This window comes from Leucopleurus acutus (genome assembly GCF_964270905.1).
Source record: "Leucopleurus acutus genome assembly, chromosome: 1".
Lineage (NCBI taxonomy): Eukaryota > Metazoa > Chordata > Mammalia > Artiodactyla > Delphinidae > Leucopleurus > Leucopleurus acutus.
Genome location: NC_139142.1, coordinates 75807222 through 75879310, shown reverse-complemented (window position 1 = coordinate 75879310; position 72089 = coordinate 75807222). Strand labels below are relative to the sequence as shown.

Below are 72089 nucleotides of genomic sequence, written 5' to 3'. Positions count from 1 at the left end.
TAATAATGAGTAAAGAATGTATGGAAGTAAGTATTCTATGAATAACTTATAATTTGGGGAATACTGGGGAACTTCCTGGAAATTCCTATTTCTCATTCCCAAATCCCAAAGCTTAATATCTACAGGGAATTTGGAAACACCTGGAGAAGGGGATTTGCTGCATCCTCCTGCGAGGATCCTGGGATACTTACCCGCAGAAATTTGTCTTCTCCTCATCTGCGCCTGGATTTAGACCCCTTATATGTTCTCCCATATCCTGTAACCTCCAGAGCAGCATTATTGCTAGAGTCGACCCTTTTTCCTTTGCCCAGGAAGCAACTCAGACACAGGCTCACTTAATTTTATTCTGGATTTGCACCACGTAAGGTTTAAATTTTTCTCTGTTCAAATATCTCATGATTTGCTGTAGACACAACCAGGAATGGGGTTTCAGGTAGATGGTTCGGGGGCTCTCCTCCTGACTCCTACCCTCTTCCCTCATAGGCTTCCGTGCCGGAAACTCCGGACCTGCAGTTAGAAATGGGTGCAGCGGCGAAATGCTGGATGCTCCTACCCCTCCCCCGCGGTGGGTAGGGTGAGGATCGAGAAAGGTACTGCAGCTGGGAAGACCTCAGATTAGGTTGACACCCTAGCCTCCGGCGATTGAGTCGGGGCGTGTCACCATGGAGACGGGGCCGGTCGCGTACTCGCCTGCCATTGGCTGGGACTCCTGAGCTGGGGATATAAGCCAGCGCGTTGCAAACAATGCGCTGTGTGGATCGTACCCGGTGACTGGCGGTAGCTTAGCTCAGTGGAGTAGGTCTGAGCGGAGAAGGGCAAACTGATCGAGAGGGCGTCGGCGGGACCATGGACGACGGGTGAGGCGGGTACCAGGCCCAGGGAACCCCGTAGGCCCCTGGGGAGGGGAAATGGCTGTCATCGAGAACTGGAAACCCAGCACTCTGGGCCCCGAGGGGGCCAGGAGAGGGAACGAGCGCCCCGGGGATGCAGAGAGGCCTGGCTCGGAGCCCAGTATCAGGGGCAAGGCGGCAGAGCAGTGGGGCGGCCAGCGCTGGCAGGGGCGCGCGCGGGAATCGAGCAGGGGTGGCGCCACCAGAGCAGGAAGGGGACAGGTTAGTAGACCGTAGACGACACGCCAAAGAAGCCGGTGTGTGTGCGCGCACGCACGCGTTGCGATGTGAGTGTAGAGGGAGCGTACTCCCCCACCCACATACAGAGAAGGTCTTTTCAACCCACGTGCTCGTCACAGATTCCCATTCTAGAGTCTAGGTAAAGCCGCGAGGTACTTTTGGCGCCCATATCTGGAGTTCCTCCTTCAGAGGAGAGATTGCTCACGTCCCTCGACAACGCCTCTCTTTCCTCCAAGGTGGAGTTTCAATTAAGTTGGGGATGTCGTCTCCAAGGAGAGAAGGAAATTCTTATTCACTGAACTGAGCAACAGATCCTTCCTCCCCCCCCACTTCACCTTTGAAAACGCTTATTTCGGCTTTGGTCCTTGAAGTCCCAGCCCAAGTCTCCAGCAGTAGGGATCAAAGTGGCTTTTGGGTGCCCAGGGATTCAGGGCATTCTTGGGAGACTGCTGGCCAATGAGGAAGTCCTGTAAGCTGTGGCTAGATGTGCTGGGTGGCCAGGGCTTCACACATATTTCATTTCCTTGGCGCCTCTTGGGGATGCTATTTGATTCACGTTTACCATCTCACTGCTTCTCTCTTCATCATTCTATGACCCCGGTTCTATTGCCCCGACCCGGTCCCTTACCCAGCTACTTCCCTGAGGGTAGCCCGGTGTATTGTAAAGGCAGCACTTTTGAAGAAAGAGGTTTCCTCTGGAGGCTTGGTTAGTTGTGTTCAGCTCTGTCACACCTCAGTCGTCGTTTCTTCCCCTGCCCCGTCCCTTCTCCTTGTTTTTTCCAGCTAGGTATGAGAGAATTGGACTGGAATTGTGAGAAAAATTCCCAGTTGATTCTTGGGGATGTCTGGGTTCTGCGTGAGCGTATGCCTTTAGGTCTCTGAAGGGCAAAGGACCTTGGACCTTGATGAAGAGAAGGAAAGATGGGAGAAGGCAGGGAGGAAACACGGGCAGGGGGGGAAAGTTGTAAAAGAGGCTCAGGTGCTGTGGACCTGAACCATGATTTATGGAGTCAAAGGTCTTTGGAGCTTGTTAGTAAATTTTAAATTCATTTTCAAACTGAGCCTGTTAGATAAGTGAGGCCGATTACATTCCCTTGCTTTACATTAGAGGAAAGAATTTGAAGCACAAGTTACGTGCCTAATAAAGACAAAATTGGGACTAGAATCCCTGTTGAGTTCTGCTTCCTCAAGACCAGAATTCTGAAACCTGGTTTTTGAATCAGAATTACGTGAGGCACTTTTGTAAGAAATAGCGATTCTGGGGTCTCTCCCCATTCTGTAGGGGTGGGCTCCAGAGTCTAGTTTTCACAAGCAGCTGCTGAGAAACTTATGCAGTCAGTTCTGCTCCAGCTGTTGACAACCAAAGTTGTGGCCTGGGTTTGCTTTTTTGTGCAGTAGCTTGTCTAGCTCCTTGGCCCACTTCTCTGTCCCCTGTCACCTTAGTACCTCAGTCAGCCTTTCTACGCTGAAGGTCATTAGTTTATGATACCCTTGGGATGGAAGTGAAACTCACCTTGGTTTTCCTTTTTTTCCTAGATTCAAGTATGAAGATTATCAGAACACTGCAAAATGGCTTTTGTCTCACACCAAACACCGACCTCAAGTGGCGGTGATCTGTGGTTCTGGGTTAGGAGGTCTGAGTGACAGATTAACTCAGGCCCAGATCTTTGACTACAGTGAAATACCGAACTTTCCCAAAAGTACAGGTGCTGGCAAGGGGGAGGAGGGATAGGACTGAGGGATATTGATGGGATTCTGATGGGAGGGCAATGCTTCTACACCCTGGCTATCCTCTATAGCATTTGACTAGAGACAACTGTTGTAACAGAGGGAAAAACCCACCAAGAATCAGAATGACTTTAGAAGGAAATTCCCCCAGTAGAAATGTTTTAGTAGGGCATGTTTATGTCAGTGTTACTGTATGATGACATATTTCCTGTGCTTTAATGACTCAGCTCCCTAAAGCTCTACAACACTTCCCCTGCACACTCTTTCCCCATACACACTATGGTCACCATATCCTCATACACCTCTCTCATTTCTTTCAGTCTGTAGCCTAAGTGGAAAGAGCAGTGCCTGTAAGCTCCCAGACAAAGTCAGGCCTTCCCTGTCCCCTGTGTTCCTGCCATTCCCAATCTCCCCAGCTCTAACTCCAGTCCTAGGGTAAGGCACACACTGGTGCACAGCAACAAATGAACACACAGACTGCCACGTTCTTGCAGACAAATACCCAGGTGATACATGAATACACAAGACTTGATTCACACTGACCCTTTGGAGGGGGAAAGGGCCCCCTATGCACAGTGGAGTTCTGAGGATAGTGTATCCAGCATCCTAACAGCAGCCAAAAGCTCTAAGGCTGGGCTTCCGTGGTGGTCCAGTGGCTAAGACGCCACACTTCCACTGCAACAGCATGGGTTCAGTCCCTGGTCGGGGAAGTTCCGCATGCCGAGGATGAGGCTTAGAGAAGGGCCAGGTGAAATAGGGCCAAGTAAAGGACAAGAGTAGTTTATTTGGTTTACTTATTAATTTCTCAGATAACTAACTTCTGTTGGTTTATTTATTAATTTTTCAGATTCTACTTTCCTTCCTCTTTCCCTGGAGAGTTAAGAGTTTTAACAGATATTTTTCATGCCCTTTGGAGCAAGACTGGGAGACCAGAGCAGGGAGGTGGGGATGGGGTTGGAGAAGGAAATATTAAAAAGTGAGAGAAGGGAGTGCAAAGTTTTCTAAGAGAGATAGTAGTGACTCTGGCTCCACCTGCCACTCCTACCTGCAGTGAGAAGGGCACTGCACTAACTAAGTGGATTAATTTTTTAAAACTTTATCAATTTACTTTTTATACTTTATTTGGGTTTCCTTAACTGTGTCACCTCTGCTCTACTACTGGCAATTTTTTTTAAAATAAATTTATTTTACTTATTTATTTATTGGCTGCGTCAGGTCTTTGTTGCTGCGCGTGGGCTTCGTCGCAGTGTGCCGGCTTCTCATTGTGGTGGCTTCTCTTGTTGCGGAGCACGGGCTCTAGGCGCACGGGCTTCAGTAGTTGTGGCACGTGGGCTCCGTAGTTGTGGCTCGCGGGCTCTAGAGCGCAGACTCAGTAGTTGTGGCTCGCGGGCTCTAGAGTGCAGGCTCAGTAGCTGTGGCTCACGGGCTTAGCTGCTCCGTGGCATGTGGGATCTTCCCGGACCAGGGCTTGAACCCATGTCCCCTGCATTGGCAGGCGGATTCTTAACCACTGTGCCACCAGGGAAGCCCTGTAATTTTTTTATAAGCTCCTCAATCTCTGAGTATCCCTCAACTCTCCCTCTTTGTTTTGGTCCCTCTCCCAGACCTTCCATTCTCTAAGGGCTAGGTCAGCCATGTCCATTAAAGGAGAAATGTTAGATGAGAGAAATGGTAATAATGGTTACTGTGTCTGTGTGGAGAGTTATCTTTGCGCTCCCATGCCCCTGCATGCCCCATTCAGGGTACGTATTCCCACAGGATTGTTTTGTGGGTCACAAAGGAGACTTGTATGGGTCCAACCTCAGCCCCTTTCCTTGTTCCTAGCCTCCTTAGGAAGCTAGAATATACCATGAGCTCCCTCTCAGGAGGGAGGAAGCATATAGTTTAGTTAGGGTAGTAAGGATACAGATTTTGAGAATTTTGGAAATTTTGGAAAAGAGGTCTATAATTACGACACTCACTGCATTCATTATTACTCACTTATTCTATTTTTTATTCTTTTATTCTCTTACAGTATGGCTTTCTCATTCTTTTGAAATTTCTTTAAAAAGAAACTGATGTGTGTTCACATTGAACATCCTCACCCCCATAGCTCTAATCTCAGGATGTACTTATATCTAAGTTTATGATTAATTTCTATCTCCCCCACCAGACTTAAACTTTCTGAGAGTGGAGATGATAATGTTTTCTTTTGATTAAGTATACCCTCACCTGTTGAGCACAGTGAGTTGGCTCAGAGTAGGTACTCAGTGGATATGTGTTGTATGAAAGCATCTGTCCATGCATTTCCCTTTCTTTTTTGTGTACAGTGCCAGGTCATGCTGGCCGACTGGTGTTTGGGATCTTGAATGGCAGAGGCTGTGTGATGATGCAGGGCAGGTTCCACATGTATGAAGGCTACCCGCTCTGGAAGGTAAATCAGGGACACAAACCTGATTGGGTCTGGACGAAGGGGGAGAGAGGTCTCCTATTTTATTACCTAACTACGCAGGCAAAGTAGATTTTTGGTCCCCTTCTTTCTCGTCTTTTATGCTGTATCATGTTTATCTGCATGGGTGGATTGGTGACATTTTAAAGAACACTCTCTGATCTTTTATCTTTTGCTTCTAAGGTGACATTCCCCGTGAGGGTTTTCCATCTTCTGGGTGTGGACACTCTAGTGGTCACCAATGCAGCTGGAGGGCTCAACCCCGAGTTTGAGGTTGGAGATATCATGCTGATCCGCGATCACATCAATCTACCTGGTTTCTGCGGTGAGAACCCTCTCAGAGGGCCCAATGATGAAAGGTAGCTATCCTGCTCCTTTTTGTATAGATGGGTAGGCTCTAAGGACTTGTCTGGGAGTTGGGAGAGAGCTTACTCTATTCCATTAATCTGAGATAATCCAACCTGTGCCCTAGGTTTGGAGTTCGTTTCCCTGCCATGTCTGATGCCTACGACCGGGATATGAGGCAGAAGGCTCACAGTACCTGGAAACAAATGGGAGAGCAGAGAGAGTTACGGGAAGGAACCTATGTGATGGTGGCAGGCCCCAGCTTTGAGACTGTGGCAGAGTGTCGTCTGCTGCAGAAGCTGGGAGCAGATGCTGTTGGTGAGGAGGGGAACTTGGCTGGAGGCTTGAAGAGGGAGGGTTCTGGCAAAATAAGATGGAAAAGAGAAAAAGATTATAGACCTAGATGATAAACTGAAAGAGGGCCTGACTTAAGGGAAGATTGAATTAAACTGACTTGAAAGGTGGTGGAAGGTTTGCATCGTAGCATCAACTCCACCCACCACTAAGGGCTCTAACCACTGTAATGCTAATGAGCGGTCCATAATTTGATGACTGTTTCTGATTATTTTAACAAATATCATTATAGCCACCTTCTGTACCCTTTGGCTGGAAGATAGAATTGCATCATTAGAACTGACTTTAGAATGACCACAAACAGATAGAAATTTCTATTTATAAGCGATGTGCAAGGCCCTCTGAGGCCCGACTCTTTTAGGCAATACAGAACAGCCTAAGCTTGACACGAATTTAGCTGTTTCTTTGGATGTTTTCTTGATGCTAAATTGTCAACGAGGTGATTAATGGAGGTGAGGCTAAAGGGTGATGAAAAGAGGCATTTGCGGATCCTGACAGTTGGTTTCCCTCTTTCTCCACATCAGGCATGAGCACAGTACCAGAAGTTATAGTTGCAAGGCACTGTGGACTTCGAGTCTTTGGCTTCTCCCTCATCACTAACAAGGTCATCTTGGATTATGAAAGCCAGGAGAAGGCCAATCACAAGGAAGTACTAGAGGCCGGGAAGCAAGTTGCGCAGAAATTGGAGCAATTTGTCTCCATTCTTATGGCTAGCATTCCACTGCCTGACAATGCCAGTTAACCAGCCCTGGAGTGGTCTGCCATCTCCCTTCTGGGATCCAAGGAGCTGCTACCTACTTTGGCCTCTTGCTGGAGTCACGTGCCTCTGCCCTTAGGTAGTGGCAGAAAGGAGTGTCACCTGCCCTGCTTCTCCCACCAGACCTTTCTGATACAGAGTGCTCTTCTGCTCAGCTGTCATCACAAAATGATTTCCACCCCTATTCCTCTTCAAGAGCCCAAGCCCTACCACACATCCAGGGATTTGACTTGGGGCTGTCAAACTCAGCCTAGTAGCTACTGCTAGCTTTTTGAGATGATCCTCTTACATTCCTGGGGGCTCAGCTCTGCTCCTCAAAGCACTGGAGACCACACAAGGAACAGCCTCTTCCTTTTGGAGTTTTATACTATCATATTTTGAGAATAAAGAGAAAGATGAAATAATTTCTTTATTTTTGTGTAATTTGGGATAAGGGTGGGGCACAGGCCAAGACTGGCGTGAAACCAATCATGAGACCACATGTCTTGTGGTTTGACTCTCTGCCTCTCAGACAGCTAAGAATTGAGGTAGATGGTATGTGAATGCAGGAAAGGATGGAGGAAAGGCAAAGAGGTGAAAGACAGTGTTAGAAGATAAGGAAGGACTGTACATGATGGCCACTTCCCTCAGATCAGTCTTGCCTCTGTCCTTTTGCTTTCTGGTTGTTTCTCTCTCTGTCAGCTCTCATGAATATCTGAATTCGTTCACTGATCTCAGCTTATGTTCCATAGTTGCCACATCCTTGGTAAGCCCTAATTGTATTTCTTGTTGGTTTCCTTCGGTTCCCTCCCACCGCCGCCGCTAACCTCTGCCATAGTTCGTGACACCCATACATTCTGTCACTCCATTCCGACAGTGCAGTGGCAAATACCCCTTTCTCTGCTGCCGGCAGCTCCACTGCTGATTAGCGTCCTGCCAGCCCCTGTGAAGTTGACTCATACTCTGGCCTCTTCTCTTGGAGGACTTCCTTGCCTCCTATTGCTTTCTTCCTGGGTGTTAGTTTTCCTTTTCACCATTCTTGGTCAGAACCTCCCTGTGACAGGAGTCTAGGCATTACCTTTTGTTGGCCCATTGCACTGCTGGCGCTTATCAACTTGCATTCAGCTGGCTGGCACGTTTGAAAATCATACTATCCCCACCCACTCAGGCCTGTTTGCCTTTTGACAGCTGGTAGAGCTGGATGACTCTATAACAGTGGTAACATTTCAGTTAGTAGTATAACATGGAAGAGGTGGGATTCCCTGGTGGCGCAGTGGTTGAGAATCCGCCTGCCGATGTAGGGGACGCTGGTTCGTGCCCTAGTCCGGGAAGATCCCACATGCCGCGGAGCGGCTGGGCCCGTGAGCCATGCCCGCTGAGCCTGCGTGTCCGGAGCCTGTGCTCCGCAACGGGAGAGGCCACAACAGTGAGAGGCCCGCGTACCGCATTAAAAAAACCCGAAACATGGAAGAGGCATTTTGGCAGGAAAGCTTTCGAAAACTTTCAAATCATCCTTTGTTTGCTACCTGACCTACCTAGCTGAGCCCAGCACAAAGAAAAGGTATCTTGAAGTGGCCCTGTAACTACTCTTCTTTTCATCCGTTCTTTGTACCTTCATCCACCTCTAAAACCCTACCTGGCAATCTGCTAGCGTCTGTCATTTGTCTCTGAGAGAGCTGGTGTAGAGGGAAGGACTGTGCATCCTTTAGATACATACACATCACAGTAACTTGTTCATCTCATGAGATGCTTATAGACATTTTTTTAATTTATTTTTTTAATTGAAATATAGTTGATGTACAATATTCTATGTTATAGATGTACAATATAGTGATTCACAGTTACATTTCTTTTTAATCAAGTTATTGAATATTTCTGTATAACACTCTTAGCCTAATAAAATGTTAAATTGAGAATATAAAAATGGTCTTTCCCTCTCAAGGGCCCTACAGTCTTAACAGATACACATTTGTAAAGCTATTAATTGTTCATATAAGGCAGTATAAAATAGGTACAAGTCACATGTTATGCGAGTCCAAAGGATGAACTGATTATAAGTATGCGCTGGACTTTGAGATTGGTTATTGAGAGAAAGGTTGTTTAACTTTGAGCTTAGTCTTCAAGGATGAAAGGGAGGAAGGATTTCACATCAGGGTGAGCCGAAGCACTCACAATGTTTGTGGGTCATTGTCACAACAGGTGTGACTAGAACAGAAGACATGGAGACATAGCAGATGGGTACTTGGGGGTTAGAGGAGGGCTGCATTTGGTGCTTGGCTTTCTTACCCTGGATCTGCTTCTTGGTGAGATGGATCAGGAATCAGAATGGTGTCATCTGAAAAATATGTCCCAGAGAGACTTGAGTGGAATATTTAAGGGCATTTCTACCTTTTTAGATTTAGAAGGTATCTTGTATTTCATAATAGAATACTAGATTAATGAAGAAGATTATGCATTTGATGTCCTAATTCAAGAGTCTAATTCCTTAGATCTAAGCACAAAAATTAGGACTCACCTACTTTATATAAGTATATATTACTATATTCATGTTAGGGCATTAAATATACCCCCATGGTGACAGAAAACAAAATTGTATATTCTTTATAGTACAAAGTAAGCTATGACAAGGAAAGTAGCTACAGGCAAGTAATAGTCATTTTTAAAAAAATATTTATTTGTCTGCTCTGAGTCTTAGTTGCGGCACACGGGATATTTAGTTACGATGTGCGGGATCTCTAGTTACGGCATGCAGGATCTAGTTCCCTGACCAGGTAGCGAACCGGGCCCCCTGCGTTGGGAGCATGGAGTCTTAACCACTGGACCACGAAGGAAGTCCCTAGTCATTTAATTATAGATAATAATTATTAATTCTAAACTCACTAGAATTCTAGTTTCAAGGTGGGTATAGGCTGGGGAGGAAAAACATGACCACACAGTGTCTTCAATATTTTTAGAAAACAGCTTTACTGAGATATAATTCACATAAAATAAAATTCACCCATTTAAAGTGTGTAATTCAAAGATTTTTAGTATGTTCACAGATAAGTACAATCAATCGTCATCAGAGTCAATTTTAGAACACTTCCATCACCTCCAAAGGAAACCTGTATCTTTTAGCTGTCACTGTACACTCCACCCCCACTCCCACCCTCCCTGGCCCCAAACAACCACTAATCTACTTTCTGCTCTGTAGAGTGAACTATTTTGGGCTTTCATATGAATAGAATCATATATGGAATGATGTGGACTTTGTGACTGGCTTCTTTCACTTAGCATAATGTTTTCAAGGTTCATCTAAGTCGTAACGTGTATCAGTACTTCCTTCCTTTTTATAACCAACTAATATTCCCTTGTATGGCTACACCACATTTGGTTTATCAAGTATTTTCAGTTTCAAAATGCCAACGAACCCAGCCCAAAATGAATGTATCAATTGAGGTGTGCAAAAGAATAAAAACAAAGTCAGGGAGATAGGTCTCGGGGGGGGGGGGGGCGCCTACAGAAGGGTAGTTCTCGAAAAAAAACTCTCCAGAGGGGCCTACAGAATGCCGAAAATATGGGTTCAGTTTCTTGAGCCTCATTATGTGTCAAAACACACTTACCCCATCAAGTCATGTTCTCTTCCCTGACCCTATCATGGTCATTTTACCTACATCAGTAATGTTACTAGGACTTCCCTGGTGGCACAGTGGTTAAGAATCTGCTTGCTAATGCAGGGGACACAGGTTCAAGCCCTGGTCCCAGAAGATCTCACATGCTGCAGAGCAACTAAGTCCATGTGCCACAACTACTGAGTTTGTGCGCCAGAGCCCCCGAGCCACAACTACTGAGCTCACGTGCCACAGTTACTGAAGCCTATGCACCTAGAGCCCGTGCTCTGCAGCAAGAAAAGCCACCACAATGAGAAGCCTGCGCACCGCAACGAAAAGTAGCCTCCGCTCGCCACTAGAGAAAACCCGCGCACAGCAACAAAGACCCAACACAGCCAAAAATAAATAAGTAAATTTATTTAAAAAAAAATAATGTTACTGGGCTTTCCTGGTGGCGCAGTGGTTGAGAGTTCGCCTGCCGATGCAGGGGACACTGGTTCGTGCCCCGGTCCGGGAAGATCCCACATGCCGAGGAGCAGCTGCGCCGTGAGCCATGGCCGCTGAGCCTGCGCGTCCGGCCTGTTGCTCCACAACGGGAGAGGCCACAACTGTGAGAGGCCCGCGTACTGGAAAAAAAAAACAAAAAAACAAAAAAACAAAAAAAACCCCAAATGTTACTAATCATGTATTTTGTATAGAACATTGTCTTAAAAACCATAATATAAATTGGTAATAAGACAAAGTGCTTTCAGTCTAGACAGGGGACAGGATATATGCATAAAAAAGGAAAAACAAGGTTGAATTAGTGGTACCCTCTATGCCTATTTTAGTCTTTTTGTGTGTTATATTGTCATTGTTTAGAAAAATTGTTTTTGAAAGAGGAATACAATAATGTGTGAAAAGTAGTACATGCTAAGTGCCAATGATAACATGCTACAGAGGATGGGGAATGGGTAAAGGATTGGTAGGACTCAAGTTAGGCTTTATAGGAAAGAGAGGTGAGGAGGATATAGCTGAAAGCACTACATGCAGGCCAATTCAGGAATGTCTAATTTAACAGACTGGAAAGGTTAAAATGAAGAAATCATGAATGCGAGCAGTTGGAGATAAGGTGGAGAGGGGCTAGATTGTTTAGAGGTCTGATCTCAGGCTAAGGAGTGCGAACCTTATTCTCTAGGCAAGTGGCCAGCTTTTTAACTAAGGACTGATGGGAAAATCACACTGTAGTATTTTGATGGACTAAAGCCTAACCAGAAGCGGGGAGGCTTCCGACTTCTCCGGTCGCGCAGTGGTTAAGAATCCACCTGCCAGGGCTTCCCTGGTGGCGTAGTGGTTAAGAATCCACCTGCCAATGCAGGGAACACGGGTTTGAGCCCTGGTCCGGGAAGATCCCAGATTCCGCGGAGCGGCTGGGCCCGTGAGCCATGGCCGCTGAGCCTGCGCGTCCAGAGCCTGCGCTCCGCGACGGGAGAGGCCCACATACCACAGAAAAAAACAAAACAAAACAAAACAAAACAAAAAAAACATAAAGACAAGAGCATAAGCAATTTAGAAATAAAAATATACACTTAAGTCAAATTAGTTTTCTCTTTTTTTTGGATTAAAATTTGAATAGGTGATAGGATCACATAGTTAAAAAATTATGCCACAAAAAATGTATACAGTGAAAATGTTCCTCTCAGTCCTCTCCTCCATCTGCCCTTCCTTCCCCACCCCACTAGGAATCACTTTTATTAGCTTCTTGTGCATTCTTCCAGGATTTATAAAAATATAAACAAATAAAAATACATATTTTTATTTTTTCTCCTATTATTATACACAGAAGTTAGCATGTTATACTTCTTGTTCTACACCTTGCTATTTTATTTTACCTTAATGTATCTTGGAGATCTTTTCACATCTGTTAATTATTGTGCTTACTTGATGAATTAGGTCCATGCTCTCAAGAATACATGTCTGTCACTCAAATTTTTTAGAACCAAAGGAAGAGTATGCTTCGGTTTTTTTTGTTTGTTTTTAGCTATTTCCCAGTCTGAGTTGATTTACTATTACAAATAGATACAAAGAGTTGCTGCCCCTTTAAAAGAAGAAGGTGAAGAAGAATGGAACTGTTCCTTCCGTGCTGTGCCTTGCATCTAAATTTGATCTGGCTTAGATTTGCATTGCTCTTTCTTGTAAATAGGCCTCTGTTTTTCATAATTACATTTTGTTTCTAAGGGACGCCATTTGAATAAACACTGGCTACCTGCCTTGTTTTTCTGTTATTGTAAATTTGGATTTTAATAAAAGTGGAAAATTTCCTGTCTTTAATCTTTTTGCCAGACTTTTAGCTTTAGTCTAAATTAGATTTGAAATTGTTTGGTATTAATCTGCCTTTGTTCTCTTGTTTTGGGGTCAGAGAACATCTCCACTCCTCCATCGGGTTTTCATTTTCACTTCCATTCTGAGTTTGTTCATTTAGGAGGCTTACTTTAGCTCATTTGCAAATCACTTTTTTTCTTGTCCTCTTTCCCTTCTCTCTTTTATTCATTTTTTAAAATACCATTTTGCTTGTCAGCCAGCTATTTGATATTGGCCTTTGTCTTTGCTTTTCCTATTTTATTTTGAGCTGTTTCTACTTGAGCTTTGGCTATAATTTTATAAGAAAAGATTGGTAGGAATATAGTACGACTTTATATGTAGCCTGAGGTGTTCTATTTCTATCCAGTGTTCTTTTTACCCATCAAAGACTGTCCAGGTCAATTCCAGTTCACAGTATTAATCTCCACTGTTCCCTCCAAATAATACTGTAGAGCTACTACCATTGTTAATATCCTACCCATTCCATCAAATGAAGTATGAAAATAATTTAATTACCATCAAGGAATGTAGTTGATATTTGGCACAGTGGTTGTTGTTTTTTTTAATAAATTTATTTTTTATTTATTTATGTTTGGCTGTGTTGGATCTTCGTTGCTACGTGCAGGCTTTCTCTAGTTGCGGCAAGTGGGGGCTACTCTTCATTGCGGTGCGCGGGCTTCTCATTGCAGTGGCTTCTCTTGCTGTTGATCATGGGCTCTAGGCTCGCAGGCTTCGGTAGTTGCAGCACGTGGACTCAATAGTTGTGGCTCACGGGGTTAGTTGCTCCACTGCATGTGGGATCTTCCTGGACCAGGGCTCGAACCCGTGTCCCCTGCACTGGCAGTTGGATTTTTAACCACTGCGTCACCAGGGAAGCCCACAGTGGTTGTTTCTGACATCCTTGTTTTGGAGGTGGGAAGGTTCTCACTCTGGAGTTTCACTGATAGACCTGCAAGATCATGAATCTGGAGGGACAGAAGGAAGTCATTAGGTTTCCTTGGATGCTTGCTCCCCTAAATTACTCCTCCTTCACAAACAGATAGGAACCAGCACTGTTTAAAAAACAAATATGGAATTATGGTAAGGGTAATTTTGGATATGTTCTGCCATTCTGCCGTTCTTTATGGTGTCCAGCTTCTAAAATATTTCCTACCTACTGACTCGTTACTTCAGGATAGCTCTACGGTTGGTCTAAAGGCTTGTTAGCAGGACTCCCAAAGATCTAGAAAACTGATCCTTGGTAAGGTTACACAATACTGGATTCAGGAATGTTCTCAGACCAGAATATACTAGCCTGGAGAGTCTGAGAGAGGTGCCTTAGAGAACCAAACTGTACCCCGCAATAGGATTGTACATTGTATAAACCAGAAACTTGAGGTGCTTCTACCCAAGGAGGGGCTCTGGGTATATCCACACTTGCTTAGGAGTACAAGTGGACTAGACTGAGAAATACTGTTATATTTCCATAGTCTAATATGACTCTCACTTACTTAAAGTTTTCAGTAATAATACACATTCTGGTGAAGGTGCTGGAGTCAAGATGTTTGTGCTTTTTTTAAAAAAATTTTTATTGGAGTATAGTTGATTTACAATGTTGTGTTAGTTTCAGGTGTCTAGCAAAGTGAATCAGTTATACATATACATATATCCACTGTTTTTTAGATTCTTTTCCCATACAGGCCATTACAGAGTATTGAGTAGAGTTCCCTGTGCTATATAGTAAGTACTTATTCTCTATTTTATATACAGTAGTGTGTATATGTCAATCCCAGTCTCCCAATTTATCCCTCCCCACCCCCTTTCCCCCCTGGTAAGCATAAGTTTGTTTTCTAAGATGTCTGTACTTCTGTCTGAATTGAAACATTTATTCATCTCTCTGACTGAGCTGACTTTATTTTGTGCCCTTTGGATAAATAACCCTGTTTGATTATTCAAGTGACGTTTGTGTCAGGTCTTGTCATCAGCCTTTACCCAGTATTGACATTTTTCAACGAAGGTCACTCATAACTATAACATTTACTTGACAACACTGTATTGCATTGATATTTGTTCATTTTTTCCGCAATTATTTTGAACTATGTCCTTTTGATAATCAGATGTATTAAGGCTTATATAGAAATGCGAAGGGGTGTGTGTGTGTGTGTGTGTGTGTGTGTGTGTGTACATACATATGCATATACACATACATATGTATGCTAACCCCCCAAATTATCAACTTATAAACTGTTGTCTGTCCATGAAAACTTGAGTGCACCTCTCCAGGCTGCTGCGCAGAGAGAAAGATAAACGTGAAGAGGGTATGTTTATCCATTTACTAACAAATGTTCTAGAGACTGGGGAAACAGAGAAGAACAAGACAATGTTCTTGCCTTCAAGGAGTTTATATTTAACTCAGGAGTCAGACGACAAATAAATACAAATGTAAAAAAAAAAATCTAAGATAACAATAAGTGTTAAGAAAAAATAATCAAAGTAAGGGGATGGAAAGTAATAGAGGAAGGAAAGGCAAGTTAAAACTACAGTGAGATACCATTTCACACTCACTATTATGTCTATAATAGATAAGACAGACATTAACAAGTGTTGGCAGGATACAGAGAAACAAGAACCCTCATACATTACTGCTGGGAATGTAAAATGGTGTAGCCACTTTGGATAAACACTTTGACAGTTTCTAAAAAATTAAAACCACTATGTGACCCAGCAATTCCACTTCTAGGTATCTACTCAAGAGGAATAAAAACACAACCACACAAAGACTTAACACATAAATGTTTACAGCAACATTTACTAATAATGGAAACTGGAAACAACTGGTGAATGGATAGATAAAACGTATGGCCATACCATGGAATACTTTTCAACAATAAAAAGGAACAAACTGCAGACACATGCTGCATCATGGATGAGCTTCAAAAACATGCTGAGTAAGACAATTCAGATACAAAAGAGCATGTATCCTATGATTCTGTTTATATGAAATATCCAGAAAAGACAAACTTATAGAGACAGAAAGTAGATTAATGGTTTCCTGGGGCTCAGAGTAGAAAAGGAGATTAATGTAAATGGGCATAAGGGATCTTATTCAGGGGGTAAAAATGTTCCAAACCTGATTTATGGTTGTGGTCACACGACTGAGTAAAGTTACTAAAAATCATCGAATTGTACGCTTGAAATGGGTGAATTTTATGACATGCAAAATATACCTCATTAAGGCTATTAAACAAAAGAGGGAATTCCCTGGTGGTCCAGTGCTTAGGATTCCATGCTCTCACTGCCAAGGGCCCAGGTTCAATCCCTGGTCGGGAACTAAGATCCTGCAAGCCGCACAGCATGGCCAAGGGGAAAGAAAAAAGGGAGAGAGAGAGAAAGTAATAAAGAAGCAAGAGATTTCTCGAATAGGTTAGTGCTGGAAAGGCCTCCCTGAGGAGCTGGCATTTGAATAGACACCTGAGTAGAGGAGGGAGTGAGCAATGGAATGACTAGGGAAGAGTGTTCAAGCAGCTAGCATGAAGGTTCTGAGGGAACTTAGCAATTTAGCAGCAGCAAGAAGGCCAATATTATTAGATTAGAGTGAAAAATGGAAATAATGGTGGGAGACAAAGTTGGAGATGTGGGCAGGTATTGTAGGTCATGGTAAGAAGTTTGGATTTTATTTTGAGCATGAAAGGATTTTTAAAACTGATTTACCCTAAACAACACAACCACAACAAACAACTCAACTGCCTATTTTGTAGAAAATCCATGGTATGGGGCAAAAATTGAAGTAGGGTGATCAGATAAGAGACCACTGTGGTAGACCAGGTTAAAAGTTGGTTTGCATCAGTGATGGTGAAGGAGGTGGTAAGATGAAGTCAGAATTCGGAGATATTTTGAAGATAGAGTAGACAAGAATTTCTGATAGATTGGAAAAAAGTATGAGAAGAAAAGAAGAATCAAGAATTGTTCCTAAATTTTTGCCCCAATAGGTGAGGTGAATGGAGCTGCCATTTACTGAGATGAGACGCTTAGGGAGGAGCAGTTTGCTTTTATAGCTGATAAGTTTTAAAAGTCTAGACCTCCAGGTGGACACGTGGGGTATGCAGTTGGATAAATGAGTCTGGAATCAAAGAGAGGAGATTTAAGCTAGGTACATAAATTTGGAAGTCATTAGCATATAGATGGCATTAAAGCAAATGATCTAAATGATATTATTTAGGGGACAGAAATCAGGATGTGGGGAATGATTCAGCAAAGGAATTTGAGAATGACCCATTAGTGAGGTAGGAGGAAAATCAGAAAATAGGATGTCTTGGAGGACAAGTGAAGAGAGCAGTCAAGGTCACTCACTGCTTACCTTGACATGTAGTCTTGAAACCCTGCACCTCAGATTGGGACTTGAACCCACGCAGCCGGGACTCGAACCCAGCCAAAACCCACAGTCTTCCAACTGAGATCACACACCTGGTTTTAGGACTTTATGAAGCTCAGGTTCTTGATATCTCCTGGCAGAAAGAATTCAGTGAGAGACAAAGTGATAGGTAAGAAGTGGATTTATTTAGAGAAAAACATACTCCACAGACAGCGTGTGGGCCACCCCAGAACGTAAGAAAGGCACCAGGGTATGGGATTGTCAGTTTTTATAGGGGTGGGTAATTTCATAGGCTAATGAGTGGGAGGAGTATTCCAGCTATTTTGGGAAGGGGTGGGGATTTCCAGGAATTGGGCCACCGCCCACTTTTTGAGCCTTATGGTCGGCCTTGGAACTGTCATGGCACCTGTGGGTGTGTCATTTAGCTTGCTGATGTGTTACAATGAGCGTATACTGAGGCTCAAGGTCTAGTGGAAGCCAACTTGTCCGCCATCTTGGACTCATTTGGTTCTAATCCATTTGTATCCTGTCCTCGGGCTATGTCATTCTTTCAAATGTCGTGCCCTGCCCCCTTCCCTCCTGTTTCAGTCTTAGTGGAGCAACAAGAACGACACTGATACCAAGCAGGACCCTGTGGGGCTCCTGGGCACAAAAGCCTTTCTGTGACCCTACTTCTTTTTTTTTGTTTGTTGGCCACACCTCGTGGCATGAGGGATCTTAGTTCCCGGACCGGGGAGCAAACCTGTGTCCCCTGAAGTGGAAGCACGGAGTCCTAACCACTGGATCGCCATGGAATTCCCCTCCGCCCCCACTTCTTGGTTACAGGAAATAGGCTTCTTTCAGACTCCATGACCTTCTCTGAGTTCCAATGGGCAGGTTCAAACAGATGCTAATTAGGGAAGGGAAGGGATGCAGAGACAAGGGAGGAAGAGGCAAGAAACAATAGCGCAACCTTGGGGCAGAGTCCTGGTTCCAACCCTCAAGGGACATGCATAACAATATCTTTGAGCTGTTTTGCAGATACTGAAACCCCCACCTGGTAGGAGAAGTTAACTGTATGCTGTCCACCAGCGCGTAGACTGGTTGGAACCCGAAGGTTGATGATGCTGACTCCCACTTACCTCACCACCAACCAATCAGAAGAATGTCCACTAGCTGATCACGCCCTCTTTGAACCATTACTATAAAACTCCTCACTACCCCCTCCAGGTTGCCTCAAAACACAATTGTGAGAGCATTAACCCTCTGTGGTCCCCTTTGCCTTGCAAAGCAATAAAGCTATTCTTTTCTACTGCATCCAAAACTTTGTCTCCGAGATTTAATTCGGTGTCGGGGTACAGAGGCCGGATTCAACTTCAACACCTTCATTAGACTGGACACCAGAAAGAATGAGAGATGAGGAAGTAGAGACAGCATGTACAAATAACACATTTGAGAAATTTTGCTACATAGGGGAGTAGCGGTTGGAGGAAAGATGTGAGGTCTAAGAAAGGGGCTTAAAATTTTTTTTTAAATTTTTTAACGATGGGAGACACCTTGAAACAGAGAGGCACCAAATGGGACTTGCATATGATATGAGGGAGGAGACAAGATGGTTTGTACTATTGACTGGGATTTAAATGGGACCTTTAATTGATTATCCATGCAGTACCCGATGACTTGTTTATCGTATAGTTACAACTGCGCCGTGCGATAGGGACTCTTGATAGTGAAAAGAAATGAGTCCGCACTGATAGCTTGGACTTTGACTTGATAGATGTCCATAAGAGGGCAGCAGAGAAAGAGCCCTGCAAGGTTGTCCCTGCAGGGTAATATTACATACTTTTCAAAGATATTAGAGGGAACTGAGCCCTTCCTTCCCAGAACCTCAATGCTAAAATTCAGCTTGGAGACCCCAAAGCCTCCAGACTTTGGGACATTCTCAGATAGTGTGGCCAGGCTTTGAGATCTGGAAGTAAGGAAGCAGGTAAGGAAGCAATTGTAAAGTTGATTGAATGTGGAGGAATGGCCAGTACAGAGGGAAGTTGCAGCTATTTTGTGGAAGCAACCTTAAAAAGAATGAGGCTAGACCATTGTTAGTATAAATAAACTGATTCTGGGGGAGTATTCACTGCCACAATCATTCCAAAGGACCCATTGATGCTGAATCTCAAAGTGTGTGGCCAAAGTTTACAAAAAAAAAAAGCCAAAAAAAGTCAAGTAGAGAAGGATTTAATCTGTAAGGGGAAGAGGGTGGGGAGAGAGGAAGACACTCCTGCTGTGATTGGATCTTTAATGTGAATAACCATAGCATGTAACATGTACAAAGTGCTTTACAATCTACAAAAGATTTTACCTTCTTTGTCCTTTTTAGTTTTGATATTTATGGAGACTATTGAGTATCATTAATATTATTCTCATGTTCGTTTTTCAGATGAAAAAAGAGAGGCTTAGAGAAAGGTCACCTGACTTTTCCACCATCACACAGCAAAGGAATGACTAAGCTAAGACTCATATTCACAACTTTTGTCTCCAAATCTTTGAATCTACAGAGAGTGATGTGGGTGGGTACTGTGTGGAAACACATCACATGTTTGGGCTGAAAATGAAGGTCCGATGGAGTTATGCTTGGTGGCAAATTGGAGATGAAATGGAGTAGTGAGGAACTGTCTTCTATCGTTTTAAAGGATTGTTGATGTAAAAGAAGAATCAAATTTATTTTGTGCAATTTTGTCAGTTAAGATTAGACCGGAAGAGAGGTTCCACTCAATTTGTGAAGAGTTCCACAAAAAAGAAATAGTTAAGTTCTTCAAGTGTGGAAACAGGGGCTAGATGAATATTTGGCAAAGCCATAGAGAGAAATCTTTGACCTTATAACCTCTAAAATTCTATGCAAATCAAGTACCTTGAAACATTAGGACTTGTTTGGAAAAGCCTGAATAACAATGATACACTTCCCCAACACTAAAAATCAAGTAGCTTGAAACATCAAGACTTGTTTGCAAAAGCCTGAATAGCAAAGGTACACTTCCCCAACACTTAAGTTATATGGAAGGAAGATTAGATGTTACACTGTACATTCATGTTGCAATAATTATATGTTTATGCATGTCCACTTCTTGAAGAAGGTAAGAGGTGAGGAGTTGGGAGCCTAGATGAGGAAGAGTTGGGAGCTGTGACTGATTCCAGACCAAATTGGAAGCAATTCACCGCTTCATCAGACAGGAAACTCAGCAGTTGAGAAATCTTTAGCAGCACACCTGGAGGAATTCACCAGGGGACTGAGGCAGTAACTCCGAAAGGATAGGTGGTGGAAGGGTTACACAGGAACTTTGAGGAAGGAGTGATTTATGGGCGGAAGCCTTGCCAGAAGTGCAGTCAGTGGTGAAGAAAGCCATTTGTTCCGGGAGAGCAGTTTAGAAGGAGTATGTTTTGTGTGGGCTGTAGTTCATGAGGAAAGTGTTTGTTGGGAATGGAGATATGGGGCTAGTGATATGCATGAAAGCACTTGTTGAGAAATGTGGTTTGTAGGGGGCTTGCATTGCTGGGGCCATGAGGCTGGCGGGTGTTTTGTGCAGAAAGAGGTCACAGGGGCAAAAAAAAAGAGTCCCCACTGTGGCCTTTAAAAAATATATGCATATACATATTTAAAAGTTGAAATAAAAATATTATATGATTACAAAAAAATACAGTTCAGTAGAACAACTGGACTATATAAAGAAAAAAAAAAAGAATCCCTATATCACCTCAGCCAAGATAAGCACTGTTAGCAGTTTGGTGCACTTCCTATGGATTTTTAATTTTTTTGGAAAAAAATTTTTAAAGTATAGTTGATTTACAATATTGTGTTACTTTCAGGTATACAGTAAAGTGATTTGATTATACGTATACATATGTATATATCTATACCTTTTTTAAAAATATTCTTTTCCATTATAGTTTATTACAAGATATTGAATATAGATCCCCGTGCTATATAGTAAATCCATGTTGTTAATTTTGGAAATTTTTAATGTCCATTTTCTCCCCAACTGTATACTTTGAAAATCTTCAAGCCTATAGAAAAGTGGAAAGAATAGTGCAATGAACACTAGTATACCTTCTACCTGTCGACTAAAAAAATATATTCACAACCTACAAGTTGAGAGTTATGTTTTATTTGGTGGGAATTTTTAGGACTTCAAGCCCAGAAGGCAGCATCTCAAGTAACCCTGAGAGAACTGCTCCAAGGAGGCGAGGGTGGGGAGCCAGGATATATAGGAGTTTTGCAACAAAGGGCAGGTAGTCTGAACGTCAAAAGATTATTGTTAATTAAAAAAAACCCAGATATGTCAAGTTAAGGAATGTAGCGCTTTTCTGTGTATGGGAAGATGCAAGAATCTGGGCTCAGTAAAGTCATTTCTTTGATATGCACCTCAGCTATCTGGGGCCAGTATCCTGTGTTTTCATGTCCTGAGTTTCCTCGGGGCTAACCGGGGCTGCTGGTGGCTGCTAGATGGCAGGTATTCTTTCCCTTCCTGAGTTCCCTCAGGGCTCACCAGTTCACCATCTGCTGTGACTGTAATTGCTGATGACTGTGACGTCCTTCGTTTACTGATATGGCAGGCAATATTTCATTTATCACACTTAATTCGTCAATTGTTAACTTTTAGCCACATATACACTTCCTTTTTTTTCTGAGCCATTTGAAAGTAAATTGTTGCAGACATCATGTCAGTTCATTTAAAAAAAATTTTTTTTTCATTTATTTAGGCTGCACTGGGTCTTAGTTGCGGCATGCGGGATCTTTAGTTGTGGCATGCAGGTGGGATCTAGCTCCCCAACCAGGGATCGAACCCAGGCCCCCTTGGTCTGTAACCTGTCATTTAGGAGCATCATGCCCATAGGACTGGCTTACCCATCTGCTGATCTTACCAGAGTATATGAGGAGCTTCCTGGGGAAAAAAGCCTGTGTTTCTTGAACTGATAGTTGCCCTGATGATCGTCATTACCTGACCAGAGCACAAGACACAGTTTCATGAAGAGAAAGCAAACACCTTTACCCTGAAATTTTAGCTGAGTTGCTCTCCCATGGGATAATTCTTTGTGCAGGGAAAATATGTGATTTGCAAATTGAAGGGCACCTGTGATTACTTTGTTGGCTCAGGCTTTTTTGTTTATTTGTTTGTTTTTGGATAGAGTTGTTGGTTGTCCTTTCAAGAATGTTCCTAGGTATAAGAAGATAAACATGGAGGTCTGTGAGATAATTTTAACATTTCAGAAAGTTTTTTATTTTTATTTTTTGCCTGTGTTGGGTCTTCGTTGTGGTGTGCGGGCTTCTCATTGCGGTGGCTTCTCTTGTTGCGAAGCACAGGCTCTAGGTATTCGGGCTTCAGTAGTTGAGGCACGGGGGCTCAGTAGTTGTGGCTCACGGGCTCTAGAGCGCAGGCTTAGTAGTTGTGGTGCATGGGCTTAGTTGCTCCACGGCATGTGGGATCTTCCCGGACCAGGACTCGAACCCATGTCCCCTTCATTGGCAGGCAGATTCTTAACCACTGCACCATCAGGGAAGCCCCATTTCAGAAATCTTAATGAAGACCACAAATTTACTCTAAATAAGACTGCAACATGCTAACTAAAACTAAGTTTATCTGAATGATAGCAATCCATTATGGCAACTCTGGTTATCCCATTCTTATCAAAGATTTTGGCAAGGTTTTTTTTATTTTTTATTAATACAAATGGAAAAATTACATTGTGGTGATTCATAAGTATAACAGCAGACTTTTTTTTTCTTTTTAGCAGACTTTTCTTAAAACTTGAAATTTTTAGTGCCACCTGAGAATTAAATCTGGTTAGATCAGCAGTTGGTAAATAGTAGCCACTGTGGACAAAAAACATCATTTGCCATTCCAGTAAACAAGAAACGTTGCCCACCACCAAGCCGTTAGTCAGTGCTGCTGCCCTGACAGTACGCCCTGACTGTACACCCTGTGGGAATTCAAGATGGAAAAAAACAGGATACTGGCCCTAGACAGTTAAGATGCATATCTAAGGAACTATTTCAGTGAGCCCCAGACTCTTGTATTTTCCCATACATAGAAAAGAACTAAAATCATTAACTTGAGATGTCTGTTTTTTTGCGATTAGCAGTAATCTTTTGATGTCCAACTACATTTTTTTTTTCAGCAAACACTCCGATATATCCTGGCTCCTCCCTTACTTCTTTTATTTTTTTAAGTTTATTTATTTAATTTATTCATTTTTGGCTGCGTTGGGTCTTCGTTGCTGCACGTAGGCTTTCTCTAGTTGCGGTGAGCGGGGGCTACTCTTCGTTGCGATGTGCAGGCTTCTCACTGCAGTGGCTTCTTTTGTTGTGGAGCACGGGCTCTAGGCATGCAGGCTTCAGTAGTTGTGGCACATAGGCTCAGTAGTTGTGGCTCACAGGCTCAGTAGGTGTGGTGCACGGGCTTAGTTGCTCCACGACATGTGGGATCTTCCCGGACCAAGGCTTGAACCCGTGTCCCCTGCATTGGCAGGTGGATTCCCAACCACTGCACCACCACAGAAGCCCTCTCCCTTATGTCTTGGGAACAGCTCCTCAGAGCTATCTGAGAGGCTGTCTCCTGGGCTATAGTCCTCAGTAGGGTCACTGAATAAAACATAACACGCAAATTTTAGGTTGTGTGTTTTTCTTCAGTTGACACCATTTGTAAAATCAAACCACTGAAATTCCAAATTTATTAATGGAGTGGCAGAGGCCACTAAGAAGCCACAGATTCCAATTTGGGGACCAAAATGTAGGCTTAGGGAAGTACAGCGATTTTAGCATCCTCACAACTAAAATACAATCAATCAAAGTGTATCTTGCCTTTTTTCTCTTACCTATATTTGATTTGTGTTGTCATTTATTGTAGATAGTTTTACAACCTGCCTTTAATCCTACCTTGGAATAGGTGGAGTATAAAAGAATACAAACCAGCAAGCATGCTAATATATGTTAAGGAGGAGCTTGGGAAGCTGGGAGATTAGAAAGGGAAATTCTAAATTTCGGGAATTGACTCCTCGTAAGCCACCACTTCTCAGGGGCAAGACGCTGGCTCAGTCCTTAATTCTGAGTCAGAAATGTTTCCCCACCCTCGTCCTGGCGTGAATAAACCTCAACGCTACTCACCTCTCCTGCTCACCAAGCAAATATCTCTTCACGGTTTTCTCTCCCACTTAAGTCAGGGAGAAAATATTGGGGCAGGTTTCTTTTTCACTGTTCAAATTTTTCAGTGTAGCTCTTGCTTATGGTTTTATTTTGGGATAGGTTGGTGTGGGTCAATCCAGACAAAATCAAACGTGGACCTGTGAGTTGAGGACGGACCCAGCGTGGCTTGGGTCCTTGTGCTGACTCCACCACTTGAAGCCGTGCCTGTGTGGCCATCTGGCTTTGCTGGATGCTTTTGTTATCTCACCTCAGTCTAAGCAAGAGAATCATTGTAGCTTAACAAATGTAGGTTATCAGGAACCAAGAGGTCTGGGAATAATAAAATTGTCTTTGGTAATTAAAAGATTAGAAGTCACCAGGTTTCTTTGTTTGGTTTTGGTTTTGGCTGTACCACACAGCTTGCAGGATCTTAGTTCCCCAACCAGGGATTGAACCCCTGCCCCTGGCAGTGGAAGCACAGAGTCTTAACCACCGGACCCTTAACCACTAGACCACCAGGGAAGTCCTAGAAGCCGTTAGTTTAACTGGTATATCTTCTTTTGACTTCAGAGGCTTTTTGCCACTTGAATTAAATGTGGTTCCACTAAAACTTGTTTGACGACTGCCTCAAGTTGAAATACCACACAGTGACAATTATTTGAAGTTTGGTCCTTTCCCTGTGAATTTTACTGTTTCGGTGTTTTGTTCTAAAAGCGTTGTGTTACAGTGACCTTTCAGCCATTTTACAAATGGTCATCTTCCACTCCAAGAGACACACACACTCACACATTTCTTTACTAGTGTTCTTTCTTTCTCACTCTTAGTGTCTAGTACCGTTATGCACCTCAGGAATTGCCAAGAATCCCTCACTGACCTTACAATCTATCTCCATACTTCTTCCTGTTCATACTAGAACTTCCAAGAACATAGACTTTTAGTCAGACCGATCTGAGTTCAAATGCTGCCCTTGTCATTTACTAACTCTATGATCCTGGGTATTTTACTAAGGTTCCTAATGCTTTGTTTTCACATTTGTGGAATGGGAATATAGTATTAGTTACCTCACAGTATTAGGTGAGATACTGTAAATAAAGTGCTTAAGACAATTCCCTGGCACTTAATCAGCACTTTATAAATGCTAGCTATTATTTCTTTTCATCTCCTAGTGGCAAGGCGTCCCATTATAGGAAATCACACTAAGTTGATATTGACTTTATTTTTTTTTAATTTTTAAATTAATTTTGATTGGAGTATAGTTGATTTACAATGTTGTGTTAGCTAAGTTGATATTGACTTTAAACCCAATTAAATGTGTCAAACTTTTGGGGGGATCATTTCATTTAAAAAAAGAAAGGGCAGGGAAAGATGAATGTCATTCGGTGATTTTTATCCTGTTTTCACAAATAAGGCTGGCTCTGTGTGCAGCCATGGAGATCTTGAGATGACCTGAAGGAAAGTTTGTAGTTTAATGCAAGTGAGCAACATCTGTTCTTTCTCTCTTTTTTTCTTTTTAAATTTATTTATTTTATTTATTTATTATTTTTGGCTGCATTGGGTCTTGGTTGCCGTGCGCAGGCTCTAGAGAGCAGGCTCAGCAGTTGTGGCGCACAGGCCCAGTTGCTCCACAGCATGTGGGATCCTCCCGGACCACGGCTCAAACCCGTGTCCCCTGCATTGGCAGGCGGATTCTCAACCACTGCGCCACCAGGGAAGCCCTCTGTTCTTTCTCTTGCTTTCTTTCTTCCAGGACTCCACTTGCTCCAGATTCCCTGCAGTGTCAGTGCTGTGGTAGAAAATGACAAATAGAGGGCACAGTGCTTCCCACCTTCGTCTGTCCTGTCTCTCCCGTGGTCTCTAGCAGTGATTCCACTGGTTCAGTTCTTACCCCTTCCCTGCCCTACCCTCAGACCTTAGAGCATTCCATTCCTATTCTACTCACGGAGATATCTTGTCACTGCCCAGTCTCAGATCTGACTTGGCTCAGCCAGAGGCTCATGTGTAGGGTGAGGCTTGCCAGCACTCAGGGCTAACACAAAGCCTCTTGAGCACTTCCTCCTAAAGCTCGCTTTTCCCTGGAACCTCTGATGTTTTGCATATCTTCTTCCTGAACAGTCAGCTGGGGAAAGCAGAAGTAAGTCAGGGAGTAGTTTGAATTACTACGTGCAAAAATCCCCAAACAAAGCAGAAAAACTACCTGAGCTCACTCATCCCTCACCTCCTTCCACACAGAGCTCTCAGACTTCCTTTTTGTACTTTCCTTCCCCTTCAAGGTGATTTTTAAAAACTTTTTATTATGAATAATATTCAGACATGTCCTGAAGTAGAAAGAAGATATGATTAGTTTCCAAGTGCCTACCACATGCAACTCCAACAATGACCAAAGTTTTGCCTATCTTGTTTCGTTTCTCCTTCTTATTTTATTATTTTTATCTGTGCTCATTTATTCCTAGAGTATTTTTAAGCTAATTATGAGTTTATTTTATTTTATTATTTTGCTGCCCTGCGCAGCATGTGGGATCTTTGTTCCCTCAGCACGGATCAAATCCGCACTCCGTGCATTGGAAGCGTAGCGTCTTAACCACTGGACAGCCAGGAAGTCCTGATGAGTTTATTTCTAATGACTCTCCTTCTCCCCGAGTTAAAGCTGGGGTTTGGGTGGAGGGAACCAAGTGTGGTGGGTTCGACTCCTCATCCTGCCTCCCTAGCTCTCCTCACTGCCTCACAGTCGGAATCAGGTGCAAATACAGTTTCATAAGCTGATATTGATTTTTCTAATAAATAATGTTAGTTACCTTCTTTATGCCAGACACTGGGCTAGGCACTGAGAATAGAAGAGCGATAGGATAAGAAACTCTCAGTTCGGCGAGAAAGAAAAAAAGCAAAGGGGCAAGTCTCTTTGTTTGGCCCGATTATTCATGCAGGTGCAGCAAGAGTGTTAATTTACCGTATAGGCTCCTTAAATCTCCTTTGTAAATCTAGAGCCATATTCACTGATAAGGCCACAAAAGTAACTTCTTTCTGGAAGTTTCCTTAAGGAATCTCAGATTGGACTGTTGACAGCCTCTATCATTTGCTATCTTGAGTTTGGAGAAACCAAGCCCAAGAAACTCTTTCCACCCGATTTCACCTATAGTACATATAAATTTGGGTGAATCCCTTTTTTCTCAAGGTTCTTACAATTTCTTAAAGTTCCTGGCCTGCCAGGAAGTGATCTTCCTTATCTCCTGCAAACCTGCAATCCAGTAAGCCAGGTCCTGAGATGTTTTCCTGAGAAGACTTTGTAAGTATTGATTCATCATATTAGATTTAAAAAGCATCATTCTCAGAAATGATATCTGGGCAAGGCCTTGGTTGCATAACTGATTTTTCCATTATATGTTAGTAAAAGGAGGGCAGGTTCTTACTGAACCTATGCAAATAGCTATATTGCCATGAAAAGTACGGAGATTTGGTGAAGTTATGGGTCAAATGTGTGGGTCAGTGAGAATCAAATATCATCTTTAAATGTTTATTTCATTTAAAAAAGCAGAGTCTAGGGACTTCCCTGGAAGTCCAGTGGTTAAGACTCCATGCTTCCATCGCAGCAGGGCATGGGTTCCATCCCTGGTGCGGGAAGTGAGATCATCCCTGGTCCGGGAAGTGAGACCCCATATGCTGTGTGGTGTAGCTAAAAAAAAAAAAAAAAAAAAAAAAAAAAAAGAACAAAACAGAGTCTAGTAATTTGTTATGGATTACAGAGAGTTTAAGAAGAAAGAAAAAAGCCATATTGATATATTCAGAATAGAACATTAAAACAGCAGTAGCATTAAGGCAGAACATTAAAACAATATTCCTAACAACCACAAATGTTCCTTATTAGTTCATTCAGTCTTATGCAACTAATTCTTGTTCTGCTGGATTTTGAGTCAGCAGTCTCAGAAGCTGTCTGCTTTTGACTAAAAAGAGTTTTAGAAATCCTGACTCAGTCCACTGGTTTGGTATGAAAGATGTCTAAGTTATGTCAATTCAAAAGCCAGTACAGCTGTCCCTTGGTATCCGCAGGGGATTTGTTCCAGAACCCCTGGGCATATCAAAATCCAGGGATGCTCAAGTCCCTTGTATGCGTAGAATGGCGCAGTACAATTGGCCTTCTGTATTCTCGGGCTCCACGCTCGAGGATATGGAGGGTACACTGTACTTAAGACAGTTTATGCTTTAAAGTGTCAATGGCTTGAAGTATCTGGTCCAGTTCTTTTTATTATTATTATTTTTTTTTGCGGTACGTGGGCCTCTCACTGTTGTGGCCTCTCCCGTTGCGGAGCACAGGCTCCGGACGCGCAGGCTCAGCGGCCATGGCTCACGGGCCCAGTCGCTCCGCGGCATGTGGGATCCTCCCGGACCGGGGCACGAACCCGCGTCCCCTGCATCGGCAGGCGAACTCTCAACCACTGCGCCTCCAGGGAAGGCCGATGGTCTCTTTTTTTAATTGGAGATACAAATTCTGGCCTGTAGTTTACAGGGGAGGCTTCAGGCAAGCATTAGAGTAAAACAAAAACTATCTGAAGGTAACAGGGCCTTAAAATGCCTGTGATTACTTTGTAGCTGATAATTTTCATAATAAGAATAGTAAAACTTCAGGGAAATTTGTTTGCTTCTTTGACATGCAAAACCAGTTAATAAAGTCATATCAAAAATTTTTCTAGACAAAATGTCTCTAAAGATAGTTGTTAAGCCTATTTCAAAGAAGTCAGTGAATGTTGTGTTGACTGATAAAAACGGATGAATATAATTTTTATAGAGAATACAACCCAGAATGTCAGTGAGCTGCATATTTCCTAGCAAAGGTATAGGCTGTGGGAAGACAGAGAACTTGGATAGAGGAGTCGAAGGTTGGATGTGATTTGGGGGAGTTCCTTGTTTAGACTTCGTTGGTTCTGAAAGTTCCTGTTGCATCAGAGTAAGGGGGCTGTGGTCACTTTCATTGATCATATGTCATTAACAAAACTCCTCCAATGTCACAGAGCTGCCCAAATCACTCATTTAGAAAGAACAAGACATAACACCCCCATAGGATCATCTACCAGTTAGACCCAGGGCTATGCAGGACCTGAAAAGGTAAAAGCCTGAATCAGGAGAACTGCAGTGCTTAGAGAGGGGATAAAAGGATTATGAGAGGGAAAGAGCTGGCAGGGGTTAGTAGGGCTGGGTTCTACAGATTGTGAGCCAGTCTGTGTATTACATTTTACAGATGTGATTTGTTATGATTCTCAATAATAACTGAAAATACCCATCTTATATATATGCAAGATTGTTTTGGGCATCAATGGTAACCGATTGTTCTCTAGATCCATAAGGAAATGACTTTAACTGGAACAAACTGTCAGGGACAAGGTGGATAGTGTAAGAGAAGGAACAATCCGTGGGAGTAGGTAGATCAGGATTCCATTCTTGTCCTGCCACCCATTAGCTCTGTGGCCTCAGTTTGATTTTAAAAAAGGAGAAATAATTCTAGTGCTTCTTACTTTGTGTAGAAGTTGTAAGGGTCATATGAGGTCATTTCTGAGAAAATGCACCAAAATTCAAAGCCATCTATTTAGGTCCCTAGAAAACCGAAACACCACCTTTGCATGGATTGGAAGAAAAGCCCCTTGCTCTGGGGGAAATCAGCTCTGTGCCAGTTTGTACAGTTTTCTGAGCAGAGCACAAATTAGGTTTTACTCTCTACTTGTCCCCTTGGCTGGGGGAGCAGAGCATAACCTTTAGAATGGTTTCTGTAAGAACTACACTACATAATATCATAAGGAAGCATTCACTAGCAGGATATTTGCCGAATACCCTTAATAGACTAGACCTTATTGTGTTCAGTGGGTCACGGTAAACTGATGCTAAGTTCTGTACACAACTGAGCACTCTGGGATCTAACAATGGTCAGTGTTTAGATATCAGGTCATCTCAAATAATGTGTCCAGCTTTGAAAAAAATGACCGCCCTCCTCCCTGGACTTTCGTGTTATCTGGAGGGCATGTGAGTGATAAAAACCCTGGGAAAAAAGCTTATTTGGGACCCAAGCAGAGTTGGATTCCTTATTAGTAAGACATTGTTCAGCATTCTTACCCTTCTTTTGTTTCTATGTTTCCTATCCTAAGAAACTCCTCGCAGCTGGAGAGCTTCCAGCCCAAGGCTGACCTGGATTCTTATATCCAGTCAACTGTAACAAGCAGTAACACTTGCTACTGCAGAATGAGGGAAAAGTTCTCCCGTCCACAGTGTAACAAGACCACTGACCATTACTAATTCTTTTAAACCAGTGGTTCTCAACCATGTGACTAGATTCAATCTTTTATAGCAAACATGTTGTATGTCCCTTTTACTATCCTGTAGGGTAAGTCATAGATAAAATAACACATTTATACTCGTAAACCCAGGCAATGCATCTTCAGAGTCTAAGCACTCAGAATCATTGTTTTAACAATTCTTTCCTTGCTCTCCTGCCTTATCAGGTTTTCCTCTCTATTTGGTCTTTATTATCAATAAACAAGCTGTTATTTTTCCCATCTTAAAAAAAAAAAGAAAAAGTAAAACACCAACCTTCCCTTGACACTCAGTCTTCTCCAGTCTTGTGACTTTATATACCTAGTCCTATGCTGATGTCTCCTAAATTTATATCTGCAGCTCAGACTCCTTTGAACTTGACTCCTGTATTCACTATGTTCAACTGCCATTTGACACCTTGAAGTGTAATTTTAATAGACATGTTGAACTTAGCATCAACACAGGGTTGGGTGGTATGGGAGGAGACTGCAAGTATGTACACCAAAATGTAAATGACAGTCTTGATGAGGATCTTGTGTGTGTGTTTCTCTTTGTTATTATGTAAAACTTTTTTTTAATTTTTTTTGTGGTATGCAGGCCTCTCGCTGTTGTGGCCTCTCCCGTTGCGGAGCACAGGCTCCAGACACGCAGGCTCAGTGGCCATGGCTCACGGGCCCAGCCACTCCGCGGCTTGTGGGACCTTCCCGGACCGGGGCACGAACCCATGTCCCCTGCATCGGCAGGTGGACTCTCAACCACTGGGCCACCAGGGAAGCCCTACATCTTACCTATATATAGTGTCATATCAAAACCAAGAAATTGACATTAGCATAATGTGTGTGTGTGTGTGTGTGTGTGTGTGTGTGGTTCTGTGTCATTTTATTTCATGTATAGATTCATGTAACCACCACTGCAATCAAGATCCAGAACTATCTCAACACTATAAAGGTCTGCCTTGTAGTACAACTTTATAGTCACATCTGTATTCCTATCCTACCATCCTAACCCCTGGCAAACATTACTATGTTCTCCGTGTTATATAAATGGAATTATACAATAATGACCATTTAATATTATGAATTTTCCACTCAGAATAATGCCCTTGAGCTCTACGCAGGTTGTCAGGTGTATAGATATTCCATGGGATACAAGCACCACAGTTTGTTCAGTCCTTCACCTCTTGAAAGATAATTGAGCTATTTCTAGTTTTTGGCTAATCTGAACAAAACTGCTGTGAACATTCATGTACAGGTTTTGTGTGGACATATGTTTTTGTTTCTCTGGGATAAGTGCCCAGGAGTGCAATTGCTGGGTTGTATAATTATATGTTTAATATTTTAAGAATCTGCCGAACTGTTTTCCAGTGTCACTGTACCATTTTAAATTCCCACCAGCAGTGTATGAGAGATCCAGTTCCTCTGCATCCTTATCGGTGTTTGGTATTGTCACTACTTCCGTGTGTGTGTGCGCGCGCGCGCGCGTGTTTATTGAAGCATAGTTGATTTACAATGTGCCAATCTCTGCTGTACAGCAGAGTGACTCAGTTATACCCATATAGACATTCTTTTTTAAAAAAATTCTCTTCCATTATGGTTTATCACAGGATATTGAGTATAGTTCCCTGTGCTATATAGTAGGACCACGTTGTTACTACTTTTTAATTTTAGCCATTCTGATGTGGCTCCCTGGAGCTCTTTCTCTCCAGTCCTGTCCCCTCTGGTACTCTGCAGTGAACTCTAGTTGCCTTGGTTTCCTTGCACTTCCATCTCCTCAACTCAGAGAGACTGATAGACCCTGCCTGGGTTCCCCTGTCTGTGCCAAGTGGCCTAGAAACTCCCTGCAGGGAGGAAGCTCATCCCGTTTGTTTCCCGTCTCTCAGTGATCACCGCACTTCATTGCTTGCTGTCCAATGTCTTGAAAATCTATTGTTTCATATCATTTGCTCATTTTTTCTAAGAGTTTCAGGCAAAATCCAATCATTGCCTTTCCACAGTGGAAGTCCATAATTTAGATTAATTTATAATGAGAAATAGCTCTTATACTTAGAATCTAGGTCTTAGATGGATTCATGGTCAATTTTCTAATCAGAGTATCTGTTCTATCTCTATCTCTCTATATGTATCTACTCACTATCTATCTATCTAGTATAAATTTTGCTTAACTAGATGTCAAGAGTTCTAACATTAGAACTGCCATTACTTATTTGTAGCATCTAAGACATTAACTACTTCAAGTCACTTTCTTTATTTGTAAAATGAAGCATATATGAGGCTTAATTCCTTGAGATTCTAGGATATTGTTTGACTTCTTCTAGGAGAAATAGTGAGTAAAGTTGGTAGCTGTAGTTCTTAGTATGCTATCTCTTTTTAAAATTTATTTATTTAGCGGTACGGGGGCCTCTCACTGTTGTGGCCTCTCCCGTTGCGGAGCACAGGCTACAGACATGCAGGCTCAGCGGCCATGGCTCACGGGCCCAGCCGCTCTGTGGCATGTGGGATCTTTCCGGACCGGGGCATGAACCCGTGTTCCCTGCATCAGCAGGCGGACTGTCAACCACTGTGCCACCAGGGAAGCCCTATGTCTTTTTTTTTAAATTGAAGTATAACTGGTATACAATCTTATATAAGTTACAGGTGTACAATATAGTAATTCAGAATTTTGAAAGGTTACACCCATTTACAGTTATCATAAAACATTGGCCATATTCCCTGTGTTGTATTTACAATATACCCTTGTAGCTTATTTTATACATAATAGTTTGTATCTCTTAATCCTGCCCCTCCCCCATTTCCTCTCCCCTCTGGTAACCACTAGTTTGTTCTCTACATCTGTGAGTCTGTTTCTTTTTGTTATATTCACTGGTTTGCTGTATTTGGAGATTCCACATATAAGTGATAGCATTTAGTATGCTATTTCTAAACAGGAAAACGGCATTGATCAGGTAATGAGCATGTGTTGGTAATTGTTACATAATATTAATAGCAATAACAACAATAGCTAATACATTTATCCTTTCGCATGCAGTGCGTTATATAATATTCACAACATCCCTATGAAGTAAGAGGTAGTATTATTCAAATCCAGAAGATGAGAAAACTGTAGCCTAGAAAATGAAAAACACAAGAATAAAAACCTGTCCAGTTTAAAGGTTATACTTAGACCACAGACGTAGGTCCTTTCTTCATTTTTAATCAAGGGTTAATTTCAAGCAATCCCTAATAGTAACCAGTTATAAAGAAGCAGTTGGTGTGTATAGTTGGATATATTATCCCTGCTGACTCCAGACAACTACTGGGTTCAGCAGAGGCCCCTTTACTCTGCCTTCTTGTTGCGTACAGACCTTGTCAAGAATGAATGCGCAGAATGGACACCAAAGAGGGATAGCAGGAGCAAATTGTGAGGGTGAAATGCAATAAAAGCCCAGCATGAAATAAGTGCTCAATAACGGTTAGTTGTTGTTATTATTATTATTGTAAGTCATCCACATCAACACTGTAGAATTCAGCCTGATTGACTTTGCAGATCACAGAAGCTGTTTGCAGACCACCGTTTGAAAACTTCTGCCTGAATGACAAAGCAAATCATCCTCCTAAAGGTCCCTGTTTAGGTCTAGAGAGGGTTTTCATACTGCTTTAATAATCTCCAGGGTGCTTTAAAAATATTATCTCATGATGTCACTTTCAGCTAAAGAAGTGAGTAGAAGCGGCATTATAACCTCCTGATTTTACTCACCTGGGCTATAGGGACTGAGCACTGTTTGGGATATTCTCTCTCTTTTTTTAAAAAAAAATTATTTATTTTATTTACTGATTTTTGGCTGTGTTGGGTCTTCATTGCTGTGCGCGGGCTTTCTTTATTTGTGGTGAGCGGGGGCTACTCTTTGTTGCCGTGCTCTGACTTATCATTGCGGTGCCTTCTCTTGTTGCGGAGCATGGGCTCTAGGCGCTCGGGCTTCAGTAGTTGTGGCTCGCGGGCTCTAGAGCACAGGCTCAGTAGTGTGGTGCACTGGCTTAGTTGCTCCGCGGCACGTGGGATCCTCCCAGAACAGGGATTGAACCCGTGTCCCCTTCATTGGCAAGCGGATTCTTAACCACTGCACCACCAGGGAAGTCCCCGATATTCTCTTATTTAGGACTAAATTATCAGGTTTCCAAAACCTGATGTGCAGTTATTGGCTGAGGGTTGGAAAGAGGGAGTGGAGAATGGAGGGCTGGGTAAAGATAGGTAAAGATATGTAAAAATTCATCATTGACTCAAGTACGCCAAATCTTCTGATGAAGCCATGACACAGTTCTAAAATGCGAAAAGCAAAATAACCATGTTGGAGGGATGACACAAATACAGGCCAAAGAGCTTGACATTTCAGAAGTGACGGGGAAAGTTTAAAGGAGGCACGTGTGGAGAATATAAGGAAATGACCTTGAAATTTATGGGCAAGGTCAGGCTGCTATAAACCACAGGATAGTGGGTGTAACTCAGGAGTGGAACAATTGACTGGGAAAAAAACCTGTCTGCAGTTTCCCAGACTGGAAACATTTCCTGTCTTGGATGTCTGGATCTGTTTCAATGTCCAAGTAGCCTTACTTCAAAGTGCTCATGGGAGCGGAAAAGACAATTGGCTGAGTGTGTTTATTCAGAGCTGGGGAGGGAGAGTGGGCGTGGGAATGGGCTTAGGAAGTGAGTCTGGGTTTAAGAGCACATAGAGCACAAGGGGATAACCATTTTTCTGCAGACCAGCATCCAGGGCACTTCTCAGAGAGAAGGAAAACCTGGGAGGGAAGAACCTGGAAAACAGGACACAGGCATCTTTGAAGTTATTTAGGTATGTAGGTAAGTCACAGTGGTGTTTGGTGCTCCAGGGAACGACATGGGAAATTCTCTTTTTTAAAAATTAAAAAAATTTGAGGGAATCCCCTGGTAGTCCAGTGGATAGGACTCTGTGCTTTCACTGCAGAGGGCCCGGGTTCAATCCCTGGTGGGGGAACTAAGATCCCGCAAGCTGTACAGAGCGGCCAAAAAAAAATTTTTTTTTTCTGAAATATTTTCAACTTTAAAGAAAAGTTACCACATTAATACAAAGAACTCCTAAATATCCTTTATCCAGGCACAATATTTAAAAATTTTCTTTCCCTTATTAAAAAAATTTTTCTTTCTCTGTAAATACACACGTACATACATACATATGATCTATATCTATCTATCTATCTATCTATCTATCTATTTTTTGGCTGTGCTGCCCAGCTTGTGGGATTTTAGTTCTCCCCACCAGGGATTGAACCCAGGCCCTTGGCAGTGAGAGCGTGGAGTCCTAACCACTGGACCACCAGGGAATTCCCCATATGATCTTTATTTTGAACCTTGGAGAGTAAGTCGTCTAATCATGCCCCTTTGCACCTTAATATTTCAGGGTTCTTTTTCTAAGAACAAAGATATTCTCTTAAACAATTGTAGCACAAATTTCAAATTCCCTATATCAAACGCTGACATAACATTCCTATCTACTCCATCGACAATATTCTCATATTATCAATTGTCTCAAAAATGTTCTTTATAGCAATATTCTTTTCCGGTAGGGAAGGTCTTTCTTTGATAGGGGCATGAGGCTGGCATTGCAGGAAAAAGATGCATGCTCTTTCCCTCAGTTTCCTTAGGATCTCTATTAGTAGGGGAACCCTCGCAGGTCAGTTGTTTGGTTTTCTTTGGTTTCATTCTTGTTCCATGTCCTCCCTAAGAGTACAAAAACTAATCAGCAGGAATTACCCGAGTGCTAAGAGATCTATAGTAGTAGAAGGGATCTGGCATGACAAGATGTAGTTTTAGCAAGGTGAAATTGGGCATCCTCCCACGTCTCCCTCCCCCCGCCAGCCTCAGCTTAAGAGTGAGAATGGACTATAGTACTTTTCTTATTCCTTTTGATCTTTTTGGGGGAGGGTGGGTAACAGGGAGAATAATAAATAATTGAATGAGCAAAAATTAATTTGGGGAAAAAATAGGGAGATGATCTCCTATGGTAATTCTAATCCTTTACTGAGAATAAGATTTTCTATAAGAATTTCTCTCAAGAGAAGTGTGACACTGTACTTGTTTGTCCTCTTACCCATTCTTTTTGGTGATTTAGAACTAATTTCTGTTTAAGAATCAATTGATGTCAACTTTCCCCACTGATACCCCATATGTGAACCAGTTGCAGAACTGCTTCCCGGGTCATCTTCCAGTTCTGTAGAATCCACACATTATGCCACAGCAACAGGGAATGTGGTGGGAGGGACAGGAGAAATGGGAAAAGAGTGAGAAAGGATCTCTGTCTTGGGTGGGGAATGGGGTAATGTGGAGAAGGGAGAGGAGACCCCAAAGACTATGCTGTCGGGGTTTAGGGGAATCTACAATCTCTACTGGAGCCAAGTTTCATTTCAAAGTCAGTCCTCTGTTTCCCTCCTCCCCTCCAGGCAAAATGAAGCTGACCCTGGTGCAGATCTTTTTCATAATGTTGCTGCTCCTGCTGGGCCTGGGGGTAGGCCTGGGGTTGGGACTTCAGATGGCCGCAGCAGTCCTGGAGGAAAGTGATCAGCTACTGAATGAGTTTCAGTCCAGTGACTCACATGACAAGGCTGAAGCCACTAGGGAGAGAGCGGGCCCCCTTCGAAGCATAGAAACCCTTAGCAACAAAGAAGTGGTGCAACTGGAAGAGACCATCGTCAGTGAAGATGAAGTTGGAGGAAGCAAGATGCTCAGAGCTGAGGCTCTCTTTCAGAGCAACAAAGACTATCTGAGGTCTGACCTGATGGACAGGGAATGCAATGCCCTGATGGCACAGAAGATGAAGCCGCACAACCACACATGCATACCCCGGTACATATTCATCCATGAGGAACTAGAGGCAGTCAAAGCTGTCTGTAAGAGTCCTGTTGTTGCCTGTGACCTCAAGGGAGGCAAGTGTCACAAAAGCTCCCGTCCTTTTGATTTGACAATCTGCAAGTTATCCAAACCAGGCCAAGTCACTCCTCACTGTAATTACATAACTTTCATTCTTGAAAAGTACATTTTTATATCCTGTAGTGACATGAAAGTCCAGGTAACATCTGGACCATGAAGTAAGTTCTCTTCTCATCTTTGTCTTCCTTTCCACTTCCTCTTTTTCATGCTGTTTTCGTCCTTAGGTATTCTGCAAAAAAGGTTCTGGGAAGAGAGGCTGGCCTATTCTTTATCCTATTTGAAAATATAAATCTTCTTTGCCCTAGGGGTTCACCCAACCTGCATTTTTTTCCTGGGATTAGAGGTGGTAGAATAGGGTGAGGATGTCCAATCTCTGTAGGTTCTCTGTCTCTTAGAGTCTATCTCTTGCCCTGGAAAGAGATAAGTGAAGAACTGCTCTAGTCTCTCCTACGATCCTGGTTATCAGTCTGTGCCCTGGTCTGGAGGCCTTTAGATGTGGATTACAATAGTTTAATGCATCCTTTACCCACGTCCTTCCCTGCTACCCACGATGAACCTCTATGGCAATCACATAAGCCTCCTGGGCTTTCCATGTAGCACTTCTCTGCTACAGATGTAAATTAAAGTGATTCTAACTGTGACTGCGTCTGGAGAACCATGTGGATCAGGTTTCTTTTCCCGAACCCCTGGCTGTAGGGGTCTGCAGGTACGGTGCCATGGTGGTGCAGACTGAGATAAAACATGTCCTGGGGCAAAGACAGCACTCATTTTCTTGACCCTTCTCAACCCTTTTCTTTTTCCTCTCATTTTTTTACTACCTGCCATTTTTTTTTTTACATCTTTATTGGAGTATAATTGCTTTACAATGGTGTGTTAGTTTCTGCTTTATAACAAAGTGAATCAGTTACACATATACATATGTTCCCATATCCCTTCCCTCTTGCATCTCCCTCCCTCCCACACTCCCTATCCCACCCCTCTAGGTGGTCACAAAGCACCAAGCTGATCTCCCTGTGCTATGCGGCTGCTTCCCACTAGCTATCTATTTTACATTTGGTAGTGTATATATGTCCATGCCACTCTCTCACTTTGTCACAGCTTACCCTTCCCGCTCCCCATATCCTCAAGTCCATTCTCTAGGAGGTCTGTGTCTTTATTCCTGTCTTACCCCTAAGTTCTTCTTGACATTTTTTTCCTTAAATTCCATACATATGTGTTAACATACAGTATTTGTCTTTCTCTTTCTGACTTACTTCACTCTGTATGACAGACTCTAGGTCCATCCACCTCATTACAAATAGCTCAATTTCGTTTCTTTTTATGGCTGAGTAATATTCCATTGTATATATGTGCCACATTTTCTTTGTCCATTCATCCAATGATGGACACTTAGGTTGTTTCCACCTCCTGGCTATTGTAAATAGAGCTGCAACGAACATTTTGGTACATGACTCTTTTTGAATTATGGTTTTCTCAGAGTATATGCCCAGTAGTGGTATTGCTGGGTCATATGTTAGTTCTATTTGTAGTTTTTTAAGGAACCTCCATACTGTTCTCCATAGTGTACCAATAGCTGTACCAATTCACATTCCCACCAGCAGTGCAAGAGTTTTCCCTTTTCTCCACACCCTCTCCAGCATTTATTGTTTCTAGATTTTTTTTTTTACATCTTTATTCTACTTGCCATTTTGATCTTCTTTTCCCTCCCTTTGTTTCTCCCCCACCCCGCCTCTTTCTCCTGGTCTCCTTTTCCTCTTCTCTTTGGGATCTCCCTGTTCTTTCTCTGAATCCTTTTAGATATTCATTCAGCCAACACTGATCTCTTATGCCATGCCAGGTAAGAAGATGTTGGTCCTATAAAGAGTTTGGTATAGGGGGTTAGAGCGAGGGTGGGTCAAGAGAGTGATGAGGAGAGAGAGAAACAGAGAACTATTTTTAAAAATTATGTCCAGGGCTTCCCTGGTGGCGCAGTGGTTGAGAGCCCGCCTGCCGATGCAGGGGACACGGGTTCGTGCCCCAGTCTGGGAAGATCCCACATGCCGCGGAGCGGCTAGGCCCATGAGCCATGGCCGCTGAGCCTGCGCGTCAGGAGCCTGTGCTCTGCAACGGGAAAGGCCACGACAGTGAGAGGCCCGCGTACCGCAAAAAAAAAAAAAAAAAAAAAAAAAAAAAATGTCCAATAAGTAGAATAATGGTCACATTAGGTGCTCAATAGATGTAGAATGAGTGAGATTGGAGGGAATTTTATTCTCACTCAGCACCTCTTTTCTTCTTTTGCTCTGAAAAACAAGAAAGTTAGTGAAAGAATATTTTCAGCAGAAAAGGGATTGGATCTACTCAAAGAGGAGACAAGCTATGGGGTTGAATAAATAGAAGATGTTAAGTGGTTTTGCTCAGCCTATTTTCTCTGAATTCAAATCTATCAAGAAATAGTTTCATTAGACATGCATGGGCACAGGAAGGGATCTTAGAAAATGGCAATAAGGATTCACTATGAGAGTTTTCCTCTTCCTAGGGTTTTTTCCTGTTTCAATCTCCTTGACAGTAATACACTCAAGAGTCAGGGACATCCATAAATGGGACACTGGAGGAAGGAAAGGTTTGGCTTACTCTGACCTGGCTTTTACCTTCCTGTTCTTTCTTCATTTAGCTCCAAATCTCCCTTACCCTTCCTGTTCTTGCAGGCAGGCAACCACTTAAATGCTTTGCCTCTAGTCTCCCCTCAGACTTCCCTGTTTCAACATTTCCCTCCATACCTTTGACTCACCTCTCCCGGCAATGACCTCTTAGGAACAGTGTTGCTGGGCAGGAAGTGTGTCTGCATCTGTGGGCTGCCCTGACATGTTAGAGGTGGGTGGAGGAGTGGCAGGAGATGAGGCCCTGGACAAGGCAGATTCCTACTCTTCTTTTTTTTTTTTTTTTTTTTTTTTTGTGGTACGCAGACCTCTCACTGTTGTGGCCTCTCCTGTTGCGGAGCACAGGCTCCGGACGCGCAGGCTCAGCGGCCATGGCTCACGGGCCCAGCCGTTCCGCGGCATGTGGGATCTTCCCAGACCGGGGCACGAACCCTTGTCCCCTGCATCGGCAGGCGGACTCTTAACCACTGTGCCACCAGGGAAGACCCCTACTCTGCTTGATGGGAGAATCCCTTTCAGAAGAAATAGACAAAAGACGATCTAAGACAAGGGAGAAAAAAAGAAGTGAGGTGTGAGAGAGGAAAGAAGAGTGGGTGTCAGAGAAAATCAGTGTGTTAAGAATTTGTCCAGTATGTAACCCAAAGGCATTGAAGATTGGGAATGTGATGGGAAAGGTTCCAAGTTTGACTTCTTAACCAAAACACAGGATCCATTGTGTGGGGCAAACTATTAGGAGACTGGAATTAGCAAGGAATGGAAGCCCATGTGCTTTCATTCACAGATAAGAACCTCTTATAGGTTCCCACCAGCTTCTCTCCTTTAGGGTTCCCACACTCCAACAAGTTCTGCTATCGCCCTCATCTGGTCTCCACTTTGGACAAATCTCAGTGGTCAGGCTTTTATCTGACTGTGAAAACTATCTCAGGAAAGCAATTTACAAAGCACTCTACGGGCTCCTAGTGGCTCAAGCAGGAAAACACAGCTCGGTAGGTGTAATGGGTTGACAAGGTGTGGGAACTTCACTCAGAAGGGATAGAAAATTAACTCATTATAGCTCAAATGATGCCTGATTCATAAAACTTTCACCAACTCTTTGAACTCCAGTAAAATCCCCCTCTTCGTACTTCCAGTGTATATGCTTAGTCCATACAACAGGTCCTCAGTCCTCTACCCAGTGTTCCTAAATCCCCAAAACTCCGAAAACTGAAAGATTTTCTTTCAAAGTGGCTCCCAAGCTCAGTGAGATGCAAAATCAGGCTGAATTGACTATGCAAGTCTATTTATTATCTTTATTTATGCTATATGACTATTATACATTTCACTGAAGAAATATCAATATGTCTGATTATGAATACTGCCTCAGATAAACTCTTCTAGGGATGCATAAATATCACATACACTTATACAATGTTGCTTTTTAAAATCCTAAAAATTCTGTTTCAAAATGCATTGGCCCTAAAGGTTTCAGGTAAGGGATTGAGACCTATATATACTATTTAATTAACCCTTAATTTATTTGAATATATAATATGACCTCAGTGAGACCATAGCATTTTTTTTTTTTTTTTTTTTTTTTTTGGCTGTGTTGGGTCTTAGAAAGTCCCCTTCTGGTGTCTGGGACTGACTGAGGCCAGCAGTGCCATCTGGGTTGGGTACCCTGAGCTTGAACTGGGACTTCTCTGGGCCTGAGTCCCATTTCTCCCCTCAGGTCACTGCTCCCCTACCCCATGCGTAGGGCCAACAAGCTGTCCCCCAAAAGTTCTGAGACTTGCACCTATGGGGTTGTCCTAGGACCCTGAAGCCAAGCCCTGTTTCCACGAGGGTGACCTGGCAAGCGGCGGTCCCCTCTGGCTGGTGTGGTATGTCTTTTGTGGGATCACACAGCAGTGGGTCACCAGAATGGTGCTGATAAACTGATTTTGCGTGACTCAACCATATCCTGGACACAGAATAAATTTAGGACTCTGGATCACCAGTGGTCACTACTCACCCTTGGACTTGAGTGCATATGTAGGAGGCTTTCACCCACCCATGTTCCTATTGCTCTGCTACTTCTGGTCTATAGCACTTGAGGGTGGCAGGGACAACAGCACGTGTCCCTCACCCTGGGAGCTTCCGGCTGCTGGCACCCAGGGTGGACCCCACCCCTTTGCAGGCTCCACGCCATGTGGAGGGATGGTGGGCTGCTCCTGTCCCCTGTAAAGACTTTTGAGACCATTGTTCTGCAGTGTCAATGGGGCACTTCAGGTCAATGCCCTCTCTTGCTTCTGATTGACAGGTGATGACACGCTCTCTTAATCTGTGCAAGATGAAGGCTAGTCATTCCTTGTGTGAATGGGATTGCTCTTTTGCTCCGCCCATGTACCCCCTGCCTATCCTCCTGGATGGTGGCAATGTGTGTAAGACAGGAGTGTAGTGTGGTCAGTTATGACAGAGGTGGCATTCTAGGAAGGCGGTGATTATGGCTTAAAGAATTCAAGAGAATTGTACACCTGAAACTAGGATAATATCGTAAGTCGATTATGCTTCAATTAGGAAAAAGAATAGAAAAGAAAAAAAAGAAAACTTTAGAAATTCTCAAGTCAGTTCTCAAAAAAAAAAAAGAGTTCAGGAGAAGATCTAGTTGGAAGATGTGTTGTTTTATGTTTATACTACAAAACTCTAAATGGCAAATTTCGCACGGTCACAAATTATCATTTTCATTTTCCTGTGTACTCTGTGTGCTATGGTCTCAATATGTATCCCCTCCAAAATCACATGTTGGAATCCTAACACCCAACGTGATGGTGTGAGATGGTGGGACCTCTGGGAGGGAATTAGGTCATGGAGCCCTTATGAATGGGGTTAATGCTTCTGCAGAAGAGATCCCCCAGAGCTCCCTTGCCACTTCTGCCCTGTGAGGACCCTACCTGACCATGCTGGCACGCTGATCTGGACTTCCAGCCTCCAGAACTGTGAGAAATACATTTTTATTGTTTGTAAGATACCCAGTCTGTGGTATTTTGTTCTAAAAATATGGGCTGGGCTAAGTAAGACACTGCTTGTGTTTGTGGTCATTATCAACAATGTACAGTAACAAAGTAACCTTTGAGAGAGTCACTGGAAGCTGGTATTCACAGGCAGCACAAGGGATGATTCAGGGCCATGAGTCATAATACAGCTGGCACGAAATAAATGGCACTAGGAAACTGCAGAAGCAAGAACATCTATATGGATCCTATCAGACCGGTTTGTCTTTTTCATGTGGTGGGAGATAATGAAATTATCCAGGAATAATACATCTGACAATATAGAACATGAAGAAATGGATCCTAGATCTAACAGGAAGAGATGGTGCCCAGACAACACAGAAAGTCTATGTGTGCACTGATTGGATAATAACCAAATATGTGAGTATCTGTCCTCTGCCCATAATTCTAAATCTTCAGCAATAAGTCCCTATACTTCACTTGGGTCTATGACTTTTATAATATATTTTAAAATCAAATTGTTTATATAGATAAGGGCCGCATTCCCCATCCCTCCCTGGAGAGAAAAAAAAAAAATTGGCCAGGGACACACACTCCTTAGAAGCAGCTCAGCTTGTGGTCAGATCCAGGGTAATGTCTGTATCATGCCCTTGCCACGCTCTTGATTCGAACTCTCCCCCTCAGATCCCTCTAGAGCTCACTCTTGTAGGCAAAGTGGACTGAGCTGGCCCTCTCCACCCCTTCTCTTTCCCAAGGTGGCAAAGTTATATCATCTGGCAGAGACTCATTCCTGGTGGGATGAAAAGGGACTCCAAGGGACAGAGTTGTTGCTATTTAGGCAGTACTTGGACTTAGCATGTAATCTGTTGATGATGTTCCTTCCTCTGAACCTTGGATCCTACCCATAGGCCTGCCCTCTCCTCTTTGCATTTATAGACTGGGCTTCAGTCAGTTTCTAGAAAGTGATTCTAAGGACAGAGATGCCACCTCCAGGAGCAGCTGGGTTGGTTCTTTAGTAGAATTAATGATTCAGAAGCCAGGTAATAGTTGGATTTAAAGGAAGAATTTGGGAAAAGAGGAAGATGGCTAAGCAGAAGGAATATTTAGGGAAATGTGAGTGCACACGTCAAGGCGTCATGGCCCTTTACCATTTACATATGATTTCAGGAGGCCCTGCGATATCCCACTGTTTGAAAATGTCAGCTCTCCAGTATTAGCACGAAGCTAATGTTTAGAATTATATCTGTATAAACGTATTGCGTATCCCTATACACAGCATGTAAAATTTTTAACTTCAAAGAATGGGTGAGATTTTCAGCACCTTTATAAGGTGACAAGAAAAGCAAAAGGCAAAACAATACTTGTTCTACGAATGCTTTTGCATGAGTTTGGCAGTGTGCTAGTTACCGGTTGTTAAAACCAGTAACAAAAGGACAAAGAAACTAAAATCAGGCATTGTATCTGCCATGGTAACACATCCACAGACGAGGCCTATAGGGGATAGGATAGGAAGAGAGAAGGTGGCATGATTAAGTCTAGCACTAGGCATTGCCCTGGAAAGCTGGTCTGGCTAAGGACCAATGTAGAGCAAGCAACTGCATTAGGAGACTGTTTCCAAGGGGAGGAAAAGGCTGTCCAAAGGGTCAACGGATAAAGATAGATATTTTTACCAGGAAGGTGCAGCCATCTCCCAGCTTCTGTGAGTGTTACCTGCCAAGAATTCACAGGTGCACTTCTCTGGAAGAGAAGGAAATGTATTGAAGAAAATATGGTAGAAAGGGGTTATAAATATGGAAAAAGTGTTACATAATCTGACCCAGAATTAGTCAGTAGAAGCCCTTCTAATCTGGCTTCTGTGTGCTTTTGACATGTTCCCATCATTCTTTAGACACTTCCTTGCTTTGAGAAACAGCAAGATGGTCTAAGCTCATCTTGTATTTTCCTTGCCCTGGGACCAGTCATTTCTCTAAAGAGACATGGTTGTTTTAGTGGAAAACAGTATTTTAAAACCAAGATCGGATGCTAGGTGTGTGTGTTCATTTTTGTGGTGAGAGAGTTGGTCCCTCAGAGGGCAGAGCTTGGGAATATAGCAAAAAGATGCAATTACACACACACACACACACACACACACACACACACACACACACACACACACACTTACATGTATTTTATTTATGTATTTACATTGAAAACCATGATTCACATCAATATCTCCAATTCCAATCCAACCCCATAGGCTCATATTAGTTTTCTCCTTTTCCATATTTATATCTTCATTTCCATATTTATAAACCCCCTTCTACCATATTTTCTTTAATATATTTACTTATTTGATCAATCTCCATGTATGTAACTGAATCTTCTGTTTCTGCCACTGTCCCCCCTTCCATATGGATGCCCTTTGCCCTCTCTGACTCCGACACTCTGTGACAGGCTGGCCCCCTACGTGGATGCTTCCCATTTGGGTTTTCATACCCCACACCAGGTTCCCCTCTGTGTGAGATACCTCCTCTCCTTGCTCAGGCTGACGCTCCATGCTGGATTCCCCGCCCCATGCCTCATCTCTACTCCCCCTCACCCCCCATATGAATGCCCTTTTCTCTTTTCTTGGGCTTTGGCTTCCTATTCCCCATGCCAGGCTGACCCCCCTTTTCAATGCACACCAGGTTTTGCCCCATTTAATGGCTTCAGGACTAAATTGTTTGGGAAGGGAAGAAAGGGAAAAGAATGGAAGGGAATAGGAAAGAAACAAAATGGAAGGCCAGGGGAAATAAGCCAATGAAAGGGAAGAGGTGTTATATCTTTTGAAAATTAAAATTATATATTAGCAGTTTCTGTACTTTAAAGTTTTACTAGCTATATATTATTCTATTTTATTAATGCAATATGATTCATTGAACTATTCCTTTACTTTTGGAGGTTAAGTTGACGTCTAACAATAAATAGTTTGCACAGATTCTTTCCCTTAAAGCAAGTTCTTCCAAGTGGAATTATTAGGTCAAAGAGTATAAACCTCAAAGCTTTAGGTACCTATTCACCTATTGCCTTTCAGTAAGGTTGTGCTTATACTCTCTCCACCAGTGTATAGAATGGACCCACGTCACTATATCCTTTGCATAATTTGGTATTATATTTTATTTTAATTTTTGACAGTTTGATAGGCAAAATAAGGGATCTCATTATTATTTAACTTTGCATACCTTTTATTGAATGGGCCATATCTTGTTTTTATATAAATTTATTTTATTTTATCTTTCCATTGGGTCTTCGTTGCTGCACACGGGCTTTTCTCTGGTTGCGTCTAGCGGGGGCTACTCTTCGTTGTGGTGTGCAAGCCATTGCGGTGGCTTCTCTTGTTTGGAGCATGGGCTCTGTGTCTCGTGGGCTCTAGAGCGCAGGTTCAGTAGTTCTGGCCCGCGGGCTTATTGGCAGGCAGATTCTTAACCACTGCGCCACCACGGAAGCCCCAAGTGGGCCATATCTAAAGCAATTCTTAGTAACTCTGTCTCCTCTTCCCAGAGATTCTCTCCACTTCCTGATAGAAACCCTTATGAGCCCTCTTTTTCCCATATACTCTGTTACTCTGAAAACACAAGTTAAAAACTCTTTAAGTTTGAGTGGATTATTCATGATGGCTGCACAGTATCATCAGTCATGCATTCAGGGTGTTGAATCTGGGTTCATTTAGGAGGGTACACAGAGAAAATACGGTTCAGGAATTTCTCCTAGAGGAAAATTACCTCACAGTGCTCAGGTTATGCAAGTACCACGGATATCTCATCATTCACCTACCTTCAGTCTTGCCACACACCCTTCTGTGGGTAATGCCATCATCAGTGTTTACCATTCTTGAGATTATCTATACCTGCCTGGGCAAATTATTCCCATACTCAGGCATCTTCTCGCTGGTTCCTATTCTGTAGTCTGTTTTGCCCAGCTTAGTCATCCCAACCACCTTTGAAGCAACTCTTTTAATGTTAAGCCTAAGATGGGAAAAGATTTAGTTAGGGTTCCAAGACTAGATTTACAAAAAAAAAAAAAAAAAAGGTCTGTTGTAAGATGGGAACTTTCTCCCTTGGCAGGTCCTGTTGAATGAGAATAAAATCTGAACAGGCAGCATCACAACCAGAAATAATCTAATATCCTCATAATGACCTGTGTAATTCCCTGGTTCTACAGTTCTTTCATCTTCGCTGTTGTGGTCACTTAAATCCATCTTCTGGAATTCTAGGACTAATCATTTCCCTAAGCCGAGGTATTGTAGGAGGTGGACTCAGCAAAAGATGAATCTTACCTCAGCACGTACTTTTCATTGTAAAATATACACAAACATAAAACGTGCCATTTTTATCATCTTTAAGTATACAATTCAGTGGCATTAATTACATTGACAATGCTGTGCAATCATCACTACCATTTATTTCTGAAAGTTATTTTTATCATGCCAAATAGAAATTCTGTCCCTCAGTTCACATTTCGTAATATTTATCAAAACAATACATGCCCACAGTTAAAATCTACAGCCTCTCTCCCTACGACTTTCCAACTCTCCAGTCCAAGTCCAAGTGGGTCCAAGAGGCACCATTTCTAGCTCTCGTCTCACTATCTCTGTAAAAGTCTTCTGTCTCTACTTACTAATCCATCAAGTCTATTGACTTCATGTTATGGCAGATTAAGGTTTAGCTCAATTTCACCTCACTCCCCTCTCCTTTTCCTCCTAATATAGCAATATTTTAGTTTCTCTGTTGCTTACCTTTCTAACCTAATAATATACTAACCCTCTTACTATCTGTTTCAGCTATGTGCTGCATATTTTGAGTCCCTATTTTGCAAGATGAGGATATTAGCATCCTTATCGTTCCCTTCATTCTCTTTTTCTCTATCTTTAATGGATAAAGATGTGGCACATATATACAATGGAATATTACTCAGCCATAAAAAGAAACAAAATTTAACTATTTGTAGTGAGGTGGATGGACCTAGAGTGTGTCATACAAAGTGAAGTAAGTCAGAAAGAGAAAAACAAATACCGTATGCTAACACATATATGGAATTTAAGAAAAAAAAATGTCATGAAGAACCTAGGGGTAAGACAGGAATAAAGACACAGACCTCCTAGAGAATGGACTTGAGGATATGGGGAGCGGGAAGGGTAAGCTGTGACAAAGTGAGAGAGTGACATGGACATATATACACTACCAAACATAAAATAGATAGCTAGTGGGAAGCAGCCACATAGCACAGGGAGATCAGCTCTGTGCTTTGTGTCCACCTAGAGGGGTGGGATAGGGAGGGTGGGAGGGAGGCTTAAGAGGGAGGGGATATGGTGATATACGTATGCATATAGCTGCTTCACTTTGTTGTACAGCAGAAACTAACACAACATTGTAAAGCAACTATACTCAAATAAAGATGTTAAAAAAACCCTTCAGTCATCTGTCCTTTAGTTCTACATTGTCATGATTTTTAATATTAATATTTCATTCTATAATCAAAATTAAGACTTAGGTTCACTGACTCTAACACCGAAAATTGATACAAAGTATTTACATTATTTAGAATATGCAAATAATGTTTCCGAAGATCCAGAAACACCATAATTTCTTTTTTGGGGGGCCGTGAGACATGCGGGATCTTAGTTCTCCAGCAAGGGATCGCGCTCCCTGCCGTGAAAGCGCAGAGTCTTAACCACTGGACCGCCAGGGAAGTCCCTAGAAACACCATAATTTAAGAAAACATTTTGTATCTCCTGGAGTTTATTGTTGTCTTTTTTATTTGTTAGATGCTTTTTTTGCAAGCTGTAAATGCTCACTTAAAAAACAGTTTTAGAAATAGATGGTAGTGATGATTGCACAACATTGTGAATGTAATTGATGCCATCCTCTCAATCAAATGAGTTTTCTATCAAGTACTTCCTTTCCTTAGAGATTTCTCTCCTAGAGCCTCTGCCCCAGTAGGTCTGTTCTTCAGCTGTGATCCTGTAATCATTCTTGTCTGGATGCCATGTTGTCCTCTTTCTTGGTCTACTCTCTTCTTTTAGTTTTTGTTGGAGCCTATCGCCAAGTAAATTCATAAGAAAATGTGCTTAGGAGGTGCATTTTGTGAGTTCTTACATACTGGAAAATGTATTTATTCTTTTGGATTTTCTTATCTCTTCTACTTTTTTCTCATATTTTGGAATTAATTTTTTGGAAATTTCTTTACGCGGACCTCTCACTGCTGTGGCCTCTCCCGTTGCGGAGCACAGGCTCCGGATGCGCAGGCTCAGTGGCCATGGCTCACGGGCCCAGCCGCTCCGCGGCATGTGGGATCTTCCCGGACCGGGCACGAACCCGTATCCCCTGCATCGGTAGGCGGACTCTCAACCACTGCGCCATCAGGGAAGCCCTCTTGGAAATTTCTTTGACTTTATCTTTTGACCCTAATACTGATCCTTTTGTTCCTCCTGACATTAATATGCTTATTTTCCAAGTGTTTATTGTTTTTCCGTTGTTACTTTTTCAAAGGATTCTAGTCTTGTTTTATAAAAACGACAGCTCTCAGATAAATCAAAATACACTAATTCGAGGTCTTAGCCTCTAATTATTAAATATTAAGACTTTATCCTCTAGTTTCTGCTTTGTAATTTTTCTTTTACTTCATGTTTTGTAAGTGCAATCTTCAGAGATATGGAGGCCATTCAGTATGTGAAAAGAATGAATTTTGCAGACAAATAGAACTAATTGTGTAGCCTTGGGCAAGTAAATTTCTTTTTAAAATAAAGATAATTCAATGTTGCTAAAAGGATATATGTATATATATTAACAGTGAAATGGTAGGGTCTAATTTTTCCTCCTATATGTATCCACTTCTCAAAAATAACACTCCCAGGGCTTCCTTGGTGGCGCAGTGGTTGAGAGTCCGCCTGCCGATGCAGGGAACACGGGTTCGTGCCCCGGTTTTATACCTATAAAACCTATAGGTTTTATACCTATAATTTATACCTATATGTTAATTTCTTAGGTTTTATATACCTAACATATAGGTATAAATTAGTGACTCACTAATTTTTTTCCTGTTTCTATTATAAATTATTATTCCAAAGCTAATCTCATGAACAGACTTGTTAGAGTGTTTATAGCGGCTCTATTAATAATCCCACCAGGGACTTCCCTGGCTGTCCAGTGGTTAAGACTCCACGCCTCCACAGCAGGGGCACAGGTTTGATCCCCGGTTGTGGAACTAAGATCCCACAAGCCGCGTGGCATGGCAAAAAAAAAAAAAAAGAAAGAAAAAAAAAGAATCCCACCAAATTAGAAGAAACTAAGATTTCCTTCAACAGGTAAATGAATGCACAAACTTTGGTATATCATACTATGGAATACCATTTTGCAATTAAAAGTAACAAGCTATTAATCCATTGATGAATCTTAAATGTTATTGCTATGTGAAAGAAACCAGTCTGAGAAGACTATATACTGTATGAGTCCGTTAATATTACATCCTGGTAAAGGCAAAACTACAGAAACAGAAAAGAGATCAGTGGTTATCGGGAGTTGTGGAGGGGGGTGGTTTGCCTAGATGAAGGGCAAGAGACATTTTAGGGCTATGAAAACTATTCTGTATGGTACTGTAGTGGTGCATACATGACACTGTCCATTTGCCAAAAACCAGCACAAAAAAGTGAATCTTAACGCATGTAAATTTAAAAAAATTAACCAGTAGGGTGAGGGGATCCCAGGATGGAGGGCAGACTGTGACAAAGGAATTTGACTGTATGACAAAACCTTGCTGAAGGGGATACTGAAGAGACTTAAGTAATTGCTATAGACTAAATGTTTATGTGCCTCCCCACACCCCCAATTCATATATTGAAATCTTAATCCCTAATATGGTGGTATTAGGAGATGGGGCCTTCGGGAAGTGATTAGGCTATGAAGATGGAGCCCTCATGAATGGGATTAGTGCCCAAGACCTCAGAGAACTCCCTCAGCCCTTCTGCCATGTGAGATTTTAGCAAGAAGATAGTCATCTATGAACCAAAATGTGACTCCTCACCAGACGTCAAATATACTTGGGCCTTGATCTTGAACCTCCCAGCCTCCAGAACTGTGAGAAATAAATTTCTGTTGTTTATAAACCATCCAGTGTATGGTATGTTTGTTAGAGCAGACCAAACAGACTAAGACAGTAACTTTAGAAATTACTGGAAACTGGAAGACTAAAGACAAAAGGAACTGTACATAAGGACTGTATTCTAGTTGATAAGTTGTTTCGCACGGGGGTATGAGTTAAATTGAAACTGCTGTATATCTATACTGGGACTGAACAAATAAGTAAATGAATTGTGGTTGGTGGGATCCCAGGCTTCTCACTATTGGAGTGAGAGGTTGCCGATAAGAAGAGGAAAAGGCTAGAATAAACCATGTGGTTTAGAGTTGTATGTGTCAGTATAGATTTGGCTTAAAATAAATGCTGATTGATATATAGAAATAATTACAGATACGAGTGTATACATGAGTTGGCATATATAACTTTCTTAGCTCTGTCCTCTGAGAAGGCCTTGAAACAATGACGTTCCAGCAGCAATAAGTGCAATCAGTACCCGAATCTTGGTTTCTAAATACCATTCTCCAATAAAAAGAACCAGGATCCTTGAAGAATGGCTAATTTTAGGATTGAGGCAGGGAATATAAGATGTACCTGGAGTATCTTGTAATGTCAAACAGTAAGAGAGTATGCAAAAACAAAATGGAGTGCTCAAAAACCCCCCAAAATACAAAATGTCAAAGGGACACAGGAGGTGACTGAAAGAACTCCTGATGACCAGAGCTAGAACAATTTGAACAAAAAAATAGTTTAATATTGAATCTTATCCAAAGTATAAAATAAATATCCATGAGTCCACAATGATATAAATGCATCTGAATAAATAAATAAATGGGGGAGAAAAGACAAATCTTCCATACAGAGTATTCCCGATAGTTTGTTTAGATACTACCCGCTCCAGGAGAAGGAGCATAGCTCCCCTGCCCACAGTGAGATGACTTGCTTCCAAAAGGAACAGTACAGAAGAGTGGAGCAATTGAAAAGTAACTTTACGGTGTAAAGAACGGGCAAATATTGCTTAAGCAAGATGATCAGCCAGGAAGTGATTCAATTACTTCCTTTAAAATGTTCTCATATTAATCTCTTCCTTTCTTTTCCTTATGTTATTCTCTTTCCTGTCTTCATGGCCTTATACCTAGGTTATACATATTATAGTCACTCAGACCACATATTTGTCTCCAGTCTCTCTCCCCTTCAATCTGTCATGTCCATTATTGTCAAATTAACTTTCAAATATTACCTTTTTTTTAATATTACCTTTTTTAACGTAATTTTATTTTTTTAATTTTTAAATTAATTTTTATTGAAGTATAGTTGCTTTACAATATTGTGTTAGTTTCTTTTTTTAAAAATTTATTTAATTAATTTATTTTTGGCTGTGTTGGGTCTTCATTGCTGTGCACGGGCTTTCTCTAGTTTTGGCGAGCGGGGGCTACTCTTCACTGTGATGCATGGGCTTCTCATTGTGGTGGCCTCTCTTGTTGTGGAGCATGAGCTCTAGGCACACAGGCTTCAGTAGTTGTGGCACGCAGCCTCAGTAGTTGTGGCACAACATGCTTCATTGCTCCGCGGCATGTGGGATCTTCCCGGACCAGGGCTCAAACTCCTGTCCCCCGCATTGGCAGGCAGATTCTTAACCACTGCGGCACCAGGGAAGCCCCGTGTTAGTTTCTGCTGTACAGCAAAGTGAATCAGTTATACATATACATATATCCCCTCTTTTTTAGATTTCCTCACCATTTAGGTTACCACAGAGCTCTGAATAGAGTTCCCTGTGCTATACAGTAGGTTCTTCTTAGTTGTCTATTATCTACATAGCAGTGTATATATGTCAATCCCAATCTCCCAATTCATCCCACTCCCCCAATTCATCCCACTCCCCCTTCCCCCCTTGGTACCCATAAGTTTGTTCTCTAAATCTGTGACTCTATTTCTGCTTTGCAAATAAGTTCATCTGTACCATTTTTCTAGATTCCACATATAAGCAATATTACACAATATTTGTTTTTCTCTTTCTTACTTCACTCTATATGACAATCTCTAGGTCCATCCACGTCTCTGCAAATGGCACTATTTCATTCCTTTTTATGGCTGAGTAATATTCCATTGTATATACATACCACATCTTCTTTAATGTAATTTTAAATGTAATTTTCTCTACCACAAATCTTCATATTATCTCTCATTATCCTCGTATTGGTTTCCTATTGCTATTGTAACACATTACCGCAAACTTGGCTACTTGAAACAATACACATTTATTCTCTTACAGCTGTGAAGGGCAGAAGTCCAAAATCAGTTTTACTGGGCCTAAATCAAGGAGTTAGAAGGATTACACTCCCACAGTGGCTCTAGGAAGAATCAGTCTTCTTCTCTTTTCCAGATTCTAGAGGTGCATTCCTAGCATTCCTTGATAACCCCTTCTTCCATCTTCAAAGGCAACATTGTAATATCTCACCTCAGTCCATCACATTGCTTTCTGCTCTAGAGTCAAATCTCCCTATGCCTCCTCTTATAGGGACACTTATGTTTGCATTTAGGACCAACCCAGAAAATCCATATTTCAAGATCCTGAACTTAATCACATCTGCAATGTCTCTTTTGCCACATAAAATAAAATTCACCAGTTTTAGAGATTAGGACCTGGATATCTTTGGGAGCCAGTATTCAGCCTACTACAATCCTGTGGGGAAAAAAAACCCATACAAATTATTTATTCTAATACTCAAAGGATCTAGTACTCATCTGTCTACAATTATGTTTCCACCCACTCTTTTCATATGTTTCTTCCAACTCCTAGTACTTTTTTTCTTCTATTCAAATTTTAGCTATTTTAATGGATTATCCATCAAGTTCAAGATTTTAGTTCTTCTTTTACACATGCCTGATCTGATCACTTCAGACAACAGAGATAAGTTCATCTCTTAAGATATGATATTATTATCCTGTATCTAGTACCTTGTATACAGGTGCATGTTCCTTTCATTTATGCCTTTTTCCCACAGTAGCTGGTACAATGCCTTACATACAGAAGTTTCTCAATTGCTTGCCTGTAAATATCTTCTACTCATTAACCACTCTATTATTATTCTGCCCCCATAGTAGGTCATCTCCCATAATATCATTACATTTCTCCCCACTAGGTCAAAATGCCTATCCAACCATTCTAGGCCTACATGAACATGCCTTCACTTTTATAATTTACGGACAGGTGACTGTCTGACATGAGGAATAAAACTACAAAATAAAAAAATATGATGAACAGATTTTTGAACTGTGATGAAAACAAATTTACATCAGTATAATTTGCCACGCATTTAGTGATGTTCATAGCCATGATCATAGTGCCTGGTAAATAGGCCCAAAAGGAAGCAGCCCATAAAAATGTTTACAGTGAGTATGATTTTTGTAAAGATAGCTGAGCAATTCCAGAATTTTCTAAAGGAAGGCAAGAGGGAATTTCTAAAGCTGACTAGGGAGCTGCTCAGAGGCACTCCTCTAAAAGGGCTGGATGTGTACCCAGGGTGAGTTCAGCAATTCGTGCTGCTCTTGTCTTTTTCCACCTGGGCAACTCAGGGCTATGTGGTCCATGAGCCTTGGATGAACAGGTTGTTCCACTGGGGCTGAAACCAGACCAGATTGAATATTGGCCTTTGAGTGAAAGTCTTATGGGTGGCCTGGCTCTAGAAATCTGTCCAACTTGTCACCATATCTGAACAGTGATTTTGAATACAAGACACACAGGGAAGAACACATAAAGTTAAGTGGTGCAAAGCCTGGAAGGAAAATAGGAAGCAGAAACATGTAGGGTGCAAAAGGGAGATGTAAGTTGACGGCACAATCTGGTCAAGAGAAGAGAGCATGAAAGTTGGATGAGGAAGGGATAGAAGGTGAAAGGTGTCACCAAGGGAGAAGTAAGAGTCATCACTCTTCATGGAGGCATGTTTCAAGAGCCCGTCCTCCCAACTTTGCTTCCCCAATTCCTCCTCTAACAGGCCCTGCCTTCCGTGCCCAGGAGAGCTCTCAGAAGGGGTATTGAAAGTGACAGGACAGAGATCTCATGGAGGACATGGGATTCTTGGAACAGCCTGAGCTGGAAAGACAAGGAGCGCACACGCCAGCAGCATAGCCTGCAGCTGTCACATGCCCAGGGCTCTGCCAGCTCACCTGGCCCTGCTCTCTGACATTACACGAGACAAGCCCCAGGGCCTCCTCAAGCCCTCCCATGAGGACCCGAACTCAAAGTCATCAGAGCCAGAATGGACTGAGCTGAGTCTCTTACCTAAAGGATGTATAAGAGGAGGGAGGAGTGTCAGCAGTGGAGTAAAGAAACCAAACATGCAGAGGGTCTGAAAGCTAGAATGGGGCTGAGTTCAAATAGTTCTCCAGAAAGACACCAAACACCCCAATTTATCTTCCCAGGAAGAGTGCATGAGAATGTCCCCTTTCCTGCCCCTATGCCAGCACTATGTTATTTTAAAAAATCTTATTTCTGCAGATTGGGCAGGTTAAAAAAAATTATATCACATTGTTTTTTTTTGTTTTGTTTTGTTTTGTTTTTGCGGATGCGGGCCTCTCACTGTTGTGGCCTCTCCCGTTGTGGAGTATAGGCTCCGCAGCCATGGCTCACGGGCCCAGCCACTCCGCAGCATGTCGGATCTTCCCGGACCGGGGCACGAACCCGTGTCCCCTACATCGGCAGGCGGACTCTCAACCACTGCGCCACCAGGGAAGCCCTAAAATGTCACAATTTATTTGAATTGCGATTTTATCCTTATTGAATGAAAATACTCTGAGGATAGATTCCATCTGATATCCTCAGTTACTTACACTTTAATAGGAATGCATTTATCTGCAAGATTTTTTTTTTTTAATTAGAAAGGGAGGTTAGGGGAAGAAGGGAAGAAAAAGCACTGAGAAGGAAAGAAAGGACAATTAAACCTAGGGAGAGGGATAGGAAATGGAATCAGAATTCAGAACATAGAAACACGGGCCTAAAGAACACATTTCAGCTACTTTTGCCCAGGAAATGATGCTGCTACCAGGACCCAATGCGTCATATGATAGGGACCAGCTGTTTTCTGCTCAGCATCTATTTAGATGCTGGGGGCTCTGCTTCCTTGATGACATTCACACTTTCACGAAGACAACAATGACAATGGGATTTCCACAGAAAAATGAGTAATAGAACTCAGCTGCAGAAGGGCCACCCAGAGAGGTAAGCCTTTACTTACAATGTTGCAAAGTGTCCTTTACACGTGATGGCCACCCTTTTCCCTCCATAGATCTAATCAATCTGTTAGAACTTGATGTTTACCAATGACAGAGTTAACAACTAGCATAGGTTGATCTGACCTTAAATTAAGTACAAATAAATAATGCAAAAGTTGACGTCTCTCAACTGAAAATATAAGAACAGAAAGGGCCCTCTAAGTCTTGTGCATTGCCCGTGTCTGCTCCAGCTCACTCTATGAGTTTCTGGCTATCACTTACAGGATTAAAATGTCATAGCTCAGAATTAGTGATCTCATAATCTGGCCCTTACTTGCCAATTACTCCTTTTTTTTTTTTTTACTACCCCCCAGTACTAATCTCCCCATCCCCGGCAACTCCAACGAGGCCAGTTTCTAGACTCCCTAAGAAATAGAATTGTGGAGTAATAGACGAGGAAAGAATCTCAAAGATTATCTAGTTCAAGTTCCTCACTTTACAGTTGAGGAAACTGATAGGAACAGAACTTAATCAAATCTCCAGACTTAGGAACCTCTCTTTCACTTCCTTCCCTTCCTTTGCCCTCTCACTCTAAAGATCCTCTGCCCATAGCTGAATGAGGAGGAACTAAAAAAACAGTCCAGCTGTAAGAACTAATAGGGGAAAGGAATGATTAGTGTGAGTCAAAGTCCTCTCTGTTCCTTCTGAGGAAATAGATTGAACCCTGAGGGTCTTGATCCCTCCCTCGGAAATCCTTATCCATTTCTTTCTAGCCTTTAAGGAAAATTGTTTCTGACCAGTCAGGCATCTTCTGATGTCCTTTTCCCTTTCAGCAGGGCACAGAGGCATCTTCTGAATAGGAGCAGGTATAGCTTAAGTTATACACATCGTCCTTAAAGAGGACCTTACGAGATGACCCCAACCACCTCTACACCTAGGATAGTCTGGGATTAGTGTGAGATGAATGAGGTACTCGCTGCATGTACAAAATGTTAAAGGCCCAATAATCAAGATAAATAATATTTTATTGCAATATTTAAAAATAAATTGAATGTATATGACGCAAATGAACTTATCTACGAAACAGAAACAGACTCACAGACATAGAGAACAGACTTGTGGTTGCCAAGGGGGAAGGGGATGAGGGAGGGATGACTGGGAGTTTGGGGTTAGCAACTGCAAACTATTATATATAGAATGGATAAACAACAAGGCCCTATTGTATAGCACAGGGAACTATATTCAATAGCCTGTGATAAACCACAATGGAAGAGAATATAAAAAATATATATGTATATGTATAATTGAATCACTTTGCTGTACAGCAGAAATTAACACAACATTGTAAATCAACTATACTTCCAAATAAATAAATATATAAATAAATTTAATGCAAAATAATCCCTGATGAACAATTATCAAAATTTTAAACGCAAAAAATAAAAATTTTTTTTTAAATAACAGGATCTGACCCTGCATTGGTACAACTCGTGTACCCCACCTCATCCTAAATCTAACCCTTTCAGAATGGGTCTTGATTTAAAATTCAGATATTTTGTTCATCAGGGATTTTTGCATTAATTTTGATTTTTAAAAAAGTTATTTCTCTATATTGCTCAGGGGGTTTTGGTGCTCCTTCAATTTTGCGTGTGAAGTGAGTCCCTCACCTTACCTAATCCCAGTCCTGTGTAGGATTCACTCTTGGCTCTCATCAAATGAAAAAGGACAAGGAATTAAAACACATGCAGAGTTTATGGTTTAATTCGGTAGATTTTTTTTTATTAACGCAGAATAAAAAGATCCCAGCTCACCAATACTGAAAGGATAAATGCATTTCACTCAAGGCATGACCCCATGTCCACAATTCAGGTGCGCCTCAGGGAGAACCAGCATCAGTGCCTCTGCGAGAGGAGACGAGAGGGTGGCCGGCTCAGACGCTGGTCTCAGGTTATTCATCATATCTCTGGATATTAACTGGCCCCATGTCATCACAAGTGACGACAATAAACCCCTCTGTGGGGGAAATGTGGTAGCTGCAGGCAGGATATCTGGTGCCTTCAATGAGCTTGCAGACTGTCATTTTGAACTTGGTCTCACTCTGGAAGCAGAGAAGGGTGGAATGGTTTTGGCAAGCCACCTTCCTGAGAGAATTGCAAACACTGTTGATATTTCGAGGCCTCTCATGGACGAAGACGTGCTCCTTTTTGCAGGTGTTGTTGGCTTCCTTGATGAGTCTTCGTATGATCATGTGGTTGCAGTATCTTACAGGAACGTCACTCTGAGGGTAGTCCACGTGCAACTGGTCTAAGGTTGCCGCCATTACTTCCTCATCCAGCTCATTTTCCCAGAATAGAAGCAGCAGGAAAAGTATCACCATTAGTATTACTAGGGGTATGAGGTCCTTCACATCTTTTGCTCTAACTCCTATAGAGTAAGAGGAGACGGAAAATATCAGAGGGTAATCAGATTCCTCCAGCACCATCCCCTGACTTTGCTCCCCTAGCCTTTGATATTTTATTTCCTTCTCTCTGTTGGTGAAAATCATGCTAACCCTGCAAGGTCCAGCTGGAGGTCCAGCTCCCCAAGAAAGCCGTTTCTGACCATTTCAGCTCTCAGAGTTTGGCACTGAACTGTTCTCTAATTTTTCCTGTTGTATTGTGTTTGTTGGCCTCCACAGCTCCTTGACAGTCAGTATCTCATCTCCTATTTCTCCTGAATCCCTCAGAATGTTTAACATGGAGCCGAACATACGGAAGGTATTAAAAGTACCCTTGTCTGATTGTTTTATTCGTATTGCTGAATGACTTTCTTTCCCATGATTGTTTTAACCTTGATCCCACCAAATTCAATATGCTTTTAGCGCTTTCTATTAATCTGTTCTTCCCAATTCCTTCCTAATCTCTCCCTCTGTCAGTCCTACTTGGTTCTGTGCTACATCCTCTCACCTTTCCTTTTTGCTGTAACTCTCACAGGTAACATATCCTTGTGATCATGGATCCAAGAAAGTCCTTTGTGTCTCACTGTTCCCAGGCAATAACTGGTAGGGTGCCAGCTGTGTGTGGGGAGGCCAAGGGGAAAAAGCAGAAAGGGAGGAGCCTGTAGGAGGGGAGTGTGCTTGGCTGCCAGCGGGAAGAGAAGTTACTTTCAGAGGGACAGCTGGGTAAGGCAGGTCCTGAATGTGTCCTCACTAAACAAGCGTTGACATTTCAAAACATTTATTTTAGTCCTGAAGTGTGCCAGATGCAGTACTGTTTATTTTCCAAATTTTCATCGGTCCTTACTACAAACCTGTGAAGTAGCTGTTATCTCCATTTCATTAATGAAGAAATGAGTTGCAGAAAGTTTCAGGTAGAGATGTGAGATGGCAAGAGTAATAAAAATCTCACTTTCTCAATGCTTAACCCTTGAACTCCAGTTTCAGCAAGTTTCATTCCCACGTGGTGTCCAGGACAGGGCAGAAACAATTCCCTGACATTAACATTAGTCTTGATAAAGCCCCGGACTCCTGGCAAGTATGGCAATGGTTTCCAATCTCTGCTGAACATTGGAATCTCCAAAGCATTTTTTAATGCCACCTTGAGGCATTCTGCTTTAATTAGTGTTGGGTAAGACCTGGGAGTTGAGATTATTAAAAGCTTTCCCAGTGACTCTAATATGCAGCAAAATTTGAGAACCACTGAATTATAGTATACTTGGGAGACCTACATGGAAAATTAGTAGATGAGGGCTTCGTAAAAGATAGTGAGTGGCTCAAGGTATTGAAACAATAGAATTCTTTTTGTTGCCAACATCTCCCAGTCTTTGATATAGGCATGGAAAAAATGGACTTAATTGTACTATTTCTTGCTCTGAAATGATTTCTTTTTTGGAAAGACAGCTACATAGCCTCCTTTGTATGTATCTGTGTCTTTCTAATTGTCAACTAGAAAGCTATTTGGGGGTTAAAACTTGTCTGGGAAAGACAGAGAATCCTAGAAAAGACTTCAAAGAATGCGTCTCTTTGTATGCAACAAAAACAAAAGCATAATTCAAGACCATGAAAATGAACAAGCAGGAGGTGATTATTTACTTTCCAGAAACTTTCATTCTGGTTGTCCTTTCACAATTCAAACTGCTCTGTTATGGATATGTGTTGCAAAAATGCCACAAGGTTATAAGTGTATAGTTACTAACTGTTGACAAATTTTTCAATTAACAGATTTTGATTTGCACACCATCTTGCAAACACATTTCCATTGTATAAAAAGAACTCTTTCTACATATTGTAACATGTTCAATATTTCCTTCCAGGACTTCCAAGCAACCAAATTACAGATGTTATACTAAGTTTACAGGCAAGGAATCAACCCTTGTTACAAAATTTATCCTCAACTGAGGCAACTCAACCTACCTCTACATTTCAGAGTTTTACCCTCCTGAAATAGAGTTGAGACTGGTTTCAAATGTTTAATAGTGCTGGCAGCCTCGGAGAAAACATTTGTAATGCCTAAAACCAACTAAGGATTAACATCTAGAGATAAGGGTTTCCTCCATATCAACAATAAAAAGACACAAAAACTCCAGAGGAGAAAAGATTGTCAAAAGTTATAAAAAGTCAATTTCAGAAGAGGAAGCGAAAATGGATGACGAACAATGCTTAACTTCGTCAGTAATCAGATAAATGGAAATTAACATAACCAAAAGATATCGATTTATAACCATTGGATTATCAACAATTAGAAAATCTAATATCAAGTGCTGGAAAATATGTTACTGGGCAGGAGAATTGGTGTAGTGATATTGGAAACTAATCTGGAAGTATTTGGCAAAATTATAAATGGGTATAATCTGAGACTTTGTAAGCCTGTCCCGGGCATAGACTTCAACATAGTTCTTCCAGATGGAGTACGTGCAGGGATGTTCATCATGGCATAACTGGTGGCAGAAAAGAGCTAAAGGTAACTGAAATGTCCCTCATGAAGGGGATGGACAGGTAAACATGTGTTACATACATAAAATAAAATAGTATAAAACAGCTTCAAATAATGCACTAGCTTTACAAATAGCAACAGGCTATTTGGTGTGGTGTGAAAAAAAGAAACAATGAAAATCATTTCCAGTTGATTTAAATTGAAAACACGCATGCTCCAAAATAATACAAAAAATTTTCCAAGGACATACAATATTTAAGTAGGATGGAAGAACGTGGATTAAATACTCTAAGACAGATGCCCATGAGGATGAGAGAAATAGAAGCAGGGATAAGGAATAAAAAGGGAAAAATAATAAAATTGAATAAAACAAAAGAGAGGCCTAGCATGGGCCATAAACAGTATATGATCAACTCAATTCTGCACACCTGAAGAGGGAAGGGAGGAAAGAAGAAAAGAGGGAAAGAAGGAAGGAAGGGGATGGAGGGGAAAGAGGAGGAAGAGGTGGAGAAGGGGAGGAAGAAACTGGGCCTATTATCAGATGACTGCATTTGACCTAAAGTACCCACCACCCTCCCTTTGCTAAGCCTCAAGTCACCCTCAGGAGACTGCAGGAGGCAGGTAGCGGCTGGAGACAAATATTCGTGCCAGGATGTAAAACAACATTAGTAATTCCCCTCACCACTCATTTTGTCAAATTAATAAGCTCTCCTCCAGGACTGCTAGAAACCCACCCAGCTCCAGTATTGTCTGAGACTAGGCAACGGCCTCAAAGGGACCGCAAAGGAAGCGAACACTCACTCTGGATGCCTTCAGCTGCCACGTATGATGTTCGACCATGTTGAGGCCACCAGTGGAGAGAACACATGGAGGGAGAGAAATTCTCAAAGAGCTCTGGCTGCTTCAGTGCCTTCAGAAAACTGTGGAGGTTATTCTGTCCTACAGAGGTGGTTGGCTACCCTTGCAAGACTTCTACGGTTGCCCCATGCCACGCTCACCTTAAAGTCACGCAGCAGATTGTAGTTTCCCCAAAATGGCCACAAAATATTTTCTATCCCACAGTCTCTTCCAGAGCCTTACCACTCCCTTTGCAAGAGGTAGAGTCTCTGTCCTTTCCTGAGAACCTGGGTGGGCCTCTGTTTGCTCCCACTTACACGGCATGGCATGACCTCTGAGCCGTGGTCACACAGCTTCCACTGGGCTGTGGTTCCCCTAGGACGTTGCCTCTGGGGGTCGCGTAGAAAGAAGTCTGACTGTGTCGAGGCCACACAGGGAGAAGCCACAGAGAGAGAGAGTTGCCCAGAATGCTCCACGTGTTTCAGCTCCCTGTAAATAAAACCACATGCAAGGCCTCGAGCGAGAACTGCCCAGTTGAGCTCAACCTCCAGATTCAGGAGCAAATGAGTGTTGTTACCGTTTTCGGCCACCATTTGGGGGTCATCTGTAAAGCAGCCATAGACAACCAGACTAGAGGGCTCACCACGCTGACACATGTCCCCAAGCACATCCAATTCCACCGCGTTTTAGCAAATAATAGATACCACGGACATTTTCTTGGTTATAGAGTACGGGTTGTCTCGCAAACAAGACAAAACTAGTTTTTAAAATCTCCATCTGCGGTAAAACCCCCCAAGTTCCTTTTCAACTCCCCCATCTTTCTCCATCTCTGCCCTGAGAGCCTCCCTTCTCCGTGGTGCCAGCTCTTCTGTGTCTCCTGGATTCCACCTGCCCCTCTGTGCCCCCTACCTTCCCATCCATCACCCTGTGACCAAAGAAAGACCCTTCCTGAGCATCGAGTCACTTAAAAACTGAGTGAAGTATTGTAAGTAACAAATATTTTGCTACCCAGCTGGTATAGATCTTATTCTACAAACTCGGGCAAGAACATTGGCTTCACCTTATTGCTTCTATATCAAATTAAAACTAATTCTAGGTCTTTTGCCCTACGAATCTGGGGAGAAGTTCAACTTGGTCATTATTACAGTTTCCCTTTCCTCCCCAGGGACCCAGGGGGATCTGGAAGGATACTGTCCTTGCTCCTTCCCACTATGGAACCTGTATTAGGCAACAGCACTAACTGGGGGACAAACATTCTAATTAGCTTCCCTTATAAAAACTCCTCGAGTACAGGGTTCAGATTCAGGATCTTGATTCATGGTTGTACTAAGACTTGATTTCCTCAGTACTGACTCTATGGGATTTTTGTCACCTACTGTAAGGAACTTTTATCATTCACATGTTATTCCATTCAATGCATATTTATTGAACACCTACCTATGCCAGACACTATTCTAGACACTTGGGACACATCAGTGAAAAGACAAAGATCCCTATCCCCCAACTGACTCTAAATCAATCCCTGAATATGAAAGTTGATAATTAAAATATAAGGATTGCACATTTATTCTGCCTAGCCCATAGGAACTATATTTCAGGGTAACCAAAGAGCTTTCATGTGGTATGGGAAAGTTCTTCTTTAGAGAAGAATAATAACTAATAGATATGAAAAGAATGATAAAATTTTTAAAAGTCGCCATTTTATAATCATTTATGAAATTATTAAGTCAGGCAAAATTTATTTGGTAGGTCGTAAAACCATTAGGAGAGAGGCTTATGGGAAACTTTGCAATGGAAGAGCTGGATGCCACCCCCTAGGTATTCAGAGAAGTGAAGAGCTAGTTATTATGTGCCTTTTAATATGATGCCATAGGAAGTACACAGCATTGTTCAGGAGGTATCCTTGCCAAACAATTGAATCTAAATTAATTAAGCCCTAGATTTAACTTCCAGTGTATAGGAAATAAAGGGAAATGAGGCACATGTTAAATAATACCTCAAGGAAGCAATAAAACAAACCCAGATGGTGAGACATTCTGCAAGATACCCAACAAGTTTTTCAATTGGTAAGTGGCACGGAAACAAAGAGGGAGAAACTGTTATAGATGAAAAGAATCTTCAGATTTGGAATCTTACTGGAATTTATTATTTTTTTTTTTTTGGCGGTACGCGGGCCTCTCACTGTTGTGGCCTCTCACATCGCGGAGCACAGGCTCTGGACGCGCAGGCTCAGCGGCCACGGCTCACGGGCCCAGCCGCTCCGCGGCACGTGGGATCTTCCCGGGCCGGGGCACGAACCCGTGTCCCCTGCATCGGCAGGCGGGCTCTCAACCACTGCGCCACCAGGGAAACCCTCAGCACCACTCTTAAGACAGAAGTTTGGAAGTACCTCTGGGTTGAGATCTGCTCTCCTTCCTCCCTGTTCAGTTTCAATAAGAAGCCCCCCAAACTATCTTCATCTACTAACCTGGTGTGGACAACAGTCAGAAGATAGATAGCCCAAGCTTCTTTCTAACCGTGGAAGTGGAGCTTGCCCATGAGGAAATTCATGCTGGTTGCCACAAACTCTCAGGCATTCGATGTAAGCCCATGTATCAAGAAATATCTCTGACTGCTGTGCAAAGGGCATGGGACTTTATCCGTTCCTCCAGGAATCCTTCTTTGAATTAACAACCTCCATCTTCTCCTTGAGTCTCCATATGAAGCCTTCCTTCAAGCTTCCTGTACACAACTTAGCATTAGTGATTACTGTGTGGTAATGGCAAAGGGTGTATTTGGCCTCCTGTCCCCTGTCCCAGTGTGTCACTGGAGAGCCAGAACGATGTACTTGCTTGCACTAGCACACTGCCTGGTACTCACAGGAGATCAAAAAAGGGTAAAGGATTTCAGATCTTTTTCTTTTGCCACTAACTAGCTGTGTGATCTTGGGAAAGCCCTGTCACTTCTCAGAGTCCCAGTTCCTTTATCTCTAAAATGGAGGTGGTAGAAAAGAATGAAGGAAGAATTTGACTATCTACCTTTCTGCTGTCACAAATGAAGGCTTTGAACTACATTTAAATGACCTCAGTGACTATCCTCTTGAGATGACGATTCTCTGGCTACCACTTCTATTTCCCCCCACCTCCCTAAATCAAAGAGACACCTCCCTAAATCAAAAACACTAACTATTGCAAAAAAAAAAAAAAAAAGGCATGAAGCATCCCTGTTCTGGGGGAGTTGATTGGCTACCCTTGGCACCTGCAGAGCTGTTTGCTAGACAAGATGTTAATAGCAAGAGTCATGCAATACCTTCACAAGGCGCTCTGGGCGCTCTTCCAGCTGTCCTCCCACTACCTCCCTGTCTCTGTCCAGGTGAGGTAGACAGACTGGAGCTTGCATATATCCAAGAACGAGCTGCTCCTGATTTGGGCAGGACATGTTCTGAATCAGAGGCTGTCATCAACCTCAGCCTTGCAGGTACAGCCCCAGGCTATTCACACAGGAGGAGGGAGGTCCTGTACTCCCTTGGGGGCAAACCAAGACTTTTCTCTGTGTGTGTGTGTGTGTGTGTGTGTGTGTGTGTGATTTTACTTGTATTCCACAAATGACAGCCACCAGGTGATAGGCCAGGAGAGGTCAGGTTGAAGGGAGGTTGACGTAACCATATCAAACAGCTGCTTGGTAGGCCCTTCAGTTTCCCACTTCTGAGAATGCTTTGATCATAGCATACCTGGCTTCTTATGTGTGTCCCCAGGCTGAGCCCTCAACAGATTCCTTTGAATCCTCATCGAGGAAGGAGCATTAACCCAGCTTTCCCCTACAGCACCTCCAAGCACATTCACAGCTGTCCTGCCATTCCCAGCTCTGCTCTCCTCTTGGGGGCCAGTTCCAGCTTCCCTGAAAATCAGATAAGATTCCTTGAAAGCAGATGAATGAATGATGGCTAATCAGCAAATAATCACCAAGGCCCTAAAGAACCCAGATGCAATAAAAAATAAGCAAACAGGGCATCCCTGGTGGCGCAGTGGTTGAGAGTCCGCCTGCCGATGCAGGGGACATGGGTTCGTGCCCCAGTCCGGGAAGATCCCACATGTCGCGGAGTGGCTGGGCCCGTGAGCCATGGCCGCTGAGCCTGCGCGTCCGGAGCCTGTGCTCCACAACGGGAGAGGCCACAGCAGTGAGAGGCCCGCGTACTGCAAAAAAAAAAAAAAAAAAAAAAAAAAAGCAAACAATCAAAACCAAAAATAAAACCCACCAACAACAAAAAAACACCCTTCCTTTTCAGAAGTCTCCAGCTAGAACAAAATGAGCAGTGGTCTGGGAGTCATGAAAGCGAGGTTCCTATCTTCATACCGACTTTGCCACTAACTAGCTCTGTGACCCTGACCTGCATTCCACGGGCCTCACTGACCTCCTTTGAAGTGGCTCTGGGAGCTGGCAGAGTTGGTGGAATGCACAAGATAAAAACAGAGAACAATTTTAGAGTGGATAACACACATTCGGTCGTAACCTTCCCTGATGCAGGGCTCTGTGCTTGCTTATTAGAAAGCTGAAATGGGGGTCCCCATGGCTTTTTGTGCAAACCCTACTATATCGCAGTAATCTCTGTAAAACACAAATCTAGTTCTGTGCCTGTGCTCTCCCCCCACACACCCACCTAAACGGTGTCAATAGCTTTTCATAAATCTTTTTTTTTCCATAAGTCTTAAAATAATGACCACAGTCCCTACCGCTGCCTACCAGGCCTTGCAAGGGAGCCTCACCCAAACCACCCTTCCTCTCTCTGTCTATCTCCTTACACTCCCCTTTTCAGTCCCCTGAACTCATCAGGCTTCCTCCCAACTCAAGGTTTTAACATCTAGTTTCCTCATTATGTTCCTTACTCCATTCACCCCTCCCCATTCTACCTGCTTAAATCCTGTGTGTGCCTCCTTTCCTTAGACAAGCCTTCCGAGAAACCCCAGGGGAAGTGAACAGCCTCTGTTTTGCTTGCGTCACACTCTGTACTTTTCCTTTGTGGCCCTTATCACTAGCATAATAAATTAACTGTATTTCTTGGTTTTTGAAAAACTATTTGATTGTTTCATGAGGGCAGAAACCACATCTGTCTGGTTCCCTGAAGTAATCTCTGCTCCAAGCATAGTGCCTGGAATACAACAAATGTTCAACAAATGTTTGCTCAAAAAATACTCTTTATATACTGATTGAATGGAAGAATCCATGAGTAAATGTCCTAAAAGAACTAGATTTTGTTCTTTAACAATAGTATCAAAAAGCTATCCTTTGCAAAACTTAACAATCCTTTTTGATACTTTTGGTGGGACCCTGTAGCACCATATGGACATAAGATCAGAACGACCAATAAAAGGAAAGAAAAATGTTGATTCACTTCTACTTGAAGACTTTAAATCTGTGATTGTCACTCTTAACTCTCACCTTTAGCTGTTGAAAGCAACTCAAGAGTTTTGCTAGTGGATGCTAGCTGTTTTCTGCTTTCCCTCTATAGCCATGGGACGCCATCTACTTTAATAAGTAGTTCAGCTTAATCCCATGAACACCATCTCCCTGGACAATAACACAGCTCTCTCCGCTATAAGTTCCACCTGCCTATAATGCACATGGAAGGATCAGCAAAAAGTAATGAGGTCCCTAGGAATGAATTTTTAATCTGCAAGACCTTAAAGGGAAGACCCGTGGTAATATTTGGTTTGTCCACAAGGGGGCAGATTTCAACTTGCACTCATAGCTCCTGAGAGCAGCAGAGACACTTTGCCTATTCACATGTACTTTGTGACCATCAACAGCTTTTCACCCCATTTCATATACTCCTGCCGGCATTCTCCCCACATGTGAGCAATGTCTCCTTGGGACTCATACTCAGAGTGACCCCTCATCACAAAACCTGGTCAAGTGAAGTTGATGAAGTCCTGCTGGGTTATACACCTCCTTCCCTAACCTTTTTCCTCTCCTCCGCAGTCTCCCTTTCATGGACTTTTGTTCCTCATCTTGTTAAGTCACTTGTTTTACACACTCTTACAGAATGGCTAAATGCAACCCTACAGAGTGACCTCAAAACACTACCTGGTTCAGAATTTGCCCAAAGCCATGGAAGCCTGAAGCAGCCCTGTACTTCAGCATCTCTGCCTGGAGGAAGTTTGCAACAGAAGTCAACGGTGCTGATGCGCAATTTACAGCGGCGAGAGCCTACTTTGTGCCTTTCTTTACGTCCAGTTGGGAGACCTTTTCAACCCTTCTGTAAAGCATTCACAGGTCCATACTGTGGCCGAGAAGGAGAGCTGCTAGAGGATATATTTCAGGCATAGCCCTCCCTCAGCCTTTCCCAGAGGGTGGCACACACAGTGGATAACCCACACTGCAAGAGCCCTCTGTTCACGTCCCCAGTACCTCCATGCTCCTTATTCCCCTCTGTGTCCAGGATCCGGGATTCCTTTTTGATCTAAAACAGTTCACACAGAGAATTCCCTGACTTCCAGTGGTTAGGACTCTGCTCTGTGGCAATAAATAAATAAATAAGTAAAATAAAACAATTCACACAATTCATTAAACAAATATTTATTGAGTATTTATTAGGTGTTAAGAACTGTTCCAGCCTCTGAACAGGAGGCTTTGGCAGTAAAAACAACAAGAACAACAACGATGTCCTGTTCTTGCGGAGCTTCCATTCTAGTGGTTGGGGAGGGAGAATTCAACAAAGCGGGAGCAGCAGCAGAAGTCAGGTGGTGGTACGTGCAAAGAAGAAAATTAAAGTAGAGAAGGGGGAGTAGAGAGCAAAGGGGTGCTATTTCATGCACAGTGGTCAGAGCCATGCAGATATGAAGCGGATAAGATTCAAAGCAGAGAGAAGAGCATGTGCAAAGTTACTGAGGTGGGAATCTCTGAGGAGTACTAGAGGCTAATGTAGTGGGAAGACAGTTGACAAAGGGTGGAAATCTCTGAGGAGTACTAGAGGCTAATGTAGTGGGAAGACAGCTGACAGTAGGAGATGAGGTCAAAAAAGTGAGGGAAGTCCAAGAAATGGCGAAGTCATTAAAGCCATTTAAAGCCATGGCAAGGAGTTTTAATATTATATGAAATGAAATGGAGATGCATCAAAGGATTTTAAGCAGAGCAATGATCAGCTCTGTCCTAGGCTTTAATAGGACAAGTTCATGTGCCCAATGTTAGCACAAGTTCATGTGCCCAATGCACAGTGAGGCCAGACAAACTGAAATGTCGGAGTTTGGAACAAGAGAAAGGTTTATTGCAGGGCCATGCAAGGAGCTGGCTGGCTCTTGCTCTAAAAAATCCGAGCTCTCTGAAGGGTTTCAGCAAAGGATTTTTGAAAGCCAGGTGAGGGAGGGTGGTCGCAGGGTATGTGATCAGCTCATGCACAGTTCTCTGATTGGCTGATGGTGACGAAACAGAGCGGTGTCACAGGGGTTAACACTATCAGTCCTTAGGCTCCAGGAGGCCTGGGGCTGTGTGCTCATGGTCATCAAGTAGTTAACATCTTCCATTTTGGGGGGGCGGTTTCACATCTGTAAAACAACTCTGGAAACAACTCTGGAAATGTGCATCAAATACTGTTATCTAGGTACTTCAGAGAGGAGCTAAAGCAGAGGATATGGGGGAAGGCCTGTCCCGGGAAGGTCCCATAGGGTCCTACTTGGTTACATCTATGCTATGTTGAGAATAGACACCAGGGCCAACCAGGGAGGCTTGCTAAGGGGCTACTGCACTAGTGCAGGGGAGAGGTCGTTGTGCCTTGGATTACAAAGGTGGTGGAGGAGGTGGTGAGAGGTGTTTGGACTCTGGAAATATTCTAAAAGTACAGCCAACATCATTTGTTACAGGACTGACCGTAGGTTATAAGAGGAAGCACTAAAAGATGATTCCAAGATTATTTGTTTCACAGTTCTTCCATATGTCTGAAGAGGTACTAGAAGTTAAATACTCAGGAGAATAATTAAGAGTGAGGTGAAAAATACCTGTGGTTTCTGGGTCTTGTTCATCAGGTGAGTCAGGGCACATCAGACTGAAATAAGAGGATGTGAACACTGCATACCCAGCAGGTAGGGAGCGAGTAGGGGTGAAGGGCATAACCATGTGGGGACCCCATCCTCAAAGACCCCAATGTAATTGGTTCGGTGTTGGACACTGCAGTGAATGGTTACAGGTTAAGCCTCATCTGCAGGCAGGCTTGAGCGTCCCTGTTGAGAAGTTCACTCCCTGGGTACTGCGTTACCAGCGACTCCCGCACCCCGACGCACACACCCAAGGGCCCTGGAATGTTAGGCTTGACTGAGGGAGGGAGTCCAGGCTTTCTTTGACGAGACACGTCGTTGCACTTGCTGACCTGCGGAGGTCCCAGCACCCAGGGGGCCCCCAGGCTTACAGTGGAGGAAAATTGAGGGTTATGCGAAGCTGTTAATATAAAATACACCTCCCTAAGTCCTGAAGGAACAATTCCTGGCTAATAACAAAAAAACTGCAAAAGAGAAATGATGGTTGATTTTAGAAATAATGATTTCGTAGAAGAAATACTGTATGAAATATACCTAATAACATCTGTCATTTATCCTCGTGAATTAATAATACAAGGAGCATTGGTCTAAAGATACATATAAATCTGCAATAGTGGATTATAAACTGGTGTTCATATTGAAATAGTAGCTACATAGGGTGCTTGCTTAATGTGATGGTGTTTAACATCAATAAATCACAGGCTTTATGGGAGGTAAGGTAAAGATCAAGACCAAGACCGTTGGCTAGGAAAAGTAGGGCTCGTCCGGGATTTGAACCCGGGACCTCTCGCACCCTAAGCGAGAATCATACCCCTAGACCAACGAGCCACACAAACCACGTTTCCATTTCTAAACTTTAGTATGGAAACTTTTCGCCACGTCCATGGTTGTAAACTCTTCTTTTACCAACTGTGGGCATGGATGACACCTAGTGGAGGAACAAATCACTGCACGCTCTCGTCCAAATTTCCGAATGCAGTGCCACACCTTTTTTAGGAAAAAAGATTCAGGATCAACATTAATTGCGCTGCATATTTTCGCTTCCGAGTGGGCCAAAGATACTGCGGGAATGATGGCAGGCAATCTCATCAGGGACAGTCACAGGCTGAGGGGTGATCCCGGGGCACTGGGGAGGGGAGAGGACCCGCGTTCCCAGCAGGGCGTCTCCCTGACCTGTACCGACCTCTCTGCCCGCTGTCGGCCGGAGAGCTGGGCCCAATTCCGGAGACTTCTGGCTTCGGCACATTACTGACCTGTTCCTGGGCTCGGCCAGGCTGGGACGTCTCTGGCCCTGCCTTACATGCTATGGAACTCACCGCCCGGTGAGCTTCCGCGTTTCCTCCGGGAAGATCCAGGCGCCTTCTCTCCGCAGGACCCCAGACTCAGCATCTCAAGTAGCGAAAGCTCTCGCCGTGTGGCGCCCTCCGTGGAAAGCCCGCCCGCGGCCCGAGAGGACCCCGACTCTCCCGGGTGACCAGCCTAGGTAGGCGCTCCGTACCCGTTAGAGCTAACAAAGGTTGTTGGGTCTCTCGAGACTCCCTGCGCTTGTGTAATACGACTCTTTCCATCAATCTCAAGCACTGTGGCTACAAAGAGGAAAGAAAGCACAACAAATCGGGAAGAAAGGGGGAAAAAAGAGATATGAAGAGCCTCCTAAAAAGATAAATATATGAACCATGTGGCGTGAAGGGGAGGAGAGTGGAGGGTACAGGAAATGCTTCCAAAGTGTTCGCCATAGGGTAGCGTGGCCGAGCGGTCTAAGGCGCTGGATTAAGGCTCCAGTCCCTTCGGGGGCGTGGGTTCGAATCCCACCGCTGCCAACTGGTTTTTGTAACACTCTTGGGTGTCACAACCATGAATGCGCTGGTCCTGCCACTTAAAGACAGAGTTTATTTACTTTCCTCTCTTGTCCAACCGCTTGTCTATACTTGATAGAGAATCTGGGTTTGCACTGTTTTGCGACTTGTCATGTTTCTGAGTCTTTCATAAGTCAAAGTTCTTTAATGATAGACATTAACACCATCGTAAGGTCATAATAATCCCTTTGAACCCATGGTTT

General features: G+C 42.7%; 3 protein-coding genes across 4 annotated transcripts; 2 read left to right on the top strand and 1 right to left on the bottom strand.

Moving 5' to 3' along the window:
- Positions 1-764: 764 nt before the first annotated feature.
- PNP (purine nucleoside phosphorylase) lies at positions 765-7088 on the top strand. Its single transcript, XM_082843258.1, has 6 exons — positions 765-857; positions 2667-2836; positions 5168-5271; positions 5470-5645; positions 5759-5949; positions 6510-7088. Exons 1-6 carry the CDS (start codon positions 847-849, stop codon positions 6725-6727), a joined length of 870 nt encoding a protein of 289 aa, XP_082699384.1. The 5' UTR covers positions 765-846; the 3' UTR covers positions 6728-7088.
- A 29806-nt stretch (positions 7089-36894) lies between these two features.
- On the top strand, positions 36895-37533 carry RNASE10 (ribonuclease A family member 10 (inactive); the record flags this gene model as incomplete). The annotated part of the gene is made up of 1 exon (XM_082834026.1): positions 36895-37533. One exon carries the CDS (start codon positions 36895-36897, stop codon positions 37531-37533), a length of 639 nt encoding a protein of 212 aa, XP_082690152.1.
- Positions 37534-58228: 20695 nt separating this feature from the next.
- Positions 58229-62058, bottom strand: RNASE12 (ribonuclease A family member 12 (inactive); the record flags this gene model as incomplete). Of its 2 annotated transcripts, none has more annotated exons than XM_082838043.1 (2): positions 58229-58704; positions 61992-62058. In XM_082838043.1, 2 exons carry the CDS (start codon positions 62056-62058, stop codon positions 58229-58231), a joined length of 543 nt encoding a protein of 180 aa, XP_082694169.1. The 2 variants fall into 2 exon arrangements, with proteins under 2 accessions (XP_082694169.1, XP_082694170.1); XM_082838044.1 differs by lacking the exon at positions 61992-62058 and adding an exon at positions 59226-59259.
- Positions 62059-72089: the final 10031 nt, after the last annotated feature.

What these genes read in the sequence shown, in the direction of transcription:
- PNP (XM_082843258.1), top strand. An exon ending in GAACTTTCCCAAAAGTACAG is followed by an intron (nt 2,837 to 5,167) that starts GTGCTGGCAAGG and finishes TTTTGTGTACAG; the next exon opens with TGCCAGGTCATGCTGGCCGA. An exon ending in AAGGCTACCCGCTCTGGAAG is followed by an intron (nt 5,272 to 5,469) that starts GTAAATCAGGGA and finishes TTTGCTTCTAAG; the next exon opens with GTGACATTCCCCGTGAGGGT.